The sequence below is a fragment of the Anomaloglossus baeobatrachus genome, chromosome 2 (genome assembly GCF_048569485.1).
Source record: "Anomaloglossus baeobatrachus isolate aAnoBae1 chromosome 2, aAnoBae1.hap1, whole genome shotgun sequence".
Taxonomy (NCBI): Eukaryota; Metazoa; Chordata; class Amphibia; order Anura; family Aromobatidae; genus Anomaloglossus; species Anomaloglossus baeobatrachus.
The window spans coordinates 687,422,666-687,494,754 of record NC_134354.1 but is presented as its reverse complement, the minus strand read 5'-3'; positions in this window follow the sequence as shown (position 1 = coordinate 687,494,754).

Here is a 72,089-nt window from a genome sequence, read left to right as displayed (position 1 = left end):
CCATGGAAACCCCACGACAGCGGATCAGCTAGTGGATCTAGTGGAGCGTTATTCCTTGGCAGAAGGACTTATGGACGATGCTACACATCCTCGCTCTTCCCCTTCTCGACGAGGATCTGGTAAGACTGTTCCAGGGTCATGGGGAGGAGGAAAATATCCTAAGGCAGTGGAGGAGGAAAACAGGACTGCTGGCCCTGTGAGGGCTAAGGTGCCAAACTATGGTCTTAGCAAGGGGCCCGTGAGGTGTTTCCGCTGCCAGAAGGTGGGCCACATTGCTGCAAACTGTCCAGTAACTGCAGAACCGATGCAGTGCGATGTCACGGACTTTGAAAAACGCAGGGCTATGGTTGCACGGGTAGTGTGTGTTGCTGCATGTCAAGGCGATATGAAAAAACACCTGTGTGAAGTGTCCATTGATGGCAATACTGTTGTTGCACTATTAGACTCGGGAAGTGTGGTGACTCTGGTAAAGGCCAGTCTGGTAGCAGTCCCGATGGGACCGTCAGATACATTTTCTGTGACATGTGTGCATGGAGACACCTGCTCGTACCTCACAACGGTCTCCTGCATTACTACGCCCTATGGGTCTGTGCATCATAAGGTGGGACTAGTACCAGCATTATTGCATGATATCATTTTGGGCAGGGATTTTCCCCACTTCTGGCAGTTGTGGGAGAACCAGTTAGTACCCCAGGGTAGCCGCACGGATGATCCTTCTCCCACACCTTGTGTGGGCCCGGAGCCACTAGAGGATGGCCCACAAGAGGGTTCAGAGGAGGAATCCGCTGAAAACAACCCCCAGTTCCCCTTTTCAGTTCTCGCGGGTGATTCCGATGAACCCGGGGCAGAGGCGGACACGGGTGGCTGTCCCCCTTCCTCTTGGCTGAATTCGGAAGTCCAGAAAGATGACTTCCAAAGTGAGCAAATGAGAGATCCTACCCTTTCTCAGGCTATAAAAAATGTTAAAATGATAAACGGGGTGCAGGTGGATGCAGGTACTAGGCTGTCTTACCCCTACATGGCACTGGCGAATGACTTTCTCTATCAGATAGAGAAGAAGGGGGATGACACAATACAACGATTGGTTGTGCCGAGAGCCTACAGGCGGAGAGTGCTGGACCTGGCACACGGACACCTGGGGGTCCAGAAAACTATCGAAAGGATATTACACTGTTTTGTTTGGCCAGGCATGCATCACGATATTCGCACCTATTGCGAGTCTTGTCCCGACTGCCAAATCTCTGCGCCTAGGCCCCGTTTCTGTAGCCCCTTAGTACCTCTGCCTATCATCGAGATCCCATTTGAGAGAATTGGGATGGATTTAGTTGGACCCCTCCCCAAGTCTGCACGAGGACACCAGCACATCCTTGTCATCTTGGATTATGCCACTCGTTACCCCGAGGCCATCCCTTTGCGTAACACGGCCACCAAGACCATTGCCAAGGAGCTGGTCCATGTGTTTAGTCGGGTTGGTGTCCCAAAACAAATACTCACAGACCAAGGAACCCCCTTTATGTCTAAAGTAATGAAAGAACTCTGCAGGCTGTTACAAATAGCACAGTTACGCACCTCCGTGTATCACCCTCAAACGGACGGACTGGTCGAGCGGTTTAACAAAACTTTGAAACAGATGCTCCGTAAGGCGATAGACAAGGACGGGAAGAACTGGGACTACTTACTCCCGTATTTGCTTTTTGCCATCCGGGAGGTGCCCCAGTCTTCCACCGGGTTCTCTCCTTTCGAACTTCTGTACGCCCGACGTCCCCGTGGACTGTTAGATGTCGCTAAAGAAACCTGGGAGGGACAGGTCACCCCGTTCAAAAGCGTAATAGACCATGTAACCCAAATGCAGGACCGTATTGCGGCTGTGATGCCCATCGTTAAAGAGCATATGATACATGCTCAAGGAGCACAGAAAAGGATTTATGATAGGGGGGCCAAGATCCGTACTTTTGCACCCGGAGATAGGGTGTTGATCCTGGTCCCCACGGCAGAAAGCAAATTTCTGGCAAAGTGGCAAGGCCCATTTGAAATTAAGGAACGGGTGGGTGAGGTAAACTACAAAGTGTACCAGGCTGGTAAAAGGAAGCCTGAACAGATTTATCACGTGAATCTGATAAAACCCTGGAAGGACCGTCCAGCTCTGTCAGCAGGTCTGGCCCTTCCGGTCTGCAAGCAGACCATACCGGAGGTAGGGACTGCGGAGACTCTGTCGGAGCGGCAAAAGACCGACGTCAAGCAGTTTGTAATCAACAATCACGAGTTTTTCTCGGAAAAGCCCGGGCAGACCACTCTCATTAAACATGACATCATAACAGAGCCTGGGGTAACAGTTCAGGTAAAGCCCTACCGAATACCGGAAGCTCGGCGAGAAGCTGTCTCCCGAGAAGTGAAGACCATGTTGGAGTTAGGTGTAATCGAGGAATCGCATAGCGCCTGGTCGAGTCCGATTGTGTTAATACTGAAACCAGACGGCTCCATTAGATTCTGCAATGACTTCAGGAGATTAAATGCAGTCTCCAAATTTGATGCATACCCTATGCCACGGGTCGATGAATTAATAGATCGGCTTGGAAAAGCCCGGTATATCACGACCCTAGACTTAACGAAGGGCTATTGGCAGATCCCGCTAACAGAGGCCGCTAAAGAGAAAACTGCGTTTTCTACACCGGAAGGTTTATACCAGTATGTGTATATGCCGTTTGGACTACACGGGGCACCGGCAACCTTTCAAAGGTTGATGGACCGAGTCCTGAGGCCCCATAGGCAGTATGCTTCTGCGTATTTGGATGACATAGTCATTTACAGCCTGGACTGGGAGACGCACCTCCAGAAACTAGAGGCCGTGATTGAGGACCTGCGGGAGGCGGGTCTAACAGCAAACCCCAAGAAATGTCATATCGGGCTGGAAGAAGCCCGGTATTTGGGATACGTAATTGGGAGGGGAATTGTTAAACCCCAGAATGACAAGATACAAGCCATTCAGAACTGGCCGCAACCAGTCAACAAGAAGCAGGTGAGAGCGTTTTTGGGAATAGCCGGCTACTACCGACGGTTCATTCCCAATTTTGCGGCTACCGCTGTTCCCCTGACGGACCTTACCAAAGGGAAAGACTCTGTCATGATCAAATGGACCTCGGCAGCCGAAGAAGCCTTCCATAACTTAAAACTAGCTCTTTGCTCTCAACCTGTGCTAATGACTCCTGACTTCCGCAGCGAGTTCGTGGTCCAAATGGACGCTTCTGATGCCGGTATAGGGGCTGTATTGTCACAACTGAAGGACGGAGAGGAACATCCGGTCCTTTATCTTAGTCGGAAACTTAATAAGCATGAACGCAACTATGCCATTGTGGAAAAAGAATGCTTAGCCATTAAGTGGGCTCTAGAGTCCCTTAAATATTACTTGATTGGAAGGAAGTTCCGGCTGATCACTGACCATGCCCCTCTCAAGTGGATGCACTTGAATAGGGAACGGAATGGCCGAGTGACCCGGTGGTTCCTTGCACTTCAGGCCTACCGTTTTACAGTGGAGCACCGCCCGGGGGTGCGGATGGGGAATGCTGATGCCCTGTCTCGTGTGCACTGTTTTGTGGGTGCTGTTGCTCAGCTGCAGTGGTCTGAGCAGAGGGGGGGGATATGTGAGACTCATGTGGGATTAGTGGATGAGGGCAGGTATATCTCACCCCGGTATCGGTCCTATGTGACTTAGCCTGGTCAGGATCACCTGGCTACTAATGGATTAATGGGAGGTGAAGGACGGAGGTAAAAGGAATCTGGGAAGTTGGGGGAGGTTCTCCATCTGGGAACACAGTAAGCCTGTCTGTGTAGGAGACACTTGTGAGGAGCAGTGCCTGGTGTTTGTAAGGTTTAGCTGGAAGGGAGAAGCCCTCCAGTTGGTAGTTAGGATAACACCGTGTATAGTTAGTGCCGGACAGGCAAGGATTTATTTTGTTGGTGTTTTTTTTTCTTTTGTTTATGCTTCACTGCAATAAACCTGACCAAGCGTCAGTTACACCTTGAATTCGGCTGTCTGCCTGAGGTGAATACGTGCCCTTTGAACCCAGCAAAGGCGATCCCGGAGCGTGTTATCACAGTATCTACATTAGATAGTACCCAATATCTGTAGCTGCACCAAACCATAAATGCGGAAACATATAGAGGACATAACAGTAGATAGTAAGATAAAGTTAGTATAGACAAATAATGTGAATTATTCGACCATAGAACAAATATATGTAGAACATATCAATCGAAGTAAAGGGCAAAGCCCATAATATAAACATATAGATATCGTACTAGTTGGCACAGATATAAACCACCGACATTAAAAATAATTAACAAAAAGTGCAAGTCGCTATGTATGACCACGGATAATATGCAAAATGTTAATAGGAATTAACACAGATCAAATCTTTACAATATATATAGCCACATATATCACAGAGAACATCACTCCCCCTAAGGTGGATCATGTAGTCATATATAGAGCCACGCAATTAGTTACAAGTGGCGTATAGTCAGAACATATATATAGCAAAAATTAAACAAAATAGAAAAACATGGCACATATATATATATATATATGTATATCTATATATATATAGATAGATATATGTATGTATATATATATATATATGTGTGTGTGTATGTATATATATGTATATATATATATATATATATATATATATATATATATATATGTACCGCCCTGCACTCGGAAGCCGAACCGCTCAGATCCGGGCTCGTCGGTGGGTGGCTTGAGCGCCTCCGGACCTGGGGTCACGTCGCTCTGAAAGGATGCTGGCGCTACGTAGGGGGTTGGTAGGTAGGTTTACGGCCGGGGCCGTGGTTTGAGTTAAGTTCGTGACGCAACCCACAGGTTGTGGTGAATGTAGACACCCCCGCTGCGGTTTACTAGGTCCTCGGAGACGGTGTTGCGCAGCCAGGTGTTGACCCCTCCGTGGGTAGGGGGTGATGGTCCCGGGGCCTGATTGTGAGGGTGCGGGCGGATTGGTGTGCGGCCCGAAGGCACAGTTGTACTCACTCTGACAGATACACCGGAGTCTCTGGTAAACCAAAAAGATGGTTGTCGGTGCTCGCAGTCGGCTGCGTCTGGTCCCCCACCCGGTTTGGTGGTCCCCGCCTTTCTCCTGCACCTTGTTTTGTAGCTGTGGACTGCCTGCGCTTCAGCGACGGGAGTCCGCTCCCCGGCTGTGTGTATGCCGGGAGAGCCCGTTTGCCCGAAGATGCTGGCCCGTGGGATCTCTCTGCCTGAGCGGTGGCTTTCTATCCTCCTCGTTGGGCTGTTGTCTTCAGTCGGGACTTGGTTGGTAAAGGACCTAAGGTCCAGACCTCAATCAGTGAATTAACTTAGTCCGGTAGATACGGGACCTCGTTTCAGGGTCTGAGTACCCCCCTATGTGCTCCGGTTTCTAGTCGGTTCCCCGGTTCGGTAACGGCGGGCCACTACCCTGTCCCGAACCCTTACGGTTCCACTAGGCCATCTTCCCGTCTCCTGCAGGCGGCAACCACCGTCTGCCTATTGGCCAAAGGGTGTCCAGGCTACGACCCAGACCCCTGTCAGACGTTAGTCCTCTATCTTTTACCTCCTAAACTAATCTGCTTTTGACTACTGAACTTGACTGACTTGCACTTCCTGCCTCAGGCCTTCTGAACTCCTCGGTGGGCATGGCCAACCGCCTGGCTCCGCCCTCTGGTGTGTCCATTAAGCTCTGAGGGAGGTGACCAAAGTTTTAGGTTGACTGCTGTTACCTTTTTAGGGGGACGGGTGTTTGTGCAAGGGCCTGTCTGCGACTACCTGGCTAGTCCAGGGCATCACATTTATACATTATATATATATATATATATATATATATATATATATATATATATATATATATATATATACACACAAATTTGCCATTTTGGAAGGTCCTAATCAGGTCAACATCATCATCTTGTGGCGTAAAAAATATGACTAACGCTCCAATTGTTCATTCTTTTGATGCAGATGTCCCATAAGTATATGCACAAAATAAGGCAAGAGAATGGCCTAAATAGAAAAGGAATATGTTAATAAAAAGTTATAAAAAATTAAAAACAACAAAAATACCCAGACACTAAAGAAATGGAATAAAACTCATGTTCTCATTCAGACCTTGAGGTTGAACGGTATGTAGGCGTCATATCCATTTAATCTCCAGTTGTGCTAGTGTTTGACTAACACAACCACCACGAATGTCCACATCAAGCATAACGATTCCACGAATCATACATTTCGTAGAGTCGGATCCGTGGAAAAGCTTGAAGTGTCTCGGGATTGTTTAAAGGGTGAACACATCCACATGGTCACTTGCAGCTTCTATGCCCAAGATGTGCTCACGAACCCGAACTTTAAGCTGTCGGGTTGTCAGCCCAACATAAATTTTCAGGCAGGGACAAACTCCATAGTATATGACCGCTTTAGACTCGCAGGTAATTCTCTTCTTAATTTTATAACTTTTATTACAAGTCGAGTCACTAAATAAATCGGTCGGCGACACATTTGGGCACGCTACACACAGCATCCACCCCTCAATCCATGGGTCTTAGGAAAAATTTGAGAAGAATTGGCATCATAGAGACTATGAACAAGATGGTCCTTAAGATTCATGGCTCTACATGAATCTGGTAAGATTTTAGCCAATCCTGGGTCAGCCTGTAGAATAAGCCAGGATTTCTGCAAAACCTTCCGGATAGCGGTATGTTCAGAGCAGTAATTAGTGATGAATCTAATTTGTGTATCACTGCTCATTGTTCTAGAGGAGTACAGCAAATCATTTCTTACGGAATATTTGGCGCGATGGTATGCACGTTTAATCATACGTTTGCTGTAGCCACTATCAACAAATCGCTTGGTCAGCTCAGCCGCCTGTTTCTCGAAATCACTATCACTTGATCATACCCTGCGAATCCGTATAAATTGCCCAACTGGTACAGATCTTATCATGTGTGACGAATGGAAAGAAGATGCATGAAGTAAAGTATTGGTGGCTGTAGGTTTACGATATAAATTAGACTGCAAACAATGCTTAGAATTCCTATTTACCATAACATCCAGAAATGCGATGGAATCTGCGGAGCTCTGATAGGTGAGGTGGATGTTGCGCGTATTGGAGTTCATCTCTCGAATAAACACCTGAAGAGATTCAGAGGTCCCCTGCCAGATCAGGAAAATGTCATCGATGTACCGTGTGCATAAAAGGACACGGCCCATCGACGACTCCCAATCAGACAGGGAGAGGTCACTCTCCCACAGCCCCAGGAAAAGATTAGCATACGAGGGTGCGAAAGAAGCACCCATCGCTGTACCCTGGAGCTGTAAATAGAAGGATCCCTTAAACACAAAAAAATTGTATCAAAGAGAACTCCAATAGTTGCAACACCAACTCAACAAATTTTCATTACATGTTAATAGTATTTAGATAGAATTTAACTGCCTCGATTCCGTCAACATGTCGGATGCTGGTGTATAGGGATTCAACGTCACAGCACACCAATAAAGAGTCGTCACCAACATATGGACCGTCGATTCGCTTGAGGAATTCTCCAGTGTCCTGGATATAAGAGGGGAGATTACTGACAAGTGGCTGAAGCTGACTATCAAGCCATCTGTTGATATTCTCAAGGAAATTACCATTGCCTGAGATGATCGGGCGACCCGGAGGCATAGATGCATTTTTATGCAACTTAGGTGATAGATATAATGTTGCAATTCTGGGTTCAGGTGCAATCAAAGCCGACGCCAACTCAAGGGAGATAACACAGTCATCTTTAGCTCTTTGTAAAATCAGCTTAAGTTCGTCAACATATTTATTAAGAGGATTGAATGTCAGCTTCTGATAGAAAACTTTATCACGCGACTGGCGAAAAGCCTCCTTCTCATACGTGGCTATGGGCCAAATGACTATGTTACCCCCCTTGTCGGCTGGCTTTATCACGACATCTGGTATCTGCTGCAACTCCCTCAGGCGCTCCCATTCCATTGGAGATAAATTGTCCTTCCTGATATAATTAGGCAATTTTTCAAACTCTTTTGATACCACCTGCACAAAAAGATCAATATTTGTGCAGGATGAAAGTGGAAAAGATTTTCTAGAGCAAGGTTTAATACAGGGTGTTCTCTTACCTCCCTCAACGGTTTTGTGCTCCAATTCTAACTCCGAGAGTATAGTTAGGGCTGCTTGTTCTTTTTCTGTGTAGGAAACAATAGTCGAGATGTCTCATCAAAAAAATATCTCTTATACAGTAGAGATCTAGCAAAAATACGCAGGTCCTTGACTGCCATGAACGTATGAAACCCGGCAACGGGAGAAAAGGACAAGCCTCTAGCCAATAAGGATAAATCAACCTCACTAAGCACATATGAACTAAAATTAATCACCTTGTTGTCATTAGGTGTATTAGAGCATTTGGGTTTCCTACTCCATTGCGGTTGGTAGCGGAAACGACCGCCACCACCATAGGTTGTCCCAGATCTAGTGTTTGAATCAGAGGTATGAGCTATCTCACTAAGAGATAAAGTGTTGGACTGAACTGATGCGCGTCTCGCTCCCTCTTGTTCATCTCATGGTTTACGCCAAAAATAGATTTTGTTCTCGGCCACATCTTTTTGATCACGTTTGAATTTTTTAAGATGAACATCTCGAATTTGTTTAACCAAAGATTCCACTTTCTTATTAGCCTCAGAATTGTATTTCTCCACTTTCTCAGGAGGACAAATGGATCGGAAAGACGCCTGTTTCTGGTCAATCGTAGAGTCCAATTTAGTAATATTTTTAGTATTCAGCTCAATCAGGAGTTGCATGGAAAAGCAGATGTTACAGATGTCCTCCCACTTGGAAACTTGCTGCTCTTATGCTTCCACCCATGTTACTTTATGTCAGTGTCTATGCTAGAATGTACTATGCATAGGCACTCTTCCTTTTACTGCAAATAGTTCATATATCAAATTGATTTTCAACTTTGCAGTTTGGATGATATATGCCAATATATGACTCCTTTCTATGTCCTAATAGGTGTCATTTTCTGGTATTCACACTGACTAATGAACATGGGGATATTTTTCTTAACATCTATGTTACCCATATTGGGTGTTTCTTTGCATGTATTAATCAATGATTATATGTCATCAGCAGTATTGTGAATTTATTTCATGCATGGGATACACCTTATATTAAGGACTATTTTCTATTTTTATGAGTATGCCACTATTAGCGGTTTTTCAGGCTAACTATTTAACATATGGGCCATTAATCTTTTGACTGAGAATTTTTTGCAGTCTCACAATTGTTGTATCTTTTATATCATTCTACCTGTCAGTTGCAGTGATGTAACCCGTTTTCTCCCTCACCACCTTTTGCACCAATAAAATTGTATTTTGGACCTATTGATTGCCTCCTTTCTCCTTTGTTTATTGTTGTACTTGCGATTTGGTCTGTATATTAGTCCTATAAGTCTGCAGGTTATATGTATATCTATAAATATTTACACTTTTTTTGAATACTAACATGCAGTTAATTTTAACACCTATATTTTCCATTGTATTAGAAGGTCTAAGGGGAAAACGTTACTCCTTGCGGAGACTGACAAACCAGTCTGGCTACCAGTGAGGAGTCTTATAGCTGCAATGCTCCTCTGGTAAATATTCAAATTGTCTCTTCAAGGAGGAAGTGGACGAACTCTAGTGCCACCTATTGGAAGTACACCAGTAGTTGGAGGTCCCAGTGGTTAGTTATTGCCAGAGATAGCTGAGCACTGCACTTGGCTGGTCTTCTGCAATCCCATAGAAAAGAATGGAACAGCAGTGCACATAATCGACCATCATTCCATTCATACAGGGCTCGTCATCTCCCCAGTTTTTGGGATTAGTGGTCATGCCCCTAGTGATTGGAAAATTATCTCTTATCCAATCCAATGAGCAACTGTTTCGATTCCTTTCCCTTTCCCCTTTATTGTATATACCTTTCGGCCGGTTAGGTCTAACTATATTGGTTTCCCTTTTTTTGTATACAGTATTTTTATTTTATATTTCTTAGGCTGGTAGCCTCAGCCTTGTATATTGTACAACATATTTGTTTTGTTTGACCTATTTGTATCCTTGCTGAAAAATAAAAACAGTTTAAACCAAAATTGCCCAGGAAATCACTGACAACAGCTGAAACTGGCCTCAGTCAATGATCGTCAGCAAGCGTTGTCTACCCTTTCCAGTGGGACTACCCTACCTCCTACCATCAGAAACCAGGAAAAGGTCAGAATAGAAGCTGCAGAGGATTAGTGAGTGTTACGAGGGTGCTGTCTGATATGATATAGATGTTAAATATTCAGACAGCCAGGGTCCACCGTGCGGAGATAGTAGACCGCTGCCAGCAATAAGCAGAACTAGTCTCCGTAAGTTCACGGAGATAAGTAAATTAGAAAGGTAGTACACTATTAAACTTATAGCGACTACCGGACACATGGGTATAAAAGTAAGTGAACCTCTTGTTATGTCACAGAGGACACTTATGTGTAATAGGAGAAGGACCCCGTTAACAGTCACGGAGGTCCTATCAACATTACCTCCGTTGCCTCACAGAGGCAAAGTGTAAAGTATAGAATACTGTGTGTTTAAACACACACAGTATAAAGATGGATAACAGCGGCACTAACCATACCCGCTGTATCCTGGCTCAGTGTTAACCACACTGACCTGCGTGTACCAGGTGCTAACCACACCGTATGGTGGTATGCTGACTACCTACACCTGCCTGACAACCTGTGTGCAACCCCCAGCCAGACACCACTCCCAGAGGAAAGTGCCATGTGCCTAACCGGTCAATGCAGAGCAGAGGGAATGATAGCTGCTGAAGCGGCAGTACAGTATCCCTAGTGTATGGGTAGCGATTCACTATGGTAGTACAGCAGGAGAGCACATACATGGGCGGCTACCTCATGCATGCACAAGAACGACTGAGCGCCGTGCGGCATTCTCCAGGGTCTTTTATTAACTAAGAACCATCCACAAGATGGTGACATCAAGGGCAAGACCGAACTTGGACCAATAGGATGAGAGAGTGTCATCACTGACATCACCACAACCAATCAGACGCCAGCACGTTATCGGTGATGTCACCCGCGGCCAATCAGGCAATGCCACGTCACACGCCGAGAACCATGTGATCCTCGCATCATCTATGATGTCACCCACAGCCAATGAATGGCTACCATGTGGCAGACATGCTCAGAATGAATTAAACCACACTTAGTGCAAAACTCCGTTACTTTACTTAACGCATGCATAGTTGCCCTAGTAATTGGACTTAGTCCCAAAACCACACAGAATTCAGCCAAAAGACTGAGAAGCAGACCGACGAGTGGCACGCCACGACTGGGAAGCAGATGGGGAGGAATCCGGCCGAGGCAAGGCATGATCTCGGCCCGTAACAGTACCCCCTCTCTAAGTCCCCCTCCTGACGGCACAAATATGCGGCAATAAGATCAGGAGCGTCAATGGCCTCCTCTGGCTCCCAAGAGCGGTGTTCTGGTCCATAATCCTCCCAGTCCACTAGGAAATATCTGCGACCCCTAACCATCTTCGTGCCCACAATAGCCCGAACAGCATAACTGGTCTGAGGTGAGTCAGAGGAGGGTGTTCGCTCCTCTATGGTATGAGGGAGATGTGCGATTTTTAACAGAGACATGAAATTTATCATGAATCCGTAAGTGAGCGGGAACCTTCAATTGGTAACCCACGGGATTCACCTGCCTCACTACCTCGTAGGGACCAAGAAAGCGTGGAGCGAATTTGGAGGATTCCACTCTCAGCTTTACATTCCTTGCGGAGAGCCATACAAAATCTCCTGATGAGAATATAGGAGCCAGACGGCGAAAGTGATCTGCCACAGTCTTCATGCGCTCCTTAGCAACCTGAATAGCTTCTTGAGTCTGATCCCATACTTCCCTGGCATTAGATGCCCAATCTGACACCTCAGGTGAGGAGGAAGATATAGCAAAGGGCATAGGAACGCGAGGATGCTGTCCATTGTTGAGGATAAAAGGTGTCTGTCCTGTCGCCTCTGCCACAGAGTTATTAAGGGCGAACTCTGCCCATAACAGGAGTGAGGACCAATCGTCATGGTTCGCAGATACAAAATGCCTGAGATAAGGGATCAGGGTCTGGTTAGTCCTCTCCACCAATCCATTAGTCTCGGGATGATAGGACGAGGAGATGTTCAATTCAATGTTAAGGAGTTTACATAAGTCCTACCAGAACTTAGAAGCGAACTGAGGACCCCGATCACAGACAATTCGGTCAGGCATACCATGCAATCTGAACACATGTTTTATGAACAATTTGGCCAACACCTTAGAAGATGGAATCCCTCGTAAGGGGACCAGATGGACCATACGGGAAAAATGGTCGGACACTACCCAAATGATCCGATGTCCCTGAGAACTGGGAAGATCCCCTACAAAATCCATTCCTGTGACCTCCCATGGTCTATCCGGAACAGGTAAGGGATTTAACAGACCAGCTGGCCGTTGTCGTGAAGGTCGGTTCCGCGCACATGAATAACAAGTGCGGATATATGTGGTAACATCGGAAGCTAAACGTGGCCACCAATACCACCTCTCTAACAGTTCTCGAGTACGTCTTACCCCAAAATGTCCTCCTATCTTAGAGGTGTGAGCCCAGGACAGAATATTGTTCTGTCTTTCCGGAGGAACGTATGTTTTCCCTTGAGGAATCTGATCCAGGGTCACAGGAGAGACAGTATGGAAAGACTGAGATGGAAGAATGAGACGAAGCTCTTCGCTCTCTTAGTCTTGAGACATCATGGATTGAGAAAGGGCATCTGCCTTTTTATTCTTGTCTCCAGATAAGTAAGAGAAAATTGGAAACGAGAGAAAAATAACGCCCATCTCGCTTGATGAGGGTTCAGATGCTGGGCAGTCTGAAGGTAGGTTAGGTTCCTATGATCTGTATAAACCTGAAAAGGATGCCTAGCCCCCTGCAGTAAATGACGCCACTCCTCGAATGCCAATTTCATGGCCAGGAGTTTGCGATCACCGATGGTGTAATTCCTCTCAGCGGAAGAAAAGGTCTTAGAAAAGAAAAAACACGGTCTCTTTCTGCCATTATTATCCTTTTGATAAAGAACAGCCCCAGCCCCTACAGAGGATGTATCCACCTCCAAAAGAAATGGTCGACTCTCATCAGGCCTCTGCAGAACGGGTGCACCCGAAAAATGTGTCTTTACTGCAGCAAAGGCCCGGGTAGTCTCTGCAGACCAAGATTTTGGGTTAGCCCCTTTTTTGGTTAAAGCCACCAAGGGAGCCACCAGTGTGGAATAATGGGGTATAAACTGCCGATAGTAGTTGATAAAACGATGTACGGCTTTTACAGAGCGTGGTTCAGACCAATCCAATACTGCTGTCAATTTAGCAGGATCCATGGCCAAACCCTGATGAGAAATAATGTAACCCAAGAAGGAAAGAGACAACTGCTCAAAAACACATTTCTCTAGTTTGGCAAATAGCGAGCATTCTCTAAGACGAATGAGAACCCGAATGACGTCCTGCCGATGTGTCTCCAAGTCTGGAGAGAAGACTATTATATTATCTAAATAAACGATAACTGATGACAATAGAAGGTCTCGGAAAACATCGTTTACAAAGTCTTGAAAGATGGCGGGGGCGTTACATAAGCCGAAGGGCATGACCAGATATTCATAGTAGCCATCTCTGGTGTTGAATGCTGTTTTCCATTCATCCCCTTTACAGATACGCACCAGGTTATACGCTCCCCGCAAGTCTAACTTTGTAAACACTCGAGCCCCGCGTAGTCTATCAAACAACTCGGAGATGAGAGGTAGAGGATACTTATTCTTTATGGTTATTGCATTGAGACCCCTATAATCAATGCATGGCCTTAAATCCCCTTCCTTCTTTCGTACAAAAAAGAAGCCGGCCACAGCAGGAAAAACTGATTTACGAATAAACCCCTTCTCCAGGCTTTCCTTGATATAAGTGGACATTGTCTCAGTCTCTGGTATGGACAATGGATAGACTCTGCCTTTAGGTGGTACAGACCCCGGTATCAGGTCAATGGCGCAATCATAGGACCTATGGGGAGGAAGGCTTTCCGCACCTCTCTTTGAGAACACATCAGCATAGGGCAGATAAGGAGCAGGTAGGGCAGACAGATCAGGAATCGTCGCTGAAGCAACAGTCTTAGGGGCCGACGAGATACAGCAAGACTGACAGGAAGAACTCCAGCTGGAGATGGAATCCGATTTCCAGTCTATTTGGGGTGAATGAGCACAGAGCCAGGGTAAGCCCAAGATCACTTCCTTCATGCCCTCTGGTAGTACCAAGAACAAAATCTCCTCTACATGATTGTGGGGTAGAGAGAGATGTAAGGGAATCGTCCTCAGTGAAATCAACCCTGGCAGAACCGTCCCATTCACTACTCTTACAGGTATAGACTTTGCAAGAAGAATGGAAGGAATATTGTGTCTCTTTACAAATATAGATGAAACAAAATTCCTGTCTGCTCCTGAATCCACACAAGCCTTAATAGGCAAAGTGGTATTAGTAAAGAAGAGACTACCAAGAAAAAGTAGTTTAGAGGAAGATGAAGATTTATCCAGTAACCCTTCTCTCAAAGTTACTAGACGGGGACGTTTTCCCTGACGAGTAGGACATCTGTTGGCATAGTGTCCCACTCGATGACAGGCGAAACAAATAGGAGATGATGTTGCTCTCCTAGTGTTGGGAGTAGCGTGACCTAACTCCATAGGTGTGGGTGAGATACTAGAGGCAGGTGAGGGCACAACAGGCACCGAGAAGATCGGAGCTAATTTTATTTTGGAACAAGGTACCGTGGTCTCAAGCTTCCGCTCAGAATGACGTATGTCAATTCTAGTAGCCACTGTGATCAGTTCCTCTAAAGTGTCTGGAACCTCTCTAGTGGCTAGAGTGTCTTTAACATAACCGGCTTAACCTTTCCAAAATATCGGTACCAGTGGCGTAACTAGAGTTGGATGGGCCCTGGTGCAAAGTTTAGACCTGGGCCCCCCCTCCACATACACAGACACTTGGGGTAAGGCATACCTCCCAACTTTTAAAGAAGAAAAAGAAGGACACGCGGCAAATTTTTAGGCCACGCCCCCTAACCACACCCATTTCACAGTCACGCCCATATCCACTCCCCATCCACACCCATTCAGCATGGACACGCAGGCAGCCGGCGGGCCTCCAGCATGGACACGCAGGCAGCCGGCGGGCCTCCAGCATGGACACGCAGGCAGCCGGCGGGCCTCCAGCATGGACACGCAGGCAGCCGGCGGGCCTCCAGCATGGACACGCAGGCAGCCGGCGGGCCTCCAGCATGGACACGCAGGCAGCCGGCGGGCCTCCAGCATGGACACGCAGGCAGCCGGCGGGCCTCCAGCATGGACACGCAGGCAGCCGGCGGGCCTCCAGCATGGACACGCAGGCAGCCGGCGGGCCTCCAGCATGGACACGCAGGCAGCCGGCGGGCCTCCAGCATGGACACGCAGGCAGCCGGCGGGCCTCCAGCATGGACACGCAGGCAGCCGGCGGGCCTCCAGCATGGACACGCAGGCAGCCGGCGGGCCTCCAGCATGGAAACGCAGGGAGCCACAGTGAGGCGGCCGGTCGCCCACACAGTGAGGTGGCCGGTCGCCTTCACAGACAGGTGGCAGGGGGGCGCCCGCACAGACAGGCGGCAGGGGGGCGCCCGCACAGACAGGCGGCATGGGGGCGCCCGCACAGACAGGCGGCCGGGGGGCGCCCGCACAGACAGGCGGCCGGGGGGCGCCCGCACAGACAGGCGGCCGGGGGGCGCCCGCACAGACAGGCGGCCGGCCGACCGCACAGACAGGCGGCCGGCCGACCGCACAGACAGGCGGCCGGCCGACCGCACAGAGAGGCTCCGGCCGGGGGTGAGGGGGGGGGGGGAGGGAGGGAAATCAGCGCTGGGGAGATTTTACTGTACCAGCAGCAGCACAGGCAGCGCTCCTCTCTGTTATGCCACGTCTACTGGGATGGTAGGAGGGAAAAGCAGGGAGGCGGAGAGAGAGTGGGTGGGCGGAGCCCGGGAGCCGGCCGTCCCGATCGTGGCAACGGGACAAACAACGTAAAGCGTGAAAGTCCCGCTGTATCCGGGACGGTTGGGAGGTATGGGGTAAGGGATAATGACACTGACACTCGGGGTACAGGATAATGACGCTGACACTTGGCTCTCACCCACAGCACCCTGAAATCCCTCTATCAGCACCCAGCTTTCCTATGTTCTGATATTTATCTTGTCCTCAGCACCCAGCTTTCCCATATCAGAGCATGAGAAAGCTGGGTGCTGAGAGATGTATATCAGAACATGGGAAAGCTGGGTGCTGAGAGATGTATATCAGAACATGGGAAAGCTGGGTGCTGAGAGATGTATAGCAGAGCATGGGAAAGTTGGCTGCTGAGGGAAAGAGCCTTTTTCCCTCAGCACAAAACATTTCCATCCCATACTTGTATCTTTGTCCCCCCTGTATAAAGTTCTCAAAATACTATAACAGCCCCCACATAGCCTTCCAAATAATTGTATAAAGGGTCTCACATAACCCTTCATATATTAGAATGCAGATACATAGCCCTCCATATATTATAATGCACCCCCATAATCCTCCATGTATAAAGTAGCCCTTCAATTATAATGCATTTCCCATAGTTCTCCATGTATTAAAATTCACCCCATAGTTATCCATATATTATACTGCACCACATAGTCCTCCATGTTTTATAATGCACTTCCATAGTCCATGTATAAGGTAGCCTCCATAGTCTTCCATATATTATAATGCAGCCCCCATAGTCCTATATGTATTATAACACAACCCCATAAAACTTCAGATGGTATTATGCAGCCCCATACTCCTCCATGTATAATTCACCCCTATATTCCATATATAAGGTGTCCCTTCATTTTGTATTATACAGCCCCCCCGACCTCCATTTTAATGCAGCCCTATAGACCTCCAGTATAATGCAGCCTCATAGACCTCTATGTATATTACACCTCTATATTCAATGTATAAGGTGTCCTTCATGTTTATTATGCAGCCTCACCAGGCCTCCATATATAATAATGCAGCCAACCTCTCCAGGCCTCCATGTATAATATAGCAGCCAGCCTCCCAGGCCTCCATGTATAATATAGCAGCCAGCCTCCCCAGGCCTCCATGTATAATAATGCAGCCAGCCTCCCCAGGCCTCCATGTATAATAATGCAGCCAGCCTCCCCAGGCCTCCATGTATAATAATGCAGCCAGCCTCCCCAGGCCTCCATGTATAATAATGCAGCCAGCCTCCCCAGACCTCCATGTATAATAATGCAGCCAGCCTCCCCAGGCCTCATGTATAATAATGCAGCCAGCCTCCCCAGGCCTCCATGTATAATAATGCAGCCAGCCTCCCCAGACCTCCATGTATAATAATGCAGCCAGCCTCCCCAGACCTCCATGTATAATAATGCAGCCAGCCTCCCCAGGCCTCCATGTATAATAATGCAGCCAGCCTCCCCAGGCCTCATGTATAATAATGCAGCCAGCCTCCCCAGGCCTCCATGTATAATAATGCAGCCAGCCTCCCCAGGCCTCCATGTATAATAATGCAGCCAGCCTCCCCAGGCCTCCATGTATAATAATGCAGCCAGCCTCCCCAGGCCTCCATGTATAATAATGCAGCCAGCCTCCCCAGGCCTCATGTATAATAATGCAGCCAGCCTCCCCAGGCCTCATGTATAATAATGCAGCCAGCCTCCCCAGGCCTCATGTATAATAATGCAGCCAGCCTCCCCAGGCCTCATGTATAATAATGCTGCCAGCCTCCCCAGGGCTCATGTATAATAATGCTGCCAGCCTCCCCAGGCCTCCATCTATAATAATGCTGCCAGCCTCCCCAGGCCTCCATGTACAGTATAATGCAGTCTCCCCAGGCCTCCATGTACAGTATCATGCAGCCTCCCCACCCCAGGCCTCCATGTACAGTATCATGCAGCCTCCCCACCCCAGGCCTCCATGTACAGTATCATGCAGCCTCCCCACCCCAGGCCTCCATGTACAGTATCATGCAGCCTCCCCACCCCAGGCCTCCATGTACAGTATCATACAGCCTCCCCACCCCAGGCCTCCATGTACAGTATCATGCAGCCTCCCCACCCCAGGCCTCCATGTACAGTATCATGCAGCCTCCCCACCCCAGGCCTCCATGTACAGTATCATACAGCCTCCCCACCCCAGGCCTCCATGTACAGTATCATGCAGCCTCCCCACCCCAGGCCTCCATGTACAGTATCATGCAGCCTCCCCACCCCAGGCCTCCATGTACAGTATCATGCAGCCTCCCCACCCCAGGCCTCTGACCACCGTGTACTCACTTTATATATATATAAAAAAAAAAAAACAAGTACTCACCGATCTTCTCCTTCCACTGCTGCTCTGTCCTGACGTCTCCTTGTTCCACTGCTGCTGTACTCCCTGCTCTCCTCCTTCCACTGCTGCTCGTCCTCCTCTCTCTCCCGGTGCTCCGGTCGGCGTCCTCCCTCCCTGCGCTCTGTGCACTCGGCACAGCAGTCGCACAGGAGTGACGTCACCGCGCAGGCACAGGGGGAGTATGATGATGCAGAGCGGCGCTGGCCGCTCTATGCTTCATTATTACTGTGCGCGGTGACGGGGGAGGGGGGCCCCGGTGCCGCCGCTGACATCGGGCAGGAGGGCCCGGTGTCGGGGGCGGCAGCGGGTCATATAGTGGGCGCGTGCACTGTGACAGATCAGCGCAGCTTCTCTCTCACTGAGAGGAGCTGGCTGCTGATCTGTCGGGTCCCCGCGGGCCCCAAACTGCCCGGGCCCGGTCGCGATGGTGACCGCTGCGACCGCGGTCGTTACGCCCCTGATCGGTACCAAGACTTTATCGGACCAGTCTAATTCAGAAGCCAGTGTGCGAAAATTGATAGCATACAGGCTGGTAGAAGAAGACCCCCTGGAAAAGGCCCAGTAATCTCAAGGTTGAGTCATGAGTAACCTGCGGCCTTAAAAATACTGCCCTCATAGCTTTTAGAAAGTTGGTAGCAGACTGAACTAATATATCATCTCTCTTCCATAGTGGTGTAGCCCAATCTAAGGCCCTCTCTTGGAGAAGAGAAATTATAAAACCCACTTTGGCCTTCTTAATGACAAAGCGAGAAGCCATCAGCTCCTAATGGATGTGACACTGAATGAAGAATCCTCGACAAGACTTGCCATCGCCTGAGAATTTATTAGGCAAGGCAAGATGAGGATCCTGAGACTGTGCCAGTACAGCATTTGAGGGATGTCCTCCAAGCTCTTAAGCCTGGCCTCAAGCCGCTGTATATAGCGATGTAACTGCTGGAGTGCTGTCATGCTGGCCAGACCCTTGGCTCAGTCGTAATGTTACAGGGGTGCTGTCTGATATAATATAGATGTTAAATATTCAGACAGCCAGGGTCCACCGTGCGGTGATAGTAGACCGCTGCCAGCAATAAACAGAACTAAAGTAGTCTCTGTAGGTTCACGGAGATGAGTAAATTAGAATATATGTTAAATAAGGTAGTACGCTATTAAACTTATAGTGACTATCGGACACATGGGTTTAAAATGAAGTGAACCTCTTGTTACATCACAGAGGACACCTACGGTATGTGTAATAGAAGGACCCCTTTAACAGTCACGGAGGTCCTATCAACATTACTTCCGTTGCCTCACAGAGGCAAAGTGTAAAGTATAGAATACTGTGTGTTTAAACACGCACAGTATAAAGATGGATGACAGCGGCACTAACCGTACCTGCTGTATCCTGGCTCAGTGTGAACCACACTGACCTGCGTGTACCAGGTGCTAACCACACCGTATGGTGGTATGCTGACTACCTACACCTGCCTGACAGCCTGTGTGCAACCCCCAACCAGACCCCACTCCCAGAGGAATGTGCCTAACCGGCCAATGCAGAGCAGAGGGAATGATAGCTGCTCAAGCGGCAGTACAGTATCGCTAGTGTATGGGTAGCGATTCACTATGGTAGTACAGCAGGAGAGCACATACATGGCGGCTACCTCATGCATGCACAAGAACGACTGAGCGCCATGCGGCGTGCTCCAGGGTCTTTTATTAACTAAGAACCACCCACAAGATGGTGACATCAAGGGCAAGACCGAACCTGGACCAATAGGATGAGAGAGCGTCATCACTGACATCACCACAACCAATCAGACGCCAGCGCGCCATCGGTAATGTCACCCGTGGCCAATCAGGCAATGCCACATCACACTTCGAGAACCATGTGATCCCCGCATCATCTGTGATGTGACCCACAGCCAATGAACGGCTGCCACGTGGCAGACATGCTCAGAATGGATTAAACCACACTTAGTGCAAAACTCCGTTACTTTACTTAACGCATGCGCAGTTGCCCTGCTCTTTGGACTTAGTCCCAAAACCACACAGAATTCAGCCAAAAGACTGAGAAGCAGACCGACGAGTGGCACGCCGCGACCAGGAACCAGATGGGGAGGAATCCGGCAGAGGCAAGGCAGGATCTCGGCCCATAACAGTGAGAGTGAACGTTGAGATGGGCAATGAGCCCCATAGGGGTGAATGAGCCCCATGACTATCGGGAGGGTATAGGGTAGGAAGGGGTTAACCTTGGTGGGTAATAGGGCTGTTTAAGGGATTAGGGGATTGGTGGTTTTGGTGAGCGGCGAGGATTGGGCCAGAGGTCATGAAGGGTGGGGAAAAGGGGGGGATAATAAGGGGCAGTTAGGTACGGTACCTCCTCTTTGCCGTTGGTGCCATCGTAGTGTGGTCAGCATCGCCGGTTCCAGAATGGCTGACCTAGCGGCGCTGCTGGAGTGGGTTCGTGGAGCCTCTGAAGTCCTGGGAGTGGATGTGGTGCGGGAGCAGCTGCGTGTGGCCTGTGGAGATGGAGCGATGGTGCCTGCTGCTGTGGCTGCTGCAGCACCCGGACCTGTGCTGCGCGCTCGGCGGTCGCGGCCGCCGGAGCGTTACTCCCCCAGCGGGGGGAGGGGAGCGAGATCCAGGAGCCCCTTAGGGGACCCTCCGAGGCAGGGGAGACCTCACCAGCCAGCAGGAGCTTCACCGGCCTCCGGGAGGAATCCTCATCAGAGATCCCGCGGGTCAGAGGTGGGCGGAGCTTTTGTGAGGCCTACTTCCGGTCCGCGGCCTCCAAGGCCCCGGACCAGATTAACAGCAGCCCCCGGTGATGTGCCGGCCGGTGGCAGAGCTCTGTTTGATGGTGTGGCGGTGGAGACTCCCTGCAGACGGCAGGGGAGGTGCCCGGATAGTGCAGCACGGGAGCTGCGGATCACCAGCCAAGCGGCTGCGGAGATTGGGTCCAGCAACCGGCAGGGCCACAGCGGGCAGTCAGTGGTGACGGTCCCCCCCAGTGTGGATCGTGCTGGGGGGAGGACTCAGCGTCTATCAGAGGGCGGACGGCCTTCCTGCAGTCGGCAGGGAGGGAGACCAGTGGGGATGGCAGGTGGAGCCGCAGTGCAGCAGTCGGCCTCGGGATCATCGTCGGTGGATGGCGGCAGGACGCCGCGTCGGGTGACACGGAAAAGGTCCAGCAGGAGGCGTTTGGAGGAGCAGGGTGCGGTGACCGTGGGGGTCGATGGCCGCCAATTGCAGGCTGTCCCCTTGCTGGTCCCCCCTGAGGTCCTCAGCGGCGATTCGGAGTCCGGCGACGAGGATGGAGGCGATAACGCGGCAGGACGAATGGAGCGTCAGGGGAATCGTGATACGGCTGTTCCGGATCCAATTCAGAGGCAGCCCGGTGAGCGACCGACGAGTATGCTTAATGTTGCGGGTAGTGCGGGGGGGCGTCTTCTGTGTCTGTGAGTGGGCAGGGCTCGGGGGTTGGTGAGCCGTCGGCGTTACCGGGGTCAGAGTTTTGGGGGTCAGTTATTGGGGGTGCTGCGGGGGCTGTCGGCTGAGCGAGCAGGTACGAGTGGGTCTGGTTCTCCGGCGGGGGCTTGGGTGGGCCCTCGGGTGTCATGAGGCTGGTGGTGGTGGCGCAGAGTGTTGCTACGCAGGGAGCTACAGTGACGGCGGAAGCAGGGCAGGCGGCAGGAGTTGCGGCCGGGTCGGACGCGGTAAAGGACAGGGAAAAAGAAAAGGAGAAAGAGGATGAGGTGGTGCGGCTAGATGATAGGGCGCGGAGCGAGGTATACGTTTGCTTCGAGAGTCCGTTGGGGGTGCATTTAAAAAAGGAGGTGAGGGAGAAGATATGGAAAGGGGAGTATGTGGAAATTTTTTCCCTGCTTCCCCTTGAGAAGTTTAACTTGGACAAGGTGAAGCCAAGCGATTCAAAAAAGGAGAAGGAGGATGAGGAAAAGAGTAGGTATAGGCTTATTCCCAGAACATTTACCAACTGGTTGCAGGCCTTTGCGATTCTAGCCAGTTTCATTGGGGAAAAGGAGCCGGAACATTGTTCCGCACTTTTCGGGTACATGGATTCGATTGGGGAGGCATAAAGAGTGTACGAGGGTTTAGGGTGGCTGAGGTACGACGAGCAGTTTCGGCAACGCAAGTCTCTGTGGGCCGGAATTAGATGGGACCACAAGGACATCTCCTTGTGGATGAGGTTAATGACAGCCCCGGCCCAGCCCTTTCGGGGGGCTGCCGGGGGTTCGGGTACAAGCAGCGGGTCCCCGGCGGGTCAGAGAAAAGGAGCCTGCTGGCAATTCAATGAGGGACAGTGTAAATTCGAGGCCTCGTGACGTTTCAAGCACGAGTGTTCCGGATGTGGAGGTTCCCATCCTTTGTCCCGGTGCTTTAAGAAAGGAAAGGGTAAGCCCAGGGAGGGGGCTGGAAAAAGGGAGGACGCCGGTGAAGGTAGAGGCGATGCTTCCCTATTTAAGTAGGTATCCGGACGTTCGGGTGGCCGAGTTATTGAGGAAGGGTTTTACTGAGGGTTTTCGAATTCCGTTTGAATCTGGGGCCCCAGTGTTTCGCCCGGGTAACTTGAGGTCCGCAAGGGAACACCCAGAGGTGGTGAAAGAGAAGCTTGACAAGGAGGTAGAATTAGGGAGGATGGCGGGCCCATTTCGGGATCCACCGTTTTCCAATCTTCGGATTTCGCCATTGGGGGTGGTTCCCAAAAAAGAGCCGAAGAAATTTCGGCTCATACATCATTTATCTTACCCGGCCGGGTTGTCGGTGAATGATGGGATATCACCTGAGCTGTCAGCGGTTTGTTATGTTTCTTTTGACAGAGCTTTGGATTTGGTGCGGGCGGCCAGGCGTGGGGCCCTGATGGCAAAAGCGGATGTGGAAGCAGCTTTTCGCTTGCTCCCAGTGCATCCAGACAGTCTGCATCTGTTGAGATGTATGTGGGAGGGAGAGTATTTTGTGGATCGTTGCCTGCCCATGGGATGTTCTATTTCTTGTGCTTATTTCGAGGCATTTAGTTCTTTTGTGGAATGGGTAGTCCGGGACATGGCGGGGGTTCACTCCGTGATCCATTACTTGGACGATTTCCTTTGTGTTGGGCCGGCAAGGTCTTCGGTTTGTTCATTGTTGTTATTTACGTTACAGCGGATAGCGCAGAGTTTGGGTATTCCTTTAGCAAAAGAGAAAACTGAAGGGCCAGTGACGGCCTTATGTTTTTTAGGCATAGAAATTGACACGATGGCAATGGAATGCCGCTTGCCGGAAGGGAAGTTGGTGGATTTAAAAGCATCAGTGCGTTCATTATACCAGGCTAAAAAGGTGAGGCTGAGAGAGTTGCAGTCAGTTTTGGGTAAATTGAATTTCGCCTGTCGCATCATGCCGATGGGGCGAATATTTAATAGGAGATTGGCGAGTGCGACTGCTGGGGTGACAGCGCCGAATCATTTTGTCAGAGTGACGAGGGTGATGAAAGGGGATTTGCTGGTTTGGGATTCCTTTTTAGATAGGTGTAATGGTAGGACATTGTGGATGAGCAAGGCAATGTCCAATAGTCAGATAGAGCTGTTTACGGATGCGGCAGGGGCGACGGGTTTTGGAGCAATTTTCCAGACCCATTGGTGTGTGGAACAGTGGCCACAAACATGGAGGGAGAAGGGGCTGGTAAAACATTTGGCGTTGCTCGAACTGTTCCCGATCATAGTGGCGCTCGAGCTGTGGGGCTCTGAATTTTCAGGAAAAAAGGTTTGCATGCATTGTGATAATATGGCAGTGGTTCATTCTATCAATTCGTTGTCAGCAAAATCTCCCCCGGTGGTGGGGTAATTGAGGCATCTGGTGCTCCGTTGCTTGGCGTTCCACATTTGTGTTGTGGCGAGGCATGTGCCGGGGGTTCAAAATGATGTGGCTAATGCGCTGTCTCGGTTTCAGTTTCGCAGGTTCAGAAGGCTGGTGCCGGGAGCAGACGACGATGGAGCACAATGTCCGGGATGGTTATGGGATCTAGCATTGGTGTAGCTTTGAAGGGCATTAGGAGATCGGTGTCTGAGGCTACTTGGTGCCGATACCAGGCAGTGTGGAATGAGTGGGAAGAGTTAGGCAAGTCGGACTTCATGGAGCCGGGTTATAATGGCTGAGTGGTGGGGGTTTTGGAGGTGATTAGTGGCGATTTTTCAGCGGGACGGTCCGTATCGGTAATGAGTTACCGGTTGTCAGCCTTGGCCTTTTTATTCAAGCTGCAAGGGGTACGGGATGCCACGAAGGATTTTCTGGTGCGGCAGGCTATGAGGGGTTTTAGAAGAGGGGTGCGGTCGCGGGACACTAGGCGGCCTATATCGCTTCCATTGTTAGTGCGTTTAATGGGGTGCTTGGGGGAAGTGTGTGCGTCCCTTTACGAACAGAGGTTGTTTGCAGTGGCATTTGTATTGGCCTTTTTCGGGGCCTATCGGATTGGCGAGTTGGTTAGTCCGGCGAAGCATGTAGTAGGAGGGCTGTTATTGGGAGACGTAACGCTTGGAGTAGATCGAGTGGAATGTCGATTACGTTTTTCCAAAACGGATCAGGTGGGACGCGGGCGCCTGGTGGTTTTGTACGGGATACCTGGCCACCAATTGTGCCCGGTTGTGCAGGTGACAGAGTTTTTGAAGATAAGGGGAGGTTATCCTGGGATTTTCTTGAGGCACGTGGATGGATCTGCACTGTCCAGATTCCAGTTTATTGCGGTTTTAAAAACTGTGTTGGCACGAGTGGGGGAGGTGCCAAGTGATTATGGGTCACACTCCTTTCGGATTGGGGCAGCAACAGAGGCGGCTAGGTGGGGTTTGAGCGATGATTGTATCCGGCGCATTGGGCGATGGGAGTCGTCCAGGTTCCGTTTGTACATAAGGCCGCTCCTGGTGAGGGGTGACGGGGAGTGATTCGGCTGGTTTGGAAGTACGGCGGTTAATATGTGTTTACTTTGAGACCTGGTTTCCTCGTTCAGTTGCTGTTTATTCTTGGTTTTATATTTTTTAGGTGCGTGCCTGGTGTGGATTCTCGGGCATTCCTTTGTTCACTGGGGAGCGTTGCGGGCGGATGTGCGTCCCGACGGTCGGCAACTTTGAGTGGCGAGAACGGATGCGCAGGTCAAATGGATCGGGATTCGGGGCATGACCTGGGGGAGAGTTCGGCCAGAGGTGGCTTACTATAGCAGGATTGACCAGGATCCCAATGTTCTCATTTTGCATGTGGGTGGAAATGATCTAGGGGTGAGAGCAGCGAGAGAGTTGAAAAGGGATATTAAGCTGGATTTTCCTCACCTGTGGAGAGCATTCCTGGGTATTATCATAGTATGGTCTGATATTGTAGCTAGGGAGAACTGGCGTTTTGGGAGGTCGGTCGACTGTATTAACAGGTCACGTATTAAATTGAATAGGGCGATTGGCCGGTTTGTGGCGCGGAATGGGGGCTTGGTGGTGCGACATAGGGAATTGGAGGAGTCGGCAGGTCAATATTTGCGCAGAGATGGGGTGCATCTCTCAGATATCGGCTTGGACTTGTGGATGCTTGGTTTGCGGGATGGTCTGGAGCAAGCCATGGGGGTGTGGAGGGCCCGGGCCACGTAAGGGGTCACGTGGCCGGTCTGTGGCGGGGGGATAGGTCCGTTCCTAGAGGCCGGGAGTACCAATAGTCGGTTGAGAGTATGAAGTCACTCAGGGGTAGTGGCTTCAGACAGGATTGGGAACTTGTGGGCGTAGGTCCTGCAGATTCTGGGGAGGGGTATTTTAACGATGGAACGTTATTACCCCACACCTTGGGTCGGTTGGTCATGGCCGAGGTGGTCCTCTGGGCCGGTTGTATGTTACGGCCGGGGGATAAGGATGATTGTTGGCTTCTTGGACGGACCTATCGGTTGTTTGTCGGTTGGGAGGGTATACATGTATCGGTTATGTTAAAAGAGGGTGGCATGTTGAGCCACAAGTTTTTGATACATGTATACTGTTTAAATAAAAGCTGTGGCCATTCGCCCATAAAAGTTGTTATGTCTTTATTTCAAGTAGAGTGGTTAAGAGGTGTGTTGTACATTGGAGACCCAATTATCCCTTTTAGATACGTCAAGAAGGGCAATGAGCCCCATGGGGTGAATGAGCCCCATGACTATCGGGAGGGTATAGGGTAGGAAGGGGTTAACCTTGGTGGGTAATAGGGCTGTGTAAGGGATTAGGGGATTGGTGGTTTTGGTGAGCGGCGAGGATTGGGCCAGAGGTCATGAGGGGTGGGGAAAAGGGGGGGATTTATAAGGGGCAGTTAGGTACGGTACCTCCTCTTTGCCGTTGGTGCCATCGTAGTGTGGCCCGCCCACCCGCCCTTAATGTGTAAAAAAAAAAGATTTTAAAAAATAAAAATAAAAAAAAAACACAAATGGTTTTATATGGTGGCTCTTTGTTTGTCACAGCGGGGGGATAGGTCCGTTCCTAGAGGCCGGGAGTACCGATAGTCGGTTGGGAGTATGAAGTCACTCAGGGGTAGTGGCTTCAGACAGCATTGGGAACTTAGGTCCTGCAGGTTCTGGGGAGGGGTATTTTAACGATGGAACGTTATTACCCCACACCTTGGGTCGGTTGGTCACGGCCGAGGTGGTCCTCTGGGCCGGTTGTATGTTACGGCCGGGGGATAAGGATGATTGTTGGCTTCTTGGACGGACCTATCGGTTGTTTGTCGGTTGGGAGGGTATACATGTATCGGTTATGTTAAAAGAGGGTGGCATGTTGAGCCACAAGTTTTTGATACATGTATACTGTTTAAATAAAAGCTGTGGCCATTCGCCCATAAAAGTTGTTATGTCTTTATTTCAAGTAGAGTGGTTAAGAGGTGTGTTGTACATTGGAGACCCAATTATCCCTTTTAGATACGTCAAGTTATTTCTTATTTTTTTGTACCACTACTTGCTCTTTTAAAAAACAATTTTTATGCAACTGGCAAAAACCTTTACTGAGATGTTGGGAATCATCATTTTGAGAAGAAATGTTGAATTCACAATATTTGCCTCATTGATATACATATGCTTGTGTTGTGCACGTTTTCCTTAGTCTTGATAAAGATCTATAATAGGATTAATTTGATGGAGAGAATACCCGAGCTGCATTTCAGCATTTCAACGAAAATGCAACTTTACAAGAATTTTTTCGAGCTTTATTGCCTGTTATAATTAGAATAAAATGAGCAACCTAATGACTTCAGACAGAGGTTTGGAAAGAATGAACAATGAACATAAAACCATCAGTATTAATGCTCCTCACACACAGCTAATTCAGCATTATTCCAAACAGTAACTTAAGTTCAATTAACAAGTATCTACGGCTACGAAACGTATTTTCATCCAAAAATCGCCATGAAATATAAATCCTCTGCATTCAACAATTCTAGTTATATATGTTTCTAGGAAAGCTGAATGATAACTCCGATAATCACCGGTGCAGTTGCAGTTGTCAGTTTTCCAAGAGCTTCTGAAACATAAATCTGCCTATTTGTAAGTGAGGATATGGATACATCTGAAAGGTCAGCCTGTAATGCTACGTTTCCCGGCAGCTACTTTTCCAGGGGAAGTCTATGGCCAAATGCAACTTCCCCCGGTGATAACAGCCGATCTCAAGGGGTTTTAAAGGCCAGTCCCACAGTTGAGACAGCTTACTTTAGACATAGGGTTGCCAATCAATGTGTTTCACTCATCCTGCAGCCATTTCTACATCCCCATCCCTATTAATGGGATTATCTAATAAAAAAAGATAAACAAAAACAGCAGCAAAAAAAAAGATTCACCAATGTGACTAGGTGACTAACCCTATTCAATCAGTGGACATAAAACTGGCCATTTTCATCATCAGTGTGATAACCCCATTAGGATCAAGCAATAGGACAGAATTATCAATACTGACTAATTCTGTGCAAACCTAGACTAAGCAGTCTTAAATTGTACCAGATTTATCATAGTAGTTCATGCTGTTTGATGAATTTGGTATATTTTAGATTAAACCATGTATTATTTGGTTTACATTGTACCAGAAATTTGTGCCAAAATTTTGGCGCGCTTTTTGGTCTACAGTGATGTATATTAGCTACACATCTTTTTTGACAAACCTCACACCTTTTCAGTGAGGCCATTCAACCTTGTTGTGTCTAAAACCCAGAATAAATGTAGTGCAAGTAATGAAAGATTTTTTTTATGCAAATTAGGAATTCTGGCACATTTTGCTTGATAAATATGTCTTTAATGCCACACCCACTTACATCCTTGAGCCATACCAGTATCATGCGATGTTCGACTCTGCACATGTGGCGCCCATGAGGCTTCAGGGTATTGCATCTCCTTTAAGATGTAATTCTCATCTCTGGTAAGGAGAGGTTAATCGCTGGTGTTTCTCACATTCACAAACCACAAACAGTTAGGTGCTTTCCCACCGGGGGGGATGGCCTGGTGTAGATAGGGGGTGGCCATCACGAAGTATAGGACTTTCCTGGTCACCAGGACAACCACGTGGGGGGCGGGCACCATTAAGGGAAAAGGGAAGGAGAATCTTCACACATGGTCAGTTAGCCCCGGGCACAGCTTGGGGTGAGACACACACCTGAGACCTCAGTCCAATCTTCTTTTACCTCACACTTCAGGGAGCGCCATAGGACCTGTGGCTTGGAGCATCCAGCTCAGCTCGGGTTCTCTACAGCTACATGGGATTCAGAGTCTGCAGCGAGTGTGGAAAACACCCGCAATCCGTTCCATATTCCATCTACACTGCAATATGAGGCACCCCGACCAGAAAGGACTCACAGTGGGAACACCGGCGGTGACCTCAAATTGCTCAGGATCGGCTGGGGCCCACCACAGTGGTGACTGGCATCTTCCAGGTAAAACCAAGACTGTAAGTAAAGAGAACCTTGAACCCGCAGAGACTGTGTCCGCCTGTCCTTGCCGGCGCCGCCACCCCGCGCTTTGCCGCCCGCCATTACTACTCCCCTCATCATCCTCCCTGAAGTTGCTCGACCTGTGAGGAGCAGAAACACATTAGCTACTACTACCTTCCGCCCCGGAGCAAAGTGACAGCAGCGCAGCGGTGGCTATTCCCTGGCTGCATACCGCAGGTGGCATCATGAAATCAACCTCCACCATCATCTTTCACCACCCCCTCCTTTATACACCTCGGGGCCTCGAAACCGGGCAAAAGGGCCACCCCGTGACATCCCCAGACCTAACATCACCAGGCCCGGTGACGAGTAATTTAACCTTACAAACACACTTCGTAACATGGCGGTTTCAGACTCTGTTTACACTAAAAAGTCTGACAAGCAACATGAGGCTTTTGAATTTTTCAGCCAGAGATGGATGTCGGCTGATTCAGGGTCACTGGGCTTTAGCCCTGCAGGAGTTAATTCCTGCAGACTGGTGAGCAGTAACTAGGAGCTCAGGCTGCGAATTGCCACATGCAGTTGTCTCTTTCCTTTTTAAAGGACGGCTTTCTTCCAGTATGCGCCGATGATACCTTCAGCGTAAGCTCCAGCGATCTCGTTGTGATCCTGTTTATGGTGATCTATGTTGCGATATTGAGTGGTGTGGATGTTTCCCTGTTATGCGTTACTTTCTACCCTTATTCATTATTCCCCTGTACGCATCTTGTCTCTCCTGTTGTTTTGAGTGTAGTGTGTACGCGTTTTTGTTCTCCCTTGCCAATGTTGTTTTTTGGTTGTTTTGTTATCATGTTTTTCTGGGCTGCTCCAAGGGTGGGGAAAAGGGGGACTAAGATCAGGGCTCGGACAGGAGTCAGGGTCACGATGGGAGCTCGGACCTGGCTACCATCAAGCCTACCTCCAAGATAAAGGACAGCGCAGGGTCTCGAGTCTGAGGGAAGAAAACGTATCTTCAGCTCACCTGCTGCCCGGACTGCTCAGCCTTGTGGGTGCCTGGGATCCACCGGTGAGTCCCAGCCGGTAGTAAACAAAGTAACACGAGAAGGAGAAAGGATCCGGCACAAATTCTTCTTGTGATAAAAACATCAAAAAATTTATTGAAGTAATATTAAAAATTGACTTATGATTAAGGACTCTTTTGGTTTTATTGGAAGTCCAAAACGCGTAAAGTTCTCATGATTTAGATTTTTTTGATCTGAATGTATACTCGGTCTTCACGATGTTTTTAATATTACTTCAATACATTTTTTGATGTTTTTATCACAAGAAGAATTTGTGCCGGATCCTTTCTCCTTCTCATGTTATCTCGAGTCTGAGGGCCAGTCTAGAGGCCTGCTGCATGCGCCGAAATAGTTAATAGTAGCATAGCTCCGGTTGGGCGCCATCTGAGCATCGGCCCCCCTGTAGCTGCGCTACTGTTTGAAACTAAAGGAACAGCGCAGAACCTCTCTCACAAAGCGGAGCCAGCTGTTTCTCTGAAGGGCAGGCACCGGGCCCCCAAACCTGCTGGGCTTGGTCGCAGTGGCAACCTCTGTGACTGCGGTTGTTACGCCCTGAGTCCTCAGAAGTCACTAACTGCACTTTTACTATCTCCAATTTCCATACTACCTCTTCATCCCAACCTCTCTTTGTCAGATCCCTACTTTTCTCCATCAACCTTTAACCTAGGATAACACATAAAATCCATGGTTTCTAGTGTCATTTGTAGGGCTGAGTGGACCGGGACTGTTATAGTCCGGATACGCGCGGTTTCAAAGATGCCCGGGTGCCAGACCCCGGCCCGGGATTCCGGGTGTACAATCCGAATTTGGCACTGGGGAAATTAAAGGAAAAATAAAGAAAAAAATAATTAAGTGAGCGTTTCATACTTACGGAGACTCGGTGTCATGGTGGCAAACTGCTTCTGGGTCGTTTATTCACTTCCTGTACTGCGCAATAGGCTCTTTGCATACAAACAGCTTTCCGTGCTTTCCCTGCCCACCGGCCGTCCTGTTGTCTGTGATTGGTTGTAGTCAGATGCGCCCTGCTCGCTATGAAATGTAGCGGAGCTGGAAGGGGCGTGAGACCTCGTGTGGATTACACCGGACCTGGAGAGGTGTGTTGGGGGTTAATAAAGTGGTGAAAGAGGGTGTGTTTTTGAATTTTATTCCAAATAAAGGATTTTTTTTCTCTGTTTGTACTTATTTACTTTCATGTACAGGTTTGTGATGCAGGTATCTCATAGACGTCTGTGCCATCAATAACCTAGGGTTTAGTAACAGCTGTGCGCTGTTATTAACCCCTGTTATTACCCCGATTGCCACCGCACCAGGGCAACGAGAAGAGCCGGTAAAGCACGGGGATTGTCACATCTAATGGATGCGGTAATACCGGGCGGCTGCGGGCTGATAATACCAGCACCCAGCTGGCCTTATCTTGGCTGGGTATCAAAACTAGGGGTGGACCGCACGTCGTTTTTTTTGGTTTTTTTTTAAATTACTTATTTAAATAATAAAAAAAAGCCGCATGCAGTTTCTCTTAGGCTGGTATCACACTTGCAAGGGACTCACGCGAGTCTCACATCGCATCACCCGGCACAGCTGCACACTCTCCTAACAGGAGCGGGCCGGCTGTTGTGTTTCTATGTACCTGCACACTCATGTTTAGAAAGCAGCAGGCCATGTCGGGTGATGTCATGCCAGACTTGCACAAGTCTCACATCGCATCACCCAGCACAGCCGCACACTCTTCTGACAGGAGTGGGTTGGCAGCATGCGTATGTATGTGTATGTCTATGTAATTGTACGCTCCTGTCAGGAGAGTGTGTAGCTTCCGGGTGATGAAAATGCGAGTCCCTCGCATGTGTGATTCTGGGCTTATTTTGATACACAGCACAGATAAACCCTTACAATTGGGGGCTGCAGCCGCTGGCTTTATCTGTGCTGGTATCAGAATACAGGGACCTTGGGCTGATTTTTTTATTTATTAATTTATTTTTATACCACCATACTGACCTGCAGACACTTGCACTGCTTTCCCCGCCCACCGGCCGTTCTGGCGCCTGTGATTGGTTGCAGTTAGTTAATACACCAATTACACGCGCCGTTGGGTGGGCAAAGCAGTGAATATTCAATTGTTGACTCCGGAAGGGAAAGTGTAGCGCCCCTGGGCTTTAGGTGCCACAGGGTATTACACCACTTTTCAGGGGTAATATCTATCCCGGGCTAGAAGGGGGTTAATCTGCCAGTGTCTTCGCAAAACACACACATACAACAGTAAGTTGCCTTCCAACAGAGGGTTGGACTAGGGCAGACAGGGTAGTTAGCCATCACGAAGCATGTGACTTTCCCAGTCGCTAGGACAACTACCGGGGGCGGGCACCACGTGGGGTTGAAGTAGGCGCAACCAACACACTTTAAGCAGACTATCCAGGGCACAGCTTGGGATAACATCTAGCACTGACAACTGGAGTTAGTGTTTCTCTCTCTTTGTGGGCCCATGGCTTGGAACAGGAGGCTTGGTACAGGTTCCGGATAGCAACCAAGGCACACTTCACTAAAAGACAGGCACTGGCGGTGACCGCCGACTATCTGGGATCAGCTGGAGCCCATCGTGGCAGAGATCAGTACTCTGGGGCAGCGCCTGAACTACTTGTGCGTAAAAGACCTGGAACCACAGCCCCTGTCTCTGCCTCTCCTTCGCCCAGCCCTGTGGCACCAATGGGGACTACCACCAACCCTGTCCGTCCTCCAACATCCTCCCTGGGGTAATCCCGCTCCGCCTGTGGGGAGCGACACCATCCCGGCTGCGACCCTCACCATCAGCCCCGTAGAATAGCACCCGCAGAAACAGCCTATCCTTGGCTGCATACCACAAGTGGCGTCACGATCATAAAAGACTTTCCTAACCATCACTACCACCCCTGTCCTCCATCCTGCCTCCCACCCACCGCTTTCCCTCCCTTCTGTACGTTTCGCGGTCACTAAACCAGGCCAGCCCAACCCGTGACAATGCACAGGATCTGCACCCCTGGCCCGGTGACATGTCGGGTGAAAACCCCTTGACCATGGGATGTTACAAAAGTGTGGCTCGGAAGCAGTGTGCCACCATGACATAGCCTCGGTGAGTACACCATGCGCACTCCTACCCCCTATCAATTCCACCAATGTTTTTAATCTCCGGATTCTGGTCCCCATAGACTTATATGGGTATCGGATTCCAGAGCGGATCTGTTTGTTTTTTTTTTAAATTTAGCAGGGTCCCGGATTTTTGCGAGTTCGACCAACTGTAGTCATTTGTATACTGGAACTCAATTCTCCCACTTTGATACAGATGTCACTTCTCTGCTGTCCAAAATCTTAGAGTTTTTACCAGCCGTATCCTACTTCTTCTCATTGTGCTTTTTTAAAACACAATGTGGACAGAACCAAACACATTATCTTTCCTCCTGTCTTACTCAACTGCTCTACCTGACCAATCTATTACAATAAATTACATTATACTTTGCACTGTATCACAAACTGCCCCGGTATAAATCTCCACTCTGCTTTGTCCTTCACATCACACATCCAAACCCTTACCAACTCCGGTAACCTCCAACTCAAAACAATTTCAAAATCCTTTCCTTAAACCTCTCCACTCTTCAAGTCCCTTCAATGACTTCTAGTTCCCCAGCTAATCTAGTTGAAATTACTAACATTACTAACATTGACTGGTGGTCATAATTATCCATATCTATCTCCTCCATACATCTCCAAACTCAACCTATGCTTCCCCATAAGTAATCTCCTTTCCTCTAGATCTGCTTCTGTCCTCCATCTTTGCATGTTCCTCACCCAAACGTGTCCAAGGTTTTTCCCTAGGATCTCCTATCCTTTATAATAGAGATCTCAAATACGCAGCCCATGAACCACATGCAGACCCCGAGGCTGCTTCATGTGGCCCACAGGCACTGTAGACCCCTGACGATTGAGACATGGTCTAGGGGGCTGCCAACGTCAATGCCTTATTTCAGTTAAATGTTTGGCCTTAAATGCACAGTCAATTGAAATCTATTGCCACACACAGGCAAGCTGTCTGCACTGCAATACCAATGTCAGCCATCAGCCAATCAGGGGCCAGCAGCTGATGTCAGTGTGGAGGTGTATGACATCAATGTCATGCACCAGCACAGCGTCGTCAGCTGCTGACAATAGTATTATCCAAGGATGCACATTCAACTATAATAAAGCGCTGACGTGGGTGGTCCCTAAAATGAATGGAATTATAGTGCTTATTTTCTGCCATGTACCAAAAAGAGGACGTTGAAGGAATGGAGCACAGGTGAGAAAAATCTTGTTTTTTTCATTATGTGTATGTGAAGAACAGCATAATAGGGGGCAATACTACAATATGGGGACCTGGATAGGGCATTACAAATATTACTCCAAGATGATGATCAGGATACACACATTACTACAAGATGAGGACCAGGGTGGTGACATTACTACAAGATGAGGACCAGAATGGAGAAAATTACTCCACGATGGGGACTAGGATGGGAGACATTACTACAAGATGGGGACATTGCAATAAGTTGACGAACAGGATGGGGGCATTACTAGATGATGAGGACCAAGATGGGGCATTTCTACAAGATGGAGACCAGGATTGGGACATTATTACAAGAAGGGGACCAGGATGGGGACATTGCTACAAGATGGGGACCAGGATAGGGCCCATGATGGAATATTATATTAAGGAAGGGGACCCAGATGGGGCATTGTCCAAGATGAAGACAAGGATGGGGACATTACTACAATCTAGAAATCAGGATGGGAAAATTACTACATGAAGGGGTAAAGGATGGGGCATTACTATAATATTGGGAGCAGCATGGGGACATTACTACAGGATGAAGACCAGGATAGTGCATTACTACAAGATTGGGACCACAATGGAGACATTACTATAAGAAGGGGACCAAGATGTGGACATTACTACAATATGAGGACCAGGAAGGGAACCAGTATAGGGGACATAATTACAAGATAAGGAACAGGATGGGGGACATTACTTCAAGATGGTGACCAGGATGCAGCACATCATTACAAGATGTTATCCACAATGCAGCACATCATTACAAGATGTTGGCCACAATGACTATATGTTGCTAATTGTAATATTATTATTATTATTATTATTATTATTATTATTACTGTATGTGGCCAATTGGGGAAAAAAATAATTCAAACTAAAACATGAAAAAATATTTTGCCACTAAAAATGATGTTTTATATATGAACTAAAGTAAAGAAAAACTGTATATATTTGTTATCACCACATATGTAACAACCCCAGTTATAAAACTGTACCATATTTCATACAAAGAATGGTATTTAAAAAGATATCATAAACAAGCCAAAAACGTTAAAAAAAATGATCAAGAGGTGTATAGAAAAAAATTATTATCACTAAAAATTTTGTCCTGCAAAGAACGAGGGCCCTCAAACTCAATTTTTTTCTATGTGCGGCTCATATACCCAGCTGAGCTTAGAATCCCTGCTCTATAATTCAGTGCATCTCACACTAGATAGCTTCCAAAAATCTGAAAACTAATTCCTTCAGAAAAGCCAACAAGCGTCCTCTCTTGCATTTGTCTTTCGATGTGACCAGCCTTTTTGGGGGACTTGAAAGAGTTTGTGATGTTGTAAAGATGCAATATTTTCGAAATTACAGACTTGGAATGACCAACCTCTCTTGCTATGGCTGATAGTTCACCCCTTTGGCCTTCATCTGGACAACCTGCTGCCGGAGGGTTTCAGTCACTTTGGAACGGCACACCATTTTTGCTAACTCTGTGGAATCTGGAAAGCTAGGCTGATAGTTACATAGGGTTTGTCAGATAATTAAGGAAATTTGCACCAGGTGCCAAATTAACCCCAATAACTTGCAGGTATCTGAAAGTGTTCTCTAATTTTGATCAGTGTTCTTTTTCATTTATCTCATTTACATTTTATTATGTGCTTTACAATAAATTCAGTTTATGGAATAAACTTAAAATAATGCGACTTTACTCATGGTAGGATATACTCACATAGGAATACACAATGATGTTAACATTTAGGAAATTGTGTGTTGTTCTCTAATTTTTTTGTTAGTGTATTTACTGTAAATTATTTATGTGTATTTAGTATGTAAACGCTCTTCGCATGTACAGCACCACGGTGATTTATAAATAAAAAATAATAAGTTAAAATCACACAATACCTTTTTATATTGCTACCTAATATTAAAATGCAACTTGAGAGTTCAACAATGTTGGCACTTGTGGAAAGTCGGCCCCAGAACAGACAACTTGTAATATCTTGCTTGTGTAAAATGACAGTTTCAGAGATTGCAGTGGAAAACCTGATATAGAAACACCCATTGTAAGGGTGTGGATCAGCGGCTGAGTGAGAAAAAATATCTGGAGACAAGATAAATATATGTACGGCTGTCTGAGCCTTTGACAGCAGCGCTGAGCCCAGAATTTATGATGGGTTGGAGAAAATGGCACCTCCAGGCAAGTAAGGCAACTAATTAAGGTTAAATTTAAAAAATAAATCTTATGAAATGTTTTTATTTCCAGACTTGTAAGAGCGGAGAAGACGGCCAAAAAATGTCACAGGCTTCAAGAAAACTGAAAAGATTATTACTTGTTGAGGTAGAGCTGTAGGTTTGGGTATTCTGATCCTATTTTGAGTAGATGTCAGAAAAATCACAGAAGAAGTAGCAAAGCTGAGTTTGTCGTTAGGACCAAATCATTTTATTTATAGTTTTACATAGGACTATGGGTATTTTATGTGAGACAGATAACTCTATGCACTAAAAATGCATGGCAACATTTATTTTTCCTACATCTACAGCAAGAAGATAAATCACTATTACTACTTTGTATGTAATGAAAACTAGTACAACTCTCAACATGAACGTCAAGGGTATATTTATGAGAGCTCATGCACACTTGTATTATGATTCAGTTTTTATACAGCTGTAATGATGTGCCCCTACAACATACTAATAGAAAAATAATACACTGGACAAAGGCACATCCAATAATGTAATTAATTATATAGATAATAATAAAGTTTATTTAAATATATACAAAATTTCATGCATGCTCCCAATTTTCCTGGATTCAGCAGGACCGTCCTGATATGGGGGCTCCGTCCCGCTGTCCCGGCAGTCAGGGCTTTTGTCCCAACTTCCTCTCACCTCTACTCTGCTCTGTAGCTCCTCCTCAGGGGCGGAGTTGGCATCTCTAAAATGCATAAATTAAATTAACAATTCTACTCTCATACACACGGGACTCAAATTTGAGAATTCCTTGTTTGTAGGCAGCAGCGCTACCAAAGCACCATTGCCCCTACTGAGAGATAGAGCAGGATTTGGTAATCTTGCCCTGTAGTACAGTAAGGGAACCCTGAATGAGGTTATTCACCTACCTAGAGATACGTCAGCAAACAGCAGTATATCTCTACGTCCCTGCATTCTAGAGGTGAAGAAAAAGTCAGGATTTCTTTTATTCCTATAAAGCTACTATAAAATAATTACAAAAATGTAAGCTCTTTAATTCTTTTTCCCTCCCTGGGACTCCAACCAACAACCTTCAAACATTTCAGCAGGAGTTAAGGGTGCTTTACACCCTGCAACATCGCTAACGATATATCGTCGGGGGTCACGTCGTTTGTGACGCACATCCGGTGCCGTTAGCGACATTGCATCGTGTGACACCAAGGAGCGACGATCAACGATTGCAAAAATGTCAAAATTCGTTGATCGTTGACACGTCGCTCCTTTTCATAATATCGTTGGTGGTGCATGCCGCTGGTTGTTCGTCGTTCCTGCGGCGTCACACATCGCTATGTGTGACACCGCAGGAACAACGAACATCTCCTTACCTGCATCCACCGGCAATGAGGAAGGAAGGAGGTGGGTGGCATGTTCCGGCCGCTCATCTCCGTCCCTCCTCTGCTATTGGGTGGCCGCTTAGTGACGTCGCTATGACACCGAACGCACTTTCCCCTTGAAGGAGGGATTGTTCGGCGGTCATAGCGACGTCACTGAAAAGGTATGTGCGTGTGACGCTGCCGTAGCGATGATGTTCGCTACGGCAGCGATCACCAAATGTCACACGAACGACGAGGGCGGGTGCTATCGCGCACGACATCGCTAGCTATCGCTAGCGATGTCGCAGCGTGTAAAGCACCCTTTAAGGTCATTGATGATGCAGCTGCTGACTCCACAGACAGATTATATCGGTACATAGAGATACATTGTACACAGCAGTGTATTGACTACATTTAGGGTTTACTACCTCAACTACTGGCACCTCAACCATTCTCAGTGTGCACACCTTTGCCTCAATATTTTAGCACTGGAGGACACAGACAGAAAAGGGCCCTTGTGCAAGAACAGTATATGGGCCCTTTTCAGTCCAATAACGCGTCACAATTCAGAATTCCACCTGTTTTGGAAGTAGAAATAGGCCCCCTTACCTCTTGGGCCCCTGTGTGGCTGCACAGATTGCACCAATAATATGTCCGCCCCTGCAGCAGTGTATTTATATGTCCTGTTCTCTATGTCCCCAGCCTTGAAAGCAATCTTTTGTGAATAAAGAAGCTCACACAACAAGGGAATGTAGTTACTTTACAAAATAACAGCTGCATTATCTCAAAGAAGGGTCACACTCTTGCAGAAGTGTAGCACCCACGGGGCAAGAGGTTACCTTTACTCATCACCGGGCCGGTGATGTCGGGTCAGGGGAATGTCACGGGGTGGCCCTTTTTCCCGGTTTCGTGGCCCCAAGGTGTACAATAAAGAAGGTTGTGATAATGGAGGTTTGATTTTGTGACACCACCTGTGGTTTGTGGCCAGGGAATAGCCACCGCTGCTGTCACTGTCCTCCGTGCTGATAGTTACAGCAACTAAGATGTTTCTGCTCCCCACAGGTGTGGTTGGGCCCCAGGGAAGATGATGAGGGTGGTAATCTATGGTGTTGTACACTGGGGAGCGGGGCTGAGGATGCCGACAGTAAGTGGATAACACAGGCTGGTAGTTTCCTTTACCTTTTACTGGTCAGTTGCTATGGTCCCAGGTTACAGTGGTCCAGTCAGCTGGGAAGCAGTGAGAAATCCCTTCTCTGCCAGGTACGTTGGAGGACTTCATTAGTGCGCTCTGACTGTGAGTCGCTGTTACCTCGAGCAGCACAGCATCCCTCTTTCTAGGTGTAATTTTCCTTGTCCCTTGTGGCGGGCAGAGTGAGCTGGATGTAGGGCCTGCCGGTACTTCAGCGGCCCCAGGCTCTATTATGCTACTGCGCCTTGGGAGTCTCTGTTGGGACAGGCGGTGTGGAACCTCCTGCCCTCCGAGATTACTGCTGGGCCGTTAGTACCAGACAGTCGAGGACCCCGGTGTCCTGATTCAGCGCTCGGTCCTGGAAAGCTTGAGCCAGCTGTCTTACAGTGAACGCTCTCTTTCACTGCTACTAGAGTTCTGAGTTCTTGCTTACTGTTTCACTTTCTCTAACCCCTCCCCAGCCCAGAATACAAAGGGAAGCTCGCCCCAAACAGGACTTGAGCTTCCCCTTCTGGCCTGGATTAGGAAGTGTTGTGTGTGTGATTGTACCTGGCATAGAGGTCTCCCCACTGACTCCAGGCATATCATTGCCCTTCGGTGAGGAGAACAACGCCACTGTGGCTCCCATGACCACTGGGGTGCCACAGAAGGAGAAATCAAAAATTAACTTTATCAGCTAAAATGCAAAGAAAGTGTGTACAGTGCTAGACAAGATCTGCATAAAAACTGTATCCATGTATGGCACAGACATCTTGGGCACAGAGACTCAGAAGCAGTAAGAAACCTAGCTCAACTTGCAGATGGTATTGAAATTAACCAGTGTAGTCAAATGATGAAGTGTACTAGCTGTCTTAAAGGGAAAATGTCCAGAAAATCCATTCCTAGATATGCACAACCACTGGATTTGATACATACAGATGTGTGCGGTCCAATGAGTATTCAAACTCCTAGCAAAAAAAATATATTTCTCACATTCATTGATGACTATTCCACATACACAGTCACTTACGTGCTTCACAGTAAGGTGAAGTTCCACAGGAACTTGAAGAATATGTTGCAGTAATGTTTAATAAATTTGGAATAATGCCAAAAACCCTGCGTGCAGATAATGGAACTGAATATACAAGTGGTAAGGTGCAAACCATTTTGAAATAGAATGGAATCGTGTTCCAGACTACCATTCCATACTATCCAAAACAGAATGGCATTGCAGAGAGAAAGAACCGAACGATCTGTGAAAGTGGAAGAAGTATGTTGTTTGATGCAAATCTACCTACAACGTATTGGGGAGAAGTCATCATGATCACTTGCTATCTTCAAAACAGACTGCCAGGTAAAGCCTCAAATAAAGCTCCATATGAGCTATGGAACTGCGCCGAAGCCTAACCTAAGGCACCTCAGGATATTTGGAAGCAAAACGTTTGTGAATGTTCCCAAAGAAAAATGTTCCAAGTGGGAATCACATGCAAAGCAAGGGGCCCTGGTGGGTTACAGCAAAACTCAAAAAGGATACAGAACCCTGCAACTGGAGACCAACACAGTAACAATTAGCAGAGATGTAGTGATTGATAAGAACTCTGCATTGCTCAAATTCCATGAAGTTACACCAGTGATTCAACCTAAGAAGCAAAAACAAGATTCTCAATCACCAAATCCAGACACCGAAAAAAAAAAAAAACACTGAAATCTGGATAAGCTCTGAAGCCACCAAAGAAAACACAGAAGAACCAGATCAACCTCCAGTCAGGAGATCAGAAAGGCCAAACAAAGGTATCCCAGCTAAGCTCCTTTTGTTATGATCTGGTAACCGTGGACGATTACCAAAAATCCCATTAATTAGGAAAGAAAACAAAACCACAAAAGTAGTTGGAAACTGAGCAATCCCCTATCTATCAGACAACACTAGAAGTAGCAATGGGATGTTCCTAGCACACCTAGACACCTCATTACTGCTTGAGAAACTTGCTACACCTCAAAGATAAAAATGAGGAATCCTAACTTGCCTCGGAGCAGTCCCCAAAGAAATAGCAAGCCCCTAACATGCAACAATGGTGAGGTAAAAAAACACAATACACAGATAGAAAATATAAATTAGCAAAGGTGAGGACCAACTTACTAGATATGACAGGACAGGACAGGGCAGATAACTGATTGCAGCCAGCAAAAAAACACCAGACTCCTAAGAAAAAAATACTGAGACTACATGGTCTAACCCCCACTATATCAGGTACTCTTGGGCCAGACACTTCAGACAGAACTGCAGATATAATTGGAAGAAACGAAATCACAGAACAAATAATATTCGAGTGCAAGTTATCCAAACATGAACAGGGAGCGAGCTCCTTTTCTTGCTGGAGGAACTGCTCTGCTTACAGAAGCAGAAAGAGAGATTCTCACATACAAGAAACCAAGCACAGAACCAAATGGAATAAGCAGAAACAACCTTAAGTGCAATTTCAGCAATTAAGTATGTAAACTAGCAAACTTATCTTATCTGGAGTAGTTTCAGGCACAGTAGAAATGGGAGAAACTGAAGGGAAAACTCCCAGACATCTTCAGAAGCAGGCAGGAAGCATTATCACCGAAATGCTCTCCTAAATACACTAGGCTGATTTGCAATAGGATTTCCTGGATCCCAATTAACTCCAACACCTGTCTGGGTCACAGATTCAGAATCAGCTTCATTACCATTCCTGGCCACCAGAGGGAGCCCCACACCAGCACTCACTCGGATGACATTCATAACAGTATCCCCCCTTGAGGAGGGGTCACCGCACCCTCACCAGAGCCACCGGGTCTGTCAGGATGGGCATGATGAAAGGCATGAACCAACCTGTCCGCGTGAATGTCAGAAACAAAAACCCAAGAATTGTCCTCCTGACCATAACCCTTCCACTTAACAAGGTACTGAAGCTTTTGTCTATTAAGGCGGGAATCCAAAATTTTCTCTACTTCATACTCTAGATCACCATCTACCAACACAGGATCAGGAGGCGCCGCCATAGGAACTGCTGGTTCCACATGTTTCTTCAACAAAGACTTATGAACAATATTGTGAATTTTAAAAGACTCAGGAAGAGCCAAACAAAATGATACGGGATTAATAATCTCCGAAATCTTATAAGGCCCAATAAATCTTGGCTTAAATTTAGGAGAAGAAACCCTCATAGGAATATTTTTTGAGGGCAACTAAACCATGTCCCCCACTTTAAACCGGGGACCAACAGTCATACGCTGGTTAGCAAACCTTTAGGCATTCTCCTGGGCGTGAAACAATTTATCCACTACCTGACCCCAAATCTGCTGCATTCTCTCTTCCACAGAATCAATTCCCGGACAGGCGAAGCTTCAACCTGCCCTGAAGAAAACTTGGGATGAAACCCAAAATTGCAGAAAAACTGAGACATCAAAGTAGCAGAGCTAGCCCTATTATTGAGAGCAAACTCTGCCAATGGCAAAAACAAAACACAGTCATCCTGATCCGCAGATACAAAACACCTCAAATAGGTCTCCAAGGTCTGGTTAGCTGACCATTGGTCTGAGAATGAAACGCAGAAGAAAAAGATAGCCCAATTCCTAATTTAGAACAAAATGCTCTCCAAAATCTGGACACAAACTGAACTTCTCTGTCCGACACAATATTCTCAGGAATACCATGTAAATGAACCACCTGTTGAAAAAACAAGGGCACCAACTCTGATGAAGACGGCAACTTAGGCAAGGATACCAAATGGACCATCTTAGAAAAACTATCATGAAAAACCCAAATTACCGTCATCCTCTGAGAGACAGGCAGATCCGAAATAAAATCCATAGCGATATGAGTCCAAGGTGTCTTAGGTACAGGAAATGGCAATAACAGCCCACTCGAATGTGAACAACAAGGCTTGGATCTAAAACAAACCCAACAAGATTGCACAAAACTCCAAACATCCCGAGATAGAGAAGGCCACCAAAAAAACCTATTCACTAGATCCTTAGTACCAAAAATCCCAGGATGACCAGTCAAGACAGAATAATGAATCTCGGACATAACTCTACTTCTCCATTGATCAGGAACATACAGGTTCCCCACAGGACATCTCTCAGATATTTCCCCCTGAAATCTCTGAAGTCCTAACCTCAAATCGGGTGAAATGGCGGAAAGAACCACACCTTCATTCAAGATGGTAGATGGCTCAGCAACATCGAGTGAATCAGTAAAGAAACTTCTAGAGAGGGCATCTGCTTTAATATTCTTGGTACTGGTAGGAAAGAGACCACAAAATCGAAACGCGTATAAAATATTTATTTTTTATATAAAAATCTTTCACAGTATCCACAATACATTGGTAGAGTGGAACATTTGTTTTCTGTCACTTTGTAGTTTGTATTGTGTCATCACTCTGTGCCGTATATTTAGCATTTTCTCCATGGTACATGACTGGACAGTTCTGCTTCACACATTGACGCCCATTGTTGAGTTCCCTAATTATTCAATTATAATCAAGCCGTAGTTTAGTTAGCTACTATAATTAGATATGGATGTAGAGCAGATCTCAACCTATCCTTTTTTTGAATGAACAGGTCTCTGCTTTCTAAAAATTAATTTTCTGGATTATTTTAAACTTAAGGCTACACAGGGTTTTATGCTGCTTTAAAAGCCAGATATATGCTAAGAATTTTAGTACATGAGATATTGTCATTGTCAAGTGATATGTGTTCTGATTAATTCAATGGGGTTATTCTACCAACAACTAGGTCACCCCACTGATCATGAGGATGGGGATCCCTTGTCCCTATCTGAATGGTGTAATGCAGTAGGTAAACACCTCTCCATTCACTGTGGGTAGGTCAACCTCCTACACTTTGAAAAGAGTGGTGGCCATGAATATACACTACTGTTACATTCACTAGTGAAGGAATGGAGCAAGGACCCCTGTTCTCAGGATTTGAAGAGCTCCTGGTGGCTGTAGCCATACCAATAAGGCTACTTTCAGACATCCGGTTTTTGCCGTCAGGCACAATCTGGTTTGTGCCTGATGCAATGGATCCGTCGCAGATTGTGTAAAAACTGATGCGACAGATCAAGCAAAAAAAGGGATACGTTTTTTGTTTTATTTTCATGAGAGAGAGAGAGACCCCATCATCACCACACACACAGGCACTACCGCACCCATCATCACCGCACACACACAGGCACTACTGCCCCCATCATCACCACGCACACCCAGACACTACCGCACCCATCATCACAACACACAACCAGGCACTACCACCCCCATTATCACCGCACACACCCCGGTACTACCACCCCCATCATCACCACACACAACCAGGCACTACCACCCCCATCATCACCGCACACGCAGGCACTACCGCACCCATCATCACCGCACATACCGGCACTAACTGAGTGACATCATCGTTGACAACACGACTCACTTCAGTTGCTCTGTAGAGCTCACAGTGAGCGGCGGTGTTCCACGGCTACTCCTGTCAGCTTCCGATGTAGCAGAGCTGAAAGTGTCGTGGGACCTCGTGTGGATTATGTCGGACCTGGAGGGGTATTTGGGGATTACTAAAGTGGTGAAAGAGGGGTCTTTTTTGTCTTTTATTTATCAAATAAAGAATTTTTCAGTGATTGTGTTTATTTACTTTAACTTACAGGTTAATCATGGAAGGAGTCTCATAGAGGCCTGCCATGATTAACCTAGGACATAGTGGCAGCTATGGACTGCCATTAACTCCTTATTACCCTGATTACCACCACACCAGGGCAATTCGGGATGAGTCGGGTAGAGTCCCGGGACTGTCGCATGTAATAGAAGCGGGAATTCTGGCGGCTGCTGGCTGATATTTTTAGGCTGCGGGGCTCCCTATAATGTGGTGAAAGAGGGTGGGGTTTTTTGTCTTTTATTTCAAAAAAATAATTTTTTGGTGATTGTGTTTATTTTATTTAACTTACAGGTTAATCATGGAAGGTGTCTCATAGACACCTGCCATGATTTACCTAGGACTTAGTGGCAGCTATGGGCTGCCATTATCTCCTTATTATCCCGATTGCCACCACACCAGGGCAATTCGGAATGAGTCGGGTAGAGTCCCAGGACTGTCGCATGTAATGGATGCGGCAATTCCGAGTGGCTGCTGGCTGATATTTGGGCTCCCCATAATGTGGGGCTCCCTATCCTGAGAATACCAGCCATCAGCCATGTGGCTTTACCTGGGCTGGTATAAAAATTGGGGGGGGGCCACACGCCGTTTTTTTTTTTAATTATTTATTTATTTATTTTACTGAAGGATATAGACCCGCCCATTGGCGGCTGTGATTGGTTGCAGTGAGACAGCTGTCACTCAGCATAAGGGCATGTCTCACTGCAACTAATTTTAGTCACCGGTGGGTGGGGAAGCAGGGAATACGAGATGGAATAATAAGCGGCCGGCATTTTCAAAAACTGGAGAAGCCGCCAGAAGCGCTGCGCCGGTGTTCGGTGAGTATGAAGGAGGGAGAGATTGACCGACAGACAGAGAGAGAGAGAGACCGACCAACATCGACACAGAGGGACCGACTGACAGAGAAAGAGACCGACCCACAGACAGAGAGAGAGAGACCGACAGAGAAAGAGAGAGACTCTGGGCATGCCCAGAAACAAAAAAGGGATCCGTCGTTGGATTCTGTCATATGCCAGATGATGAAGGATCCGGCGCCCATAGGCTTCCATTATACAACATGCCGGACAGCGTGGTCCGTTTTTCTGCCGGGGACAAAAAATGTTGCATGCTGCGTCCTTTCCGGCAGCCGGACGAAGAAATTTTGCCAGATGCGGCGGACGCCATATGCAATGCAAGGCCATCCGGCACAATCCGGGACTAATACAAGTCAATGGCGAATAAAACAGATCCGGTGACGGATCCGTTTTACCTGCATTTCGCCGGATTGTGCTTGATGGCAAAAACCGGATGTGTGAAAGCAGCCTTAGGCGGGTTTGCACGTTGCAACATTGCAAGCCGATGCTGCGATGTCGCACGCGATAGTCCTCGCCCCCGTTGCAGGTACGATATCTTGTGATAGCTGGCGTAGCGAAAATTATCGCTACGCCAGCTTCACATGCACTCACTTGCCCTGCGACCGTCGCTCTGGCTGGCGACCCGCCTCCTTCCTAAGGGTGGAGGGTCGTGCGGCGTCATAGCGACTTCACACGGCAGGCGGCCAATAGCGGCGGAGGGGCGGAGATGAGCAGGATGTAAACATCCCGCCCACCTCCTTCCTTCTGCATAGCCGCCGGCGGCAGGTAAGGCGAAGTTTCTCGCTCCTGCAGCGTTATACACAGCGATGTGTGCAGCCGCAGGAGCGAGGAACTACATCGTACCTGTCGCTGCAGCATAATTATGAAAAAGTCGGAGCCTGCAACGATGATACGATAACGACGCTTTTGCGCTCGTTAATCGTATCATCTAGCATTTACACACTACGATCTCGAAAGTGATGCCAGAAGTGCATCACTTTCGATTTGACCACACCAACATCACATGTGCGATGTTGCAACGTGCAAAGCCGCCCTTAGAGATGAGAGAATATCACGACATTCAAATTTACCTGTTTTCCACTATCAGAATGTCACTTATTATGCTCTAGGGTCTGGAGAGACCACAACGCATAATAAACGTAAGATGTAGAATTAATAAACAAATAATACTCTCACAACAGTAAGCTTCAAACTTGAAAACTCATCACTTCAGAACAGCCGAAAGCCTGCCCTAACCCGGCTGGAAACACACTTATGCGTGTAAAATCTGTCCAAGTTGCATGCTACAAAGTCGGACGATTTTAGTTCACGTTATGATCAGTGTGCAATGCAACTGCAATGCGATCCTGGGATTTTTCTCATGATTGCATTCTGTGTGCAATGCGTGTTTGATGCGTATGGGATCCATTTTTACTATGTCATCTGCCATTCAGCTCTGCTACATGGCCGCTGACAGCAAACACAGCCAGAGCCATGTAGAAGAGCTGAATGGCCGCTGACAGCAGACACAGACAGAGCCGCACAATCAGAATGAAGTCAGATGAACTTCAGACAACTTCATTGTCATCCCGCGGCTCTGTCTGTGTGGCATGACCCCTGATTTTCAGTCACCGGTGAAGGTCTCACCAGTAACCACAAATCCCGTGAGTGACTACAGTGAGCCGCGCTAGCAGTGGTGCAGTCACTGAGGTTATCCGCGGTCAAAGCAGAAGTCCTCCCGCTGAGATCTGTGGCTGCGGGTGACCTGAGTGACGTCATCGCTGATAGCGCGACTCACTTCAGTCGCTGCGGGGAGCTCACAGAGAGCGGTCGTGCTCTGTGACCGCTCTCTGTCAGATTCCGATGTAGCAGAGCTGAAAGCGTCGTGGGACCTCTGAGGATTACGTCGGACATGGAGGGGTATTTGGAGACTTTATTAAAATGGTGAAAGAGGTTGCTGTTTTTTGTCTTTTATTACAAATAAAGGATTTTTTGGATGTGTGTGTTTATTTTCTTTAACTAACAGGTTAATCATGAAAGATATCTTGGGGAGACATCTGCCATGATTAATCTTGGACTTAGTGGCAGCTATGGGCTGCTACCATTAACTCCTTATTACCCCGATTGACAACGCACCAGGGCAATTCGGGATGAGCTGGGTACAGTCTCGGGACTGACGCATCTAATGAATGCGGCCATTCCGGGCGGCTGCTGGCTGATATTGTTAGGCTGGGGGGCTCCCCATCCTGCGAATACCAGCTTTCAGTGTGGCTTTACCCTGGCTGGTATCATAATTGGGGGGAACCGCACCTCGTTTTTTTTAAATTATTTATTTATTTATTTTACTTCATGATATAGACCCTCCCACCGGCAGCTGTGATTGGTTGCAGTGAGACAGCTGTCACTCATCGTGGGGGCGTGTCTGACTGCAACCAATTTCAGGCACCGGTGGGCAGGGAAAGAAGGGAATATGAGATTGAATAATGAGCGGCCGGCTTTTTCAAAAGAGGGGAAGCCTCCACAGTGTGAACGGCGTGCAGCGCCGCGCCGGTGATCGGGGATCGGTGAGTATGAGAGAAGGGGAAAGAGGGATAGACCAACATGGACAGAGAGAGAGATAGAGACAGAGACCAACCGACAGACCGACCGACAGACAGAGAATAGAGACCGAGAGGGAGTGACCGACTGACAGAGATAGAGATTGATCGACATTGTGAGACCTCACTCATTTCCAATGTTTTCTGAAACATGCGATAAATGTATTTAGAAAAACGAATGTCACTAGGATGGTGTGTGTGCCGTCCGTGCGACATCCGTTTATTTACCCGATCCCATAGACTTGCAGTGGAGAGACTCGCGCGAGAAACTCACCAAAACGCAGCATGCTGCGATTTTTTTCTCAGTCCGATTTGGACTGAGAAAAAAAATAGCAGATGGGAGCTGCCTCATTGATTAACATGTGTCCGAGTGCAATACGAGAATTTCTTGCATTGCACTCGTGCGAGATAATCGCAAGTGAGAAGCCGGCCTTAGAAGACGCCAGTATGAAGCTAATCTATTAGCATGAAGTCACCGCAAAGTCCCACTGTTAAAAAAAGACATGTGCTAAAGCGAATACAATTTACCAAAGAACACATCAACTGGCCTAAAGAGAAAAAGAGAAACATTTTGCAGATTGATGATAGTAAAATTGTTCTTTTTGGGTCCAAGGGCCAAAGCAATTCGTCAGACAACCACCAAACTCTGAATTCAAGTCACAGGACACTCTGAAGACCGTGAAGCATGGTGGTGCAAGCTTCATGATATGGGCATGTTTCTCTTACTGTGATGCTGGACCTATTTACTGCATACCAGGGATCATAGACCAGTTTGCATATATCCAAATACTTGAAGAAGTCATGTTGAAGAGGAAATGCCCTTGAAATGGTTGTTTCAACAAGACAATGACCCTAAACACACCTGTAAATGAGCAAAATCTTGGTTCCAGTCCAACTAAATTGAGGCTATGGAGTGGCCAACCTAATCCCCGGACCTTAATGCAATAGAACACTTGTGGGGTGACATGAAATATGCCGTTTCTGAGGCAAAGCCAACAAATGCTAATACATTGTGGGATGTAGTCACACCATCCTGGGCTGGAATAAGAGTTGACAGGTACCAGAGGTTGGTTGACTATGTGCAACATAGATGTGAAGCCGTTCTAAAAAATTGTGGTTATACAACTAAATATTATGTTACTGAATCACAGGAAGGCTAAATCCTAAATAAAAAGAGGACAAATTTTGAGTATGTAAAGACTAATGCAGACACTGCTATTTTTTGGAACAGCCCAATGTTCATTTTTTTATATTTTCTGTAAAGTAGTTAAAAATTATATACATTTCTCAGCATGTTTTGAAGTAGAAAACAGTGTGCAATGTTTCCAATGCAGGGAAATAAAAACTATTATAAGGATTTTGGGCTTATCTCATGTTTTTGAACACACTGCTATTATTTTGAACACAACTGTACTTAGTGTACTAGAAAATGGGAAAAAATTCCACGTGTGGAGAAATTATGAAAAAAATGCATTTATTACATTGTTTTTGGGAATTCTTTTTATCTTGTGCTAAAAATTACCTTACAATATGATTTTCCTCATCATTATGATTACAGTGATACCAAACATATCCAGTTTTTTATTATTTTAGTGGTGAAAAAAATCTGAAGTTTGAAAAAAGAAAAATAACATTGTGGGATTGTCACCATTTTCCGAGATCTGTAAGGTTTTCATTTTTCGGTGAATGCAGATGTGCGATGGCTTAGGGGCACTTTGCACATTACGACATCGCAAGCCGATGTTTGCGATGCCGAGCGCGATAGTCCCCGCCCCCCTCGCAGCTGCGATATCATGGTGATAGCTGGCGTAGCTAACATTATCGCTACGCCAGCTTCACATGCACTCACCTGCCCTGCGACGTCACTCTGGCCGGCGACCCGCCTCCTTTTTAAGGGGGGCGGGTCGTGCGGCGTCATAGCGACGTCACGCGGCAGGCGGCCAATAGGAGCGGAGGGGCGGAGATGAGCGGGGCGTAAACATCCCGCCCACCTCCTTCCTTCCGCATAGCTGGCGTGAGCCGCAGGACACAGGTAGGAGATGTTCCTCGCTCCTGCGGCTTCACACACAGCGATGTGTGCTGCCGCAGGAACGAGGAGCAACATCGTAACATCGGTCATTTCCAAATTATGGAAATGACCGACGCTACACCGATGATACGATTACGACGATTTTGCGCTCGTTAATTGTATCAAAAAGGCTTTACACACTACGATATCCCCTGCGATGCCGGATGTGCGTCACTTTCAATTTGACCCCACCGACATCGCACCTGCGATGTCGTAGTGTGCAAAGTGCCCCTTAGTGTTTGTGGGGCTAGACAATATTTTTTTTGAAACCATTTTGGGATAGATATGATATTTTGATTGCTTGTTACAGCATTTTTTTCTATTGCAGTGATCAAAAAAACCTTCAATTTTGGTGGTTTTCAATTTTTTCCATTTACAGTATTTATCAATGGGATTAATTAGTTTTATATTTTAATAGATCAGACTTTTATGAACATGGTGATACTATATAAGTGTACTTTTTTATAATCCTATTTTTAATGGGTGGAAAGGGGCATAATTTTAATTTTAATGACTTTTTTTTCATATTTTTTTCAACTATTTTTTAAACTTTTCACTGTACTTGTTCGCCCCCTTATGGAACTATAACCTGTGACTGTCTGATCGCTTGTGCTATATATACAGCAATCCCACAGTATTGCTGCATATAGTGAAAAACACAGTCTCCTTTGAAGCCTGGCCAAAGGCAGGGTTTCAAGGGAGCTCAATAATAACAAGCACGGTGGTCTTCATTGCATGCCCAGGCCACCAACGGGTGCATAGAATGATGTGCTCTCATGCTGGCACACTTCTTAATGCCACTGTCAGAGTTTTAAAGCAGCATTTAGCAGATAAACAATCACGTGTGGTGCTTTGCGCCACATACAATTGTTAGAGTTTGGTCTAAAGCAGGCTTTACACGCTGCAACATTGCTAGCGATGTCGCGAGCGATAGCACCCACCCACATTGGTGGCGCGTCACGGAGTGATCGCTGCCATAGCGAACAATATTGGTATGGCATCGTCACACACAATTACCTGTTCACCGATGTCGCTGTGGCCGCTGAATAATCTTTTCTTTAAGGGGGAGGTTCGTTCGGCGTCACAGCGGCGTCACTATGCGGCCGCCCAATAGAAGCGGAGGGGCGGAGATGAGTGGCCAGAACAGCCCGCCCACCTCCTTCATTCCTCATTGCCGGCGGCCACAGGTATGATGTTGTTCCTCGTTCCTGCGGTGTCACACATTGCGATGTGTGCTGCCGCAGGAACGACAAACAACCTGCGTTCCAAACGAGGAACGATTTTTTAAAAATGAACGACGTGTAAACGACGAATGATTTGACACCTTTTTGCGATTGTTACTGATCGCAAAAAGGTGTCACACACAACGACATCACTAATGAGGCCGGATGTGCGTCACCAACACCGTGAGCCCGACGATATCTCGTTAGCGATATCGTTGTGTGTAAATGGGCCTTTAGATGTATCACACAGCAATTACATGTCACGTATGGGTCGAACTCACCACCTACTTCCAACTTGAGCCATACATGTGCGGATTAAAATGAATGTTTCGGGATCAGTGAATCTCTATAGGTCCTTGTACTATTTGAGAAAATTAGAGCAGCCCAGGGTTGTATAGCACGGCTGTGTGGATGTAGCCTTTCCGTTACTGATCCTTATACCAGCTCCAGGCACCGAATATTTCTGTACAAGCCATCCAGCTGACTTCTAACCCTCAAGCACACTGGCCTAGGTCTTGGCACAAGAATTGCAATTTGTTATGCAAAATTTCCATGCATATTTTTCTAATTGCCGTTTCTGTTTCTAGCAGATTATACACTTAATCCTTTTCAACTCCACCCAGAATAGTGCCTATTATGTACATTCAGATCTCTTCAATCTTAAATCCCACAGACGTTAAGAATGATTAATTATCAACAACCAGTTCTGGAGCCAATCATAACAACTTCATCATAACTGCGCTGTGACATGTAAATAATGATATTCTCCTCTTCATGTGCAGGTTACCTATGAAATGTGTTTTGCTTGCGTCACTTATTGATTGATTACTTTTCGTGGTGTAGGTTTTACATTGTTTATCATCATTTTCCTTTTCTTAGGCTTTTAAATCTTTCTTTGCAACACATGATTTGCATACTGCCTGTAGTTTCTGCTGGGCGTAATTGTCAGGAAAGAGAGTACAGCCTTGAATTTATAACCTAGACCGATTAATTACATTTTGTTATAGATTTAAATACCGTATTTTTTGCTTTATAAGACGCACCTGATTATAAGACGCACCCCCAAATTTGGTGAAGGAAAAGAGAATTTTTTTTTTTAATGTTAAATGGGGTCCATCTTATAATGCCAGTGTCCCTCTAATAAATCATATAGGGTATATGTCCCTCATAGCCCCCCATCCTAAAATTAGCCTCCTTAATCTGGATATGGCCCCCTTATATTGAATATAGCCCCCTTGTGAAGGTACACGTTCCCCTGCGCTGCCTATGGCCCCCTATGGATTGCATACATTCCCCTGTGCTGCCTATGGCCCCCTATGGATTGCATACATTCCCCTGTGCTGCCTATGGTCCCCTATGGATTGCACACGTTTCCCTGTGCTGCCTATGGCCCCCTATGGATTGCATACATTCCCCTGTGCTGCCTATGGTCCCCTATGGATTGCACACGTTTCCCTGTGCTGCCTATGGCCCCCTATGGATTGCATATATTCCCCTGTGCTGCCTATGGTCCCCTATGGATTGCACACATTCCCTTGTGCTGCCTATGGCCCCCTATGGATTGCATACATTCCCCTGTGCTGCCTATGGTCCCCTATGGATTGCACACATTCCCCTGTGCTGCCTATGGCCCCCTATGAATTGCATACATTCCCCTGTGCTGCCTATGGTCCCCTATGGATTGCACACGTTCCCCTGTGTTAGATATCGCCCCCATAGTGCTGCCCATGGCCCCTATATAGATCGCACAAGTCCCCCTGTGTTAGATATCGCCCCCATAGTGCTGCCCATGGCCCCTATAGATCGCACAAGTCCCCCTGTGTTAGATATCGCCCCCATAGTGCTGCCCATAGCCCCTATATAGATCGCACAAGTCCCCCTGTGTTAGATATCGCCCCCATAGTACTGCCCATGGCCCCTATAGATCGCACAAGTCCCCCTGTGTTAGATATCGCCCCCATAGTGCTGCCCATGGCCCCTATATAGATCGCACAAGTCCCCCTGTGTTAGATATCGCCCCCATAGTGCTGCCCATAGCCCCTATATAGATCGCACAAGTCCCCCTGTGTTAGATATCGCCCCCATAGTGCTGCCCATGGCCCCTATAGATCGCACAAGTCCCCCTGTGTTAGATATCGCCCCCATAGTGCTGCCCATGGCACCTATATAGATCGCACAAGTCCCCGTGTGTTAGATATCGCCCCCATAGTGCTGCCCATGGCCCCTATAGATCGCACAAGTCCCCCTGTGTTAGATATCGCCCCCATAGTGCTGCCCATGGCCCCTATAGATCGCACAAGTCCCCCTGTGTTAGATATCGCCCCCATAGTGCTGCCCATGGCACCTATATAGATCGCACAAGTCCCCGTGTGTTAGATATCGCCCCCATAGTGCTGCCCATGGCCCCTATAGATCGCACAAGTCCCCCTGTGTTAGATATCGCCCCCAGGCTGCTGCCCATAGTAAAATAAAAGACTCTTTCCTTACCTCATCCAGTGTTTATCTCCCTCCTGTGTCCCTCCGTGCTTCTCTTCTTTACTTCCTGGTTCTCAGTGCGGTCATGTGATCGGCACAGCAGACTGAGATCTCTGCCTGCCTGATCACAGTGGAAGCAGGGACACGGGGAGAAACACTGGAGGAGGTAAGTAAAGCTTTTTTATTTTAGAATGAGCAGCAGCCTGGGGGCCAAATCTAACACAGGGGGGGCATGTGCCATCACAGGGGGGGCGCAGGCTCATATAATATGCACCGCTGCCCCAGCCCCTCACTGCGGTGTGATTTCAGCACCACCGGAGATGGACAGCGGCTGTGCATATTATATGAGCGGGAGCAGGAGATCAAACACTGCCACCGCAGAGTTCACCTGCTCCCAGCACAGCGCCCCCACCTCCCCTGGACCCTGCAGTGTACATATACATACATATATATATATATATATATATATATATATATATATATATATATATTATATATATATATATATACACATATACCCCCCCGTATATTCGGCTTATAAGATGCACCCCCTACTTTCCCCCAAAATTTGGGGGAACAAAAGTGCGTCTTATAAAGCGAAAAATACGGTAAGTAAAACTATATAAAAAAAAAACCTCACAACTAACATATTATGGCAGATTGTAATTAAAATGGATCTTTCACCAGATACAAACTTTAAATATTATTGTATAAATATTTCATATCTTATGAGGCTAGTATACTTACATTGAAAATCCCATGTCAGAATGGCTTTAACCCCTTCAGCCCCCGGGCACTTTCCATTTTTGCGTTTTTGTTTTTTGCTCCTTTTCTTCCAAGAGCCGTAACTTTTTTATTATTCCGTCAATATTGCCATATAAGGGCTTGTTTTTTGCGGGATGAGTTGTAGTTTTAAATGAAATCATAGCTTTTACCATATATTGTACTGGAAAACAGCAAAAAAATTCCAAGTGTGGAAAAACTGCAAAAAAAGTGTGATCACACAATAGTTTTTGCGATGTTTTATTCACCGTGTTCACTATATGGTAAAACTGATGTATCTATGTGATGCCTCAGGTCGGTGCGAGTTTGTAGACACCAAACATGTATAGGTTTACTTGTATCTAGGGGGTTAAATAAAATTCACAAGTTTGTCCAATAAAAGTGGCGTACGTTTTGCGCCATTTTCCGAAACACGTAGTGTTCTCATTTTTCATGATCTATGGCTCAGTGACAGCTTATTTTTTGCGTCTCGAGCTGACATTTTTAATGATATCATTTTTGTGCAGATGCTACGTTTTGATAGCCTGTTATTGCATTTTGCGTAAAACATTAGTCAATTAAAAAATGTAATTTTGGCGTTTGGAATTTTTTTGCCACTACGCCGTTTACCAATCAGATTAATTGATTTTATATTTTGATAGATCGGGCATTTCTGAACGTGGCGATACCAAATATGTGTATATTTATTTATTTTTTAACACTTTAATTTTCAATGGGGTGAAAGGGGGGTGATTTGAACTTTTAGGTTTTTTGTTTTTTTTTTATTTTTTAAAACTTTTTTTTTTGTTTATTTTACTAGTTCCCTTAGGGGGCTATAGCGATCAACAATCCGATCGCTCTTATCTATCTGCTGATCACAGCTATACAGCTGTAAACAGCAGATTCAGTCACTTCCGGTTTCCCTCTGCTCCGTGCCGAGGAAAAATGAAAGTGAAACTTCGTAGCTGCAGGCGTCATCACATGACCCTGTGCTACGATGGCAACCACCGAACGTCACGTGATCACTCACGTGACTTCCGGTGGGGGCGGCGGTAAGTAAAAAACATGGCCGCGCGCATATAGAGCTCGCTGCCAGACTTTGGCAGTGAGATTTAAGGGGTTAAATGTTGCAAGTGGAAGCGATTCCACTCGCAACATGCAGGCACACGTCAGCTGTTGAAAACAGCTGATATGTGTGCCGACCGCCGCCGCCTGCCCGCGGCAGGGGGCGGGGCTTAACGGGACACGATCCTTGACGGATAGATCCGTCCAAGGTCATGAAGGGGTTAAAATTCTTTCTAAGGCTATGTTCACACATGGCGTTTTTGCGGTGGTTTTTTTTTAGACCAAAACGTGATCTTGTGGCAGCATGTCTCGTGGGAGACATCTGCGGTTTTGGTGCGGCTTTTGGTGTCGTTTTTTTGTAAGGCTTTTGCAGTGATTTTACCACAAAGTAGGTTGTTTCAATGCAAATCCTTTGCAAAAACACTGCAAAGAATTGACATGCTCATTCTTTTAACAATGCTGCAAAAAAGTAGGTATTTGACAAAACAATTAGGAAAAAATCTGATGGATTTACATAAAACCAAGCCAAAAACGCCATGTGTGAACATAGCCTAAGAGTCTAAACTCAAGATCCATCCACTGTCAAGGCAACTCCAGACTCTATTCATATTGCAGAGTCTGGCAGGCAACCTGATACTTCTTAGTTGCTCAGCGAGAGTCAGGCGTCGACTGTTTTGTGCTCTCTGGTCTTCGGTTTAGCATGTGTTAATTCCTGCTGGCTGGTGAATGGCTGCTGGGGTCACAGGTTGCTGACGTCCTATCACAGCCGCCTCCGCCATTTAAAAGATGGTGAAACCTAGCCTCACATACCGATTAAAGCTCCAGCGATACCAGTTTTGTTCGTGGTGATCCAGTGTTTGGTGAACTTTTCCATGCTATTTGAGGGCTGTGGCAATATCCTTGTTTGTTTATTTTCTCCCTGTACTTTATTTCTCCCTGAGCACGTATTGTCTTTTCCCCTGTGTGTGCTTGCAGTGAGTTTGAGCTTTGGTTTTCCCCTGTCTGTCTGTAATTGTGGGATTCTTTACTCCTGTTACAGCCCTTCCCGGGGGTTTTAGACCAGGGCTGCTCAGAAAATTGTGAAAATTGTGAATGGCTTTCAAAATATGGCAACTCAAAAACAAGTGATTTTTCTTATTTCCGTATCTAGTTTATAAACAAACAAGACAAAGAAAGCTATATAAGTGTTATACCTCTATATTCATACTGACAGACCTGAATAAAGTTAACACTTTATTTGGGCAGCTCGGTAAATAGCATCAAATTTTAAACTCTAAAAAAACTGTCAGAATCGGGGTTTTGTTTTTATCCCATCTCAAAAAGAGTTAATTAAAGTTTGTTAAATTATATTCAGTTAATTGAGTCCACTGACAAATACAACTCATCACCCCCCCCAAAAAAGTCCTCATATGACTATGTTGCCATAAAAGTAAAAAGTTATAGCTCCTGGAACCTATCAAAGCTTAACCCCTTCAGCCCCGGGGCACTTTCCGTTTTTGCGTTTTTGTTTTTTGCTCCCCTTCTTCCGAGAGCCGTAACTTTTTTATTTTTCCGCCAATCTTGCCATATGAGGGCTTGTTTTTTGCGGGACAAGTTGTACTTTTAAATGAAATCATAAGTTTTACCATATGGTGTACTGGAAAGCAGCAAAAAAATTCCAAGTGTGGAAAAATTGCAAAAAAAGTGTGATGGCACAATAGTTTTTGGGATGTTTTATTCACGGTGTTCACTATATGGTAAAACTGATGTGTGGGTATGATACCTGAGGTCGGTGCGAGTTTGTAGACACCAAACATGTATAGGTTTACTTGTATCTAAGGGGTTAAAAAAAATTCACAAGTTTGTCCAATAAAAGTGGCGCACGTTTTGCGCCATTTTCCGAAACACGTAGCGTTCTTATTTTTTGGGATCTATGGCTCAGTGACGGCTTATTTTTTGCGTCTCGAGCTGATGTTTCTAAGGGTAGCATTTTTGCGCAGATGCTACGTTTTGATCGCCTGTTATTGCATTTTGCGTAAAACTTGCGGCGACCAAAAAACGTAATTTTGGCGTTTGGAATTTTTTTGCCACTACGCCGTTTACCAATAAGATTAATTGATTTTATATTTTGATAGATCGGTCATTTCTGAACGCGGCGATACCAAATATGTGTATATTTATTTATTTTTTAACCCTTTAATTTTCAATGGGGGGAAAGGGGGGTGATTTGAACTTTTAGGTTTTTTGTTTTTTTTTTTTATTTTTTAAAACTTTTTTTTTACTTTTTTTATTTTATTTTACTAGTCCCCCTAGGGGGCTATAGCAATCAGCAATCCGATCGCTGATCGCTATCTGCTGATCACAGCTATACCGCTGTAATAAGCAGATTCAGTCACTTTCTTTCTTCCTCTGCTCCGTGCCGAGGAAGAATGAAAGTGAAACTTCGTAGCACCAGGCGTCATCACATGACCCTGTGCTACGATGGCAACCACCGAACGTCACGTGATCACTCACGTGACGTCCGGAGGGGGCGGCGGTAAGTAAAAAAGATGGCCGCGCGCATGTAGATCTCGCTGCCAGATTTTGGCAGCGAGATCTAAGGGGTTAATGTTCCGGGTGGAATGCGATTCCACTCGGAACATGTAGGCACACATGTCAGCTGTTGAAAACAGCTGATATGTGTGCCGATCCACGCCGCCTGCCCGCGGCAGGGGGCGGGGCTTACCGGGACACGATCCATGACGGAAAGATCCGTCCATGGTCGTGAAGGGGTTAAACCCAGCTGTGACACCAAAGGGTCACTAAAGGTGATGCATTTTAATATAATTTTACACAAATAAATGGTGCCCTACCTAGGATATCAACTCCAATATCTTCAGAACATTTTACCTTCACAACAAAACCACACAGATGTCAACTGTGTCTGAATGAAATAGTAAAATTGAAGTACTTTATATGGGATTAATAGAAAGTCAAGGGATAAGACCACAACAATTCGAAAACCACTTTATCTGACACTATGTCTACTGCCATCACAATTAAAGAGACAATTAAAACAGTCATTAAGCCACAATGCATTTAACCTGATGGCAAAATAACTTGAGATCTAGATGGTAAGAGACCTTAAGGCGCCTTACAGCAATGAAGCAGCTTAAATGACTTCAGAGTATTTGCCAACTTTGCCTAGTCTTCAGGGAGAGTCAGGGGCTTGTTCCTGGAAATGCCACAGTTTCATTATAAACCATGTGCATAGAATATTGCTAAAATCCAAATCTATTAAATTCTAATGTATTAAATTATAATTAATTGTTAATGTATTTCTTACCAAAACACAATATGAATTTATAGAGATGAGTGAATAAATTTGAGTGGAATTGCTAAAAAATGCAGATTTTTTTTGTACTTCATTCTGCGCGGACTCAGCAAACTGGTGGCTACTGTCTGCAATTAGTCTGACCTGTAAAAGGTTATCAAAATGTTAAAACATTAAAAAGGCCTGAAAGCATTCTATGCAAAGCATACAAAGGCCAATGACCTAGTCTGCCAATTTAGCTTTTTTACTAACATGTTGGTGAGCATGTTATGGACACGTATGAGCACTTTTACTTAAAGTCCTGTTTAGAGATGAAGAAACCCGTGAAAGTTTGGTTCGGCAAGTTTGGCCGGACTTTAGATAAAGTTCGGTTTGGGAACTGTACTTGACCTGAACCCCGATGGAAATCACAAATTGGCAGTATGGGCCACAAGCAGCAAGCCATACACAGAATACTTCCGGGGCAGCTGGCCAGGGTTTTTCCATTTTTCGTTTGTTGCACACTACATCCAATTACACTGCTGTTACCCCCAGTGTGAGCCATTCAAACACTGCAAGCGGCTCACACTGGGCTGAGCACTAATCACACCCGAGCACAGTGATGCTCATGTGAGTGGTTTGCATATCTAAAGCATCCATACTATGAACCCAAACTTTTTTTTTTTTTTTTTAACGTCCATGTTTGGTACAAACACCGAACCACAGGTTCACTCATCTCTGGTGCTGTTGCATGCCTCTCAAATTTGATCTATAGTGATCTAATAGAGATTTGAGCATATGTGATTCTGAATTTAACAATGTTTATATTATGATTCAGTTCTTTAGTCAAAGCCATACCTGGGGATAACAAGCGAGACATTTGCACCTTGGGTTCCCTTGATGCAGGGTTCCGAGGTTTCTCCCCAATGCCTGCTTTTTGCCAATCTCAAACTGGGATTCGGCATTTCACTGAGCTGGCTGTGAAGCTGACAGCCGGCTCTGAGAAAGGGCAGAAAGCTAGCTCCCAGCGATCAATTGTTCTCGCGACTTTCAGACGTGAGAACAATTGAAGCCCTGACCAGCAGCACTTCCAGGTTATAGTGACGTCAGCAGCATGATCATGCCATCTGATCACACTGCTGATGTCACTCACTAGCATCATAGAGGCGCAGACAGCATTGATAGTGAGTGTTCCAGGAGAGCTGAAGACATTGAAGATTTATTGTAATGGGGCGGTTTATTTGAGGACACAGTTTGGGAAGCGAGAGGAGAATGGGTGCTGACAGCATAAGGAGTAAGGAGAAGATGGGTGCTGACACAAAATAAAAAGCGAGGAGGGGAGCATGGGTGCAGACACAGTATTGGAAGTGAGGGGGGAACAAAATTGAGGACAAAGTTTGAAGAGCAAGGGGGATGTATGATGAAACAGTAAGAAGGAGGATAGATGCAGATGTCGCGGGCGTGGAGGACGCCGCTGCCGCGCTCGCTAACGCTCGGGTCCGGCGCTGCTGCGGCTGCTGCTCAGTGGCTCGAGCGGTGGGCCGGATCCGGGGACTCGAGCGGCGCTCCTCGCCAAGGGTGGTTGGTTTGGGGGATTAAGTCCGTGATGCCACCCACGGGTTGTGGTGAAGATGGGCACCACCGCTGCTGGTTACGGGGATCCCGGGAGAGATGGTGGGGAGCAGCTGGGATGTTGTTTTTCCCCTCCGTTGGTAGGGGTTGGTGGTCCCGGGGCCCGGTGGTGTGATGGGGAGGCAGGGTTGGTGAGGTGCAGGGTTGCAGGGACAGCGCGGCGCAGTGCCGGATGGCACGGGTGTACTCACTAAGAGATGCACAAAGTCCTCGGTAAACCAAACGGCTGGATGGACGGGTCCCGCAGTCGGCTGCAGTGTCTCTCCCCGGACAGGTGATGGCGGCTGTCTTTCCCTGCACCTTTGTGTACTGTTTGACTACGATGGGTCCCCAACGGTAGTCCGCTTCCCCGGTGTATGGATGCTGGAGGAGCCCGTTTGCCCGCAGGCGTTGGCCCTTGGGTCTCTAGCCTTAGGCGGTAGCTGTATACCCTCACGGTGTGGACGGATGCCTTCTAACGGGTCTTTGGCTGTTAGGAAACCCCTGGGGTTCCTGTCACACTCGGATTTGACTGTTGACGGCGACTCCAAGCCTAGTCGGGGTCTGATGGCCCTGCCTGTGTGTGCTGGCTTCACTTCGCTCCCCAGTCAGTACCGGCGAGCCACTGCCCAACCCCGGTCCTACGGTTCCGCGTTGATTCACCACTCCTGCAGACGGCCACCACTATCTGCCAACCTTGTTGTCAGTGCCTGGGCCACAAACCCAGACACTCTCCACTTTACTCCTCTCAATTCAACCTCCAGGACAAAGTGGGGGTGGGGGTGTGTGTGTGTTACCTGTGACGACCTGGCTAGTCCAGGGCGCCACATTCCCCCTTGGTGAAATGCAGACCGTCCGCGGGCTGCCCGTCCATCACCGTTTTTATTTATTTATTTATTTTTTTTCAAAACTGTAAAACATAAATAACATGTCAACATGTCAAACATAAGCATTTTTGTCAGGTCCCTTCAAACGTTACACATAAAAACATTTTTAATAATGATGGACGGACGGATGTCTTCCGCTCTCCCACCTAAGCAACCTAGCCCTGATGCTGCCCCTAAGAAGTGGGCAGCACCCCTTGACCCCAGTCCAGGTTCAGGCTGCCCGAGCGGGAACGGGTACGGTAACTCGCACCCGACTGTCACTTCAGGGGACCCCACGTCCAGGGGGACCCCTGACCCCCAGAGGATGGCCACCGGTCCTGGTGGTGGCTGGGCCCCAGCCTGCTCTGCTGCGGGCCCTTCCTCCAATCTGCCTCTCCGAAGGCGGCAATGGTATCCATCCCACAACACTATTTACAAACCCACAAGTTCGTGGGTGGCCTGCCAGTTCTCAGCCATGTTCATGAGCAGTTTCTCATGTGGGTGGTAAAAACACACAGAGTCCCTCCAGGGACAACTTGCCGGCAATGGCCGGGATAATCACGTAGATAATCAGATGATCTTTCGGATGATTATTGTCATTCACTCACATATTTAACGGTGCTGGGGGTCCCATCGGGGGACAACTTGGTTGCAACGGAGAACCGCTGCCTATTCCACCTCTTCCTCTGAGGTGGCCTCGCCCTCCGCGGTCAATATTGCAAACATCCGGTGGCAGGCCTGGTGGGAGAGGGCCGCCCGGTATCCGTTCCCTCCACCACGCGGGACATAGAAAGCTACTGGCGCATTGCCGTTGGGAAGACTCTCACCCGCTTCCTCGGACTCCGAGACCGGTTCTGTGTCGGCTAGAGATGAGCGAACCGGTCGCGGTTCAGCTCGAGTTCGGTTCGCCGAACGGACGTCTCGTTCGAGTTCGGTTCGGCGAACGTTCGACGAACTGAACTCGGACCGCATAGGAAACAATGGCAGGCAATCACAAACACATAAAAACACCTAGAAAACACCCTCAAAGGTGTCCAAAAGGTGACAAACAACTCACAACACAAACACATGGGGAAGTGACAAGGACATATACTCATGCGAAAACAAAAGAGCAGGACAAGGAAAAAGAGGAGGAGACACAGATATGAGTATATGCAAGGGAACGTCGATGCCATTACTGTGCAACTTGAGCCCTGCTCATTTTAGGCTACCAATCTGGATAAATTGCCTGAGCTCACCACGTACACCTTGGGGATCTTGTTGTGTCCCGCAGCCAGTGTTTTCTCGGAACGTGTCCTCAGTGCTGCTGGGGGTGTGCTGACAGCTAAGCACACGCATCTGTCCACTGACAATGTGGACAGACTAACGTTAACCAAGATGAACAAGTCATGTCTCTCAGAGGACTTTTCTTCCCCTTCCAGGGGAGGCGAGAGGCACGCGTATTTTTGAGAGTGCTTCAGGCAAAGCATCTTTTTCATCTTGAAAATGGGGTCAACTGATGCCAGTCAAGTGGGGTGTGTGTGGCCCAATTAGTGGAAACGATGGACACTGTGGTTGGAGTCCCCTCGCTTTTGAAAAAAGAACCAAGATGAACAAGTCATGGCTCTCAGAGGACTTTTCTTCCCCTGGCTCAGCCAGGGGAGGTGAAAGGCACGCGTATTTTTGAGAGTGCTTCATGCAAAGCATCTTTTTCATCTTGAAAATGGGGTCAACTGATGCCAGTCAAGTGGGGTGTGTGTGGCCCAATTAGTGGAAATGAGGGAGACTGTGGTTGGAGTCCCCTCGCTGTGTTTTACATGCTTTTAGAAGGGCATGACATGGCTTAGAGCTTGACTTTCAGCATCTGCAAACTGTTGGCTACCAAAATGCTTCCTTTCCAACCTTTTTAACCGAGGATTTTCGAGACCTTATGCCCATCGCAGTGCCCCAAGAGCCGATGCCCAGGCGCCACTCCTTCTCCAACAAAGGCGTGCACGCGCTACACCAGCGTGTCGCACCAAACATCACCGCTTCTTTGAGAAACTGTGTGACAGGGTGCATTTCACCACAGATACTTGGCCCAGTAAGCATGGACAGGGGCGTTACATGTCACTGACTGGGCAATGGGTTACTATGGGGAGAGATGGAGAAGGGTCTGCTGTACAAGTCTTGCTGTCCCCACGAGTTGTATCAATCCTTCCTCTGTATGTAGAAGTTAATACACTGCTTCTGCCTCCTCAACCTCGTGTGGGTCCTTCACCTCGGCCCAAACCCTGTGTGGTCAGGGCACCCTTACTTGTAACTGCGCACAAGGAAAACCACACACCTCCTTACTATGCTGGCAGCAGAGCTCAATGCCATCATGCGGTCAAATGTTTACTTTGAAATGTATGGGAAATGTGAGTCACACCGCTGAGAAGTTATGGACGGTTAGCTCTGGAGACCAAGTTTCATCAATGGTTGTCTCCACTCAACCAGCAGCCAGGGAAGGCCGGGTGTGACAATGATGCAAACATGGGTGCGGCCCTTCGCCGTGACAATGTGACACACGTGCCTTGTGTGGCTCACGTGTTGAATCTAATTCTCCAGCAATTTTTAAAACACCATCCCGGCCTACATGGCCTTGTGCAGCGGGTACGCACGCTATGTGCTCACTTCCATCGTTCGCACATAGCAGCTCAACAACTTTCGTCGCTCCAGAAGTCTTTAGGTCTGGTGGTTAAACGCCTGAAATGCGATGTGCCGACACGCAGGAATTTGAATCTGCACATGTTGCAGCGTTTGTGGCAGCACCGCCGAACCCTGCTGCAATACGTTATGACATATAGCCTGGCCTAACTTGATCCAGAGGTGGTGCAGATCACGCAGCTGGAGTGGTGTCAGATCAAGGACCTATGCACCCTTCTACACAGTTTACAAATGTCGACGAAGATGTTTAGCACTGGCAATGCCATTCTCAGCGTGACAATTCTGGTCATCTACATGATGGAGCACACTGTAATTATTATTCGGAGTCAGGTGTTGGGACAAGAGGAAGGGGAGGGAGTGCAGGAGGAGTCATATGCGGAAGGGATAACAAGATCTACGAGGTCCAGATGGTCAGCGGCACCTAGCCGGCAGTCATGGTGGGGGAGTGGGATTAACAAGGGCGCATAGTATCAGCAAAAAGTGTTGAGGAAGGTGCAAGAGCCCATGAAGAAATGGAGGCCGAACTGGCGATGGGCATGGAAGACTCAGCAGATGAGTGAGAGCTTGCTCACATTTCGGTTGTGCGAGGTTGGGGGGAGAGGGCAGAGGAAGGAGGCACGATTCTCACCTCTCCGCCACCAACACACCAAGGACTTTGTCCTCCTGGATGCTCAAGACACATGAGCGCCTTCTTGCTGCACTACCTACAACATGACCCTCGGATTGTACGAATTCGAAGTAATGCTAACTACTGGGTTGCCACACTGTTAGATCCCCGGTACAAGACAAAATTTGGCGAAATAATTCCTGCCATAGAAAGGGACGCACGTATACAGGAGTATCTGCAGAAGGTGGTACGCAATCTTAGATCTGCTTTTCCACTAAACACCAGTGCTGCACAGAGTGAATCTCAACGGTTTGTCATGGATAGGAGGAAATGGTCTTTTACTTGTCCACATCTGAGGGACCGAGGGCTGGCTGCTGTACTGAGATGGCATTGAGTACGGTGTCTCTGCAGAGTTGCACTTTTGGTCATATACAAAATGAGTTGAAAAAGGACAGATGCTGGTGGAAAGGGGAACAGGTGTGTTGGAAAGGGGAAAAAAGTTTTTGTCCGTGGGTTTGGTGGGTTTGGTGGTTAAGCAAAAGTAACATTTGCTGAAGAAACACCATCTGTTACGGTCGGACTGGCAGATTTGGATAAGGTGGTATATACTATGTTACCACTATATAATGAAAATTAATAAGAAAAGAGAGAGAAAGGTATATATCCCCATCAGCACTCAGTGTCCACCGTGCTCCCAGATGGAAAAGGAGAGGTTGGCAACTGGAAGGTTACGTGGAGGATACAGAGCTGTGTGGCTATGAAGCTAATAGTAGCCTAAACAGAGTTAGACGCCACTCGGATCTGGAGACTGGGAGCCCTAGCCTTAGCGTCACATGATCCACACACCCACCCAGCCCAGGAACTCCCTGTTAACATCACAGGGGCCATTGAGTATGCTGACCGTGTGCATTGGGGCCACACCTGTGGATAGCAGGCGCATCAGCAGCAGCAGGCCTGTTAATGCCACTGGGCTGCACAAGCAGGACTGGTAGGACAGGAGCTGGTCTTAACCGTTCTGCGTTACCAACTGTGGTGGCGGCCTGCATCGACGCCCTATCCCTGCCTACCTCTGGCCTAAAGCCGCAATGGGTTCAACACATGGAGGTGTGCTCTTTCGGAGCATAATAGAAGACTGCGCACCTCCTTGTTGGCTCCAGCCCGTTTTATAACCTGGGTCCGCCCCAAACCATAGTGGACCACAATGCACCTCCTGGAGACAAAAGCAGAGTGACACGTCATGAGTGGCATAACTAGCGTCCTATTTGGAACCGCAACTTCAATAATGACCTCATGGCTGCCACGACACAAACACCTCACCAGTCATCGTCTGACCATCAATAATGAGGTGACAAGTCATAGGGGCGGGCCTCTGCAAGCCATTTGGGATTGGCCTGGCCACATCGTCAGGACACCTGATGCCCTGTGGTCTATATGGGCCCCCCACATCAGGGGCAGGGCCAAAGAGTTCATTACCGGACCTAGTCTCTGATGCAGTAAGTGCCTGAGCATGCTCAGTAGCATGAAATACAGTCTCTGAAAAAAGCTTTAGCATGGTGTCTAGGCACAAAACAGGACTTAGACCCGGCACGGAGTGCAAGTACCTGTGTAAAGAGGCTTTTCGCCCTAAGTGTGGGAGCATGCGCTGTATCCCGAAATGATGACTTAGCCTCAGGAATGGCACAGTCAGGCTGAGCATACTCACTAGGTGAAACACTGTAGTTAGGCTGCGGCTGGGGTAAATCAGCACATGCATGCTCACTAGCTGCCTCTCCACACTTAGACGTGGAGGTGAAATTGCTCTTCGGGTGTGGACTTGGAGATGCTGTCTTTGAACAGAAGGAAAAGCTAAAGGTGTGTGTTACAGCAAGGAGCCACCGCGGAAACACTTCGTTCAATTGTGAGGGGAGTCATTTTGGAGTTTGGTGAGGAGTACCGTAACGCCAGTGAGCAGCATCCTGTGCCACAGACCAACATTCTTACGGTGCTGTCTATACTGCTTACCATGAGATGAGCGTAAAGTCTGTATTTCTGGCAACTGGACATCACAGTACCCGGGTACGGTAGGCTGTGCCCAGACAATAATGCGGGCACGCAACACTTTGTTTTATTAGCAAAACACATATCTGTTCTGGGTAGGCCGACTATTTATACACAATAAGACTTGCTGCCTCTGCACTGTCAAATTGTCACTTACAGTTTAAATCATAGAGGGACAGCGATACATGTTTGCATTGACTGTTGCTTTTCAAGATTTCCATGACTGTGTTGCAGAGCTGTGTGGTTTGCATTCACTCTGTTATCATCTGCCTTATCTGTGAGGCTTCAGCTAACAAGGGTATTCAGGGGGGGTAATGTGTTTTGTCTATGTTTACGTAGATAACTGGGAAGCTCTTGTGATGCGCCACTGGTAAGTCGTGTTCGCACACACACACACACACACACACACACACACACACATGCACAAACACACAATTACTGCTACGCAGAGGGATTAGCAGGTAGTAGGCAACAGAATAGATTGTTCAATTATTTAAATTGTATGCATGGTTCTTATTGTTTGTTTTGGTAAAGTTAAACAATCATTTATCAACCCAACTGCCTAGAGTCCTTTTCCTGTTGCCTGGTTTTGCTGCATACTGGGGAGCCCACCCTGTACACGACTTAAAATGAAGCATAAGTCGCAATGTGAATTTCACTGTGCTACAATGCGGCCTAGCGTGCCTGTGCAACCACCGCCTGCCCCATCAAGTGCATCTGCGTGCTCTTCATCCTCTGTGACTGTGGGGACAGCAGTCTCACATGGTTTTTCACACTGAACTTCCACCCCTTTACACGCAACAGGGAGTGTGATTGGCAGGTCATCACTTGTTTTGGAAGTGGAAACAGATGGTATTGTTGAGCTGTCAGACATCGAGAAAACCAACATTGGATGCAGGCTACATTATATCCACACCTGCACCTTCGTCACAGATTGGCTGGACTACCTGCAGTTAATAATTGCATTCCAGAAATGGAAAGGAGTGTAGAATGCACATGTGTTGTACCTTGCTTGGCAGCAAAGGAACACTAACTTAGTATTACAGACAGTTTTAGGAAGGCAGAAAAAGAGTCAGCTCTTTGGGCAAATTAAATAGCGTGGCAAAAGTGGACAGGTGGGTACAGTGGCCGTGTTCTGTGGGTACCAGGACAGTAAAGGAAGCCTCACTTTCTATCCCTCCGAATGATCAAATGCAGAAAGGAATTCCCTGAGTTTGCTATAAAATTAGCGTAGCAAAATGTGCATGAGGGTGTCATGCAGAGGTGCTGCAAATAGCTTTTCACCAGTGGGACACTAATGGAAGTCCAACAGCCACTTTTAGGATGCCACTAAGTTTACTCAGTGTTTGCTAGTATAATGGCTTAGTAACAATGAGTTTGAGTGTGCAATGCAGAGGTGCTGGAAATAGATTTGCAATAGTGGGACACTAATGGATGTCCAACAGCCACTTTTTGTATGCCACTAAATGGCAGCATTTTTTGCTATTATTATAGCTTATTAAAAACAGAGCAGGAGGGTGTCATGCAGAGGTGCTAGAAATAGCTTGGCACCAGTGGGACACTAATGGAGTACAACAGCCAGTTCTTGTATGCCACTAAATGGCAGCATTTTTTGCTATTATCATAGCTTATTAAGAACAGAGCAGGAGGGTGTCATGCAGAGGTGCTAGAAATAGCTTGGCACCAGTGGGACACTAATGGAGTACAACAGCCACTTCTTGTATGCCACTAAATGGCAGCATTTTTTGCTATTATTATAGCTTATTAAAAACAGAGCAGGAGGGTGTCATGCAGAGGTGCTGCACATAGATTTGCACCAGTGGGACACTAATGGAAGTCCAACAGCCACTTGTAGGATGCCACTAAGTTTACTCAGTGTTTGCTAGTATAATGGCTTAGTAACAATGAGTTTGAGTGTGCAATGCAGAGGTGCTGCACATAGATTTGCACCAGTGGGACACTAATGGAAGTCCAACAGCCACTTTTAGGTTGCCACTAAGTTTCCTCAGTGTTTGCTAGTATAATGGCTTAGTAACAATGAGTTTGAGTGTGCAATGCAGTGGTGCTGCAAATAGCTTTGCACCAGTGGGACACTAATGGAAGTCCAACAGCCACTTTTAGGATGCCACTAAGTTTACTCAGTGTTTGCTAGTATAATGGCTTAGTAACAATGAGTTTGAGTGTGCAATGCAGAGGTGCTGGAAATAGATTTGCAATAGTGGGACACTAATGGATGTCCAACAGCCACTTTTTGTATGCCACTAAATGGCAGCATTTTTTGCTATTATTATAGCTTATTAAAAACAGAGCAGGAGGGTGTCATGCAGAGGTGCTAGAAATAGCTTGGCACCAGTGGGACACTAATGGAGTACAACAGCCAGTTCTTGTATGCCACTAAATGGCAGCATTTTTTGCTATTATCATAGCTTATTAAGAACAGAGCAGGAGGGTGTCATGCAGAGGTGCTAGAAATAGCTTGGCACCAGTGGGACACTAATGGAGTACAACAGCCACTTCTTGTATGCCACTAAATGGCAGCATTTTTTGCTATTATTATAGCTTATTAAAAACAGAGCAGGAGGGTGTCATGCAGAGGTGCTACACATAGATTTGCACCAGTGGGACACTAATGGAAGTCCAACAGCCACTTGTAGGATGCCACTAAGTTTACTCAGTGTTTGCTAGTATAATGGCTTAGTAACAATGAGTTTGAGTGTGCAATGCAGAGGTGCTGCACATAGATTTGCACCAGTGGGACACTAATGGAAGTCCAACAGCCACTTTTAGGTTGCCACTAAGTTTCCTCAGTGTTTGCTAGTATAATGGCTTAGTAACAATGAGTTTGAGTGTGCAATGCAGTGGTGCTGCAAATAGCTTTGCACCAGTGGGACACTAATGGAAGTCCAACAGCCACTTTTAGGATGCCACTAAGTTTACTCAGTGTTTGCTAGTATAATGGCTTAGTAACAATGAGTTTGAGTGTGCAATGCAGAGGTGCTGCACATAGGTTTGCACCAGTGGGACACTAATGGAAGTCCAACAGTCACTTTTAGGATGCCATGAAGTTTACTCAGTGTTTGCTAGTATAATGGCTTAGTAACAATGAGTTTGAGTGTGCAATGCAGAGGTGCTGCACATAGGTTTGCACCAGTGGGACACTAATGGAAGTCCAACAGCCACTTGTAGGATGCCACTAAGTTTACTCAGTGTTTGCTAGTATAATGGCTTAGTAACAATGAGTTTGAGTGTGCAATGCAGAGGTGCTGCACATAGATTTGCACCAGTGGGACACTAATGGAAGTCCAACAGCCACTTTTAGGTTGCCACTAAGTTTCCTCAGTGTTTGCTAGTATAATGGCTTAGTAACAATGAGTTTGAGTGTGCAATGCAGTGGTGCTGCAAATAGCTTTGCACCAGTGGGACACTAATGGAAGTCCAACAGCCACTTTTAGGATGCCACTAAGTTTACTCAGTGTTTGCTAGTATAATGGCTTAGTAACAATGAGTTTGAGTGTGCAATGCAGAGGTGCTGCACATAGGTTTGCACCAGTGGGACACTAATGGAAGTCCAACAGTCACTTTTAGGATGCCATTAAGTTTACTCAGTGTTTGCTAGTATAATGGCTTAGTAACAATGAGTTTGAGTGTGCAATGCAGAGGTGCTGCACATAGGTTTGCACCAGTGGGACACTAATGGAAGTCCAACAGCCACTTTTAGGATGCCACTAAGTTTCCTCAGTGTTTGCTAGTATAATGGCTTAGTAACAATGAGTTTGAGTGTGCAATGCAGAGGTGCTGCACATAGGTTTGCACCAGTGGGACACTAATGGAAGTCCAACAGCCACTTTTAGGATGCCACTAAGTTTCCTCAGTGTTTGCTAGTATAATGGCTTAGTAACAATGAGTTTGAGTGTGCAATGCAGAGGTGCTGCACATAGGTTTGCACCAGTGGGACACTAATGGAAGTCCAACAGCCACTTTTAGGATGCCACTAAGTTTCCTCAGTGTTTGCTAGTATAATGGCTTAGTAACAATGAGTTTGAGTGTGTAAAGGGCAGGAGGGTACAGTGGCAGGGTTGTGGGTCTGGGTAGAGGAAAGGAAGCGTCCCTTTCTATCCCTCCTAATGGGGAAATGCAGCGAGGAAATCCCTGACCTTAGCTACATAGACGCTGTCATCTTGTGTAGCTGTTAAAATCTGTTTTCACGGACCTGACTGTCACCTATGGCTCTGACCCTGCCGGTATTAGCCCTTACAAGGGCTGAAAGAAACTTCTATCCCTATTCTGTATAGCGCTGTGTATAGAGCGTACACAGCAGTATCGGAGACAGGAGCTACGCCAGCGGTGACTGACACCAAGACGCAGAAGGCAGATAATGGCGTGCTGGAGGAAAATGTCCGTTTTTATAATGCAGGGACATGTGACATGGACATCCTATCACACATGCCGTTGCTTCTCTGGCTAAAAGTCCACTTAGCTGTGTGTGTCTGGGATTGGCTGACATGCTGGCCCGCCCCACTACACGCGCGCGCTTAGGGAAGGAAGACAAGGAAAAAAAAAAATGGTGATTATCCAAACAGCAGTGATCTGAATGCGCTGTTCCCACACACTATACGCTGAAATTTCATAATAGTGTGAGTCACAGAGTGACTTACACTATTACAGCAATGGTTGATACCTTTTAATGGCTAACTGAAAAGATGGTAATAATTGCAAGCTTTCGAGACTACTCAGGTCTCTTCATCAGGCATGGTATAACACAAAATCTGAAGAGTCACGTATTTATACACAACAGGACTTAGAATAGTGCAGTAAAAAAAAAAAA